The sequence below is a fragment of the Crotalus tigris genome, unplaced genomic scaffold (genome assembly GCF_016545835.1).
Source record: "Crotalus tigris isolate CLP2741 ecotype Arizona unplaced genomic scaffold, ASM1654583v1 scf7180000024434.2432810, whole genome shotgun sequence".
NCBI classification, from domain to species: Eukaryota; Metazoa; Chordata; class Lepidosauria; order Squamata; family Viperidae; genus Crotalus; species Crotalus tigris.
The window spans coordinates 681594-751957 of record NW_024100603.1 but is presented as its reverse complement, the minus strand read 5'-3'; the positions used below and the strand labels follow the sequence as shown (position 1 = coordinate 751957).

At 36.8% G+C, this 70364-nt stretch overlaps 1 long non-coding RNA gene across 1 annotated transcript; it reads right to left on the bottom strand.

The window, feature by feature from the left end:
* Positions 1–58410: 58410 nt before the first annotated feature.
* On the bottom strand, positions 58411–69572 carry LOC120302585. The gene is made up of 3 exons (XR_005555171.1): positions 69164–69572; positions 67723–67874; positions 58411–58607 (listed from the first exon to the last, which is right to left on the bottom strand). It is a non-coding gene; the product is annotated as an uncharacterized LOC120302585 (long non-coding RNA).
* Between the last annotated feature and the right edge of the window lie 792 nt (positions 69573–70364).

Here is a 70364-nt window from a genome sequence, read left to right as displayed (position 1 = left end):
TAGCTTTCCGCTTTGCCTCTGCTTTTTGCTGCAGCTTTGCCAACTTAATGCTCTCAATTTCTATTTAAGGGAGAAACATCTATTAGGAAAGTACTTTAAAATTCTGTAAAACTAATTTTTAAATTGTTATTACTGCCTGAATAAGTCCTGTAGTATAAATGCAATAATTAAAATGATTTTAGTAGTGTTTTGTCAAAATGTAAACTTTAAATTGCAATGCTCCAAAAATAAGAAAATGTGATCTAGTCAGCAGTAAGATTAATGGAACAATGTGCTATGAGTCAATAATCCAAATAAATAAATGAATCTTACAGGGTTTTTGTTAAGGCAAAAATAGAAGGAGGAAGGTATGTTGGATATGTTCACTGCCTTGTAAAACTAATAATATAATAATAATAATAAAGGTGGGATACAAATAAATAAAAAGAATGAATAAATACACACAAAAATACACACACTAGGTTTTATGGCTTGGGAAAGGAATAATTTTTGAAGGTACTTGAAAATTCATATTTTATATTCTTCTCTCTAAACTAGGCAAATATAAGGAACACTTTCTCTCATGTATTATCCTTGGGTTAACGTCCTTAGATGAGCCTCTGCTCTAAGTATGCCAACTTTCTAGAGAAACCTGACAAATATAAAGAATTTGCCATTTTTAACAGGGCAACTATATCAGGGGTCCCCAACCTATGGTCCGCGGCCCGGTCCCATGCTGTGGGCTCTTGGCCAGCGGGCTGTGGAAACGGCTGGTTGGTGCGTGCACGTGTGGGTGCATATTCCCCCACATTCATGCTAGCTCCCACAGCCCATTTGCACATGCGCACGGGCGCAAATGGGGATGCTAGCGTGGGGCGGGTGTCCGCAGCCCATTTGCACATGTGCTGCTAGCCACTATGGTGCATGGCCATTTGAGCATGCGCAGGGCACTATCACATGCCACATGCATGAACGGGGCTGCTAGAGCTATGCCAGTATGTGTGGCCCCATGCACGCATGCACGCTCACACCAATTTTGAAGCTGCTCTCCTTCCTTCCAGTCCTCAAGCCCGGAAAGGTTGGAGACCTCTGATCCACATTACAGGTTATCCTTGGGTTATAATGTCAATGGGGATCAGAATCTCCATTGTTAAGAGCAATGTGGTTGTAAAGTGCAAAGTAACATGACCGCATTGCTTAGTGATGGCAATCAGAGTAGTCCTGGTTGCTTTTGTAACCCCAGCACTGTGCGGGTCATTAAGTGAGCACCTCACATGACCATGACATAGATGGAAGTCCCAGGCAAGCAAACGGGTGGGGAAGTGCTATGAATGGGAGAGTGCCACAGGCATTGGACAGGCAGTGCAAAGTGCAAGTGGGTGGGTGCTGCGAACAAGTCTATAGAGCATGGGTGAGCAGCTGCTATGGAGCATGGGCAGGTACTATAGGAGAGCATGCCACAGGCACTATAGAGCTTATGTGGGCAGGCAAAAAAGTGATGGGGGCAACTTGTAGAAGCATCTTGCAATCTCCTCCCAGCTTCCCCATGGATTTTGCTTATGGAAGACCAGAAGGGAAGGTTGTAAATGGTTATCATGTCATCTTGGGATACTGTAATCATCATAATTGAGAGCTGGTTGCTAAGCAGCCAAATTGTGCAGAAACTGCAATGGCAAACTTGAGGGCCAGTCACATATCGCCTTTGTTCAATTTTGTGTAACTTTGAACAGGCACTGAACAAGGGATCATAACCCAAGGACTACCTGTAAGAATTTACTATCTTGAACATCTCACCAGATTTATTTAAGTTTTTTATGAAATATCTGTTAGGGCCTTTCTTTAAATGGGTTTTGAGATTAAGGCTTACGCTAATGGGTTTATTTCAACATTGATGCTACTGCTTAGATTTTAAAAAAATATCAAACAAAATGTTAAATTCCTGAATTATAATAGTCTAGTACATAATAGGTATTCTACAATCTCTCTTGAATCATCCCTATTTTTTAGTGCAAAGCTATTGCAAGTAAATGAAACCACTTCCTTCTTAAATAAAGACAAAGAGTACACAAAGTCAGAAGCACTCCTCCCTACTTCATGGGTCTTATACTGAAAATAGACCTATGATACATTCAATAATTAATAGTTTATTGCCCTTTTAAAGTGTTAAGAAACAGGAATCTAAAGCACTGCTTTTACTCTCCCTACTTGTAGCATCAGCTTTCTTATATGCAACAGACAGACACATTTTCTGTTCTTTCTTTTGGAAAGATTATCTGATTAATAAAAATTTCAACATTTTATGCAATTACTTCATCCAGGAAATATCTAAAGTTTATTTAGTCATGCTGTCAAGATATTTATTCTCCAACTTAAACTGTAAATTCTCTGTCAATTGGAAAAAAAATATTACTACACTTTTAGCTTTGTTCTGATCTAATGATCTCTTTCCCCTTTATGGATTACTGCCTTGTCGTGGCGAAGGGGCTTGCGTAACTCAATGAAGCTATAAGCTATGCCGTGCAGGGCCACCCAAGACGGACAGGTTATAGCAGAGAGTTCTGACAAAATGTGATCCACTGGAGAAGGAAATGGCAACCCACTCCAGTATCTTTGCCATGAAAACCCCATGGACAGTACTAAAAGGCAAAAAGATATGACTCTGGAAGATGAGCCCCTCAGGTCGGAAGGTGTCCAATATGCTACTGGGGAAGAGCAGAGGGCTAGTACTAGTAGCGCCAGAAAGAATGAAGCGACTGGGCCAAAGCCGAAAGGACGCTCAGCTGTGGATATATCTGGTGGTGAAAGGAAAGTCCGATGCTGTAAAGATTTTTTCTCCATATGAACCTGGAATGTAAGATCCATGAATCAAGGCAAGCTAGACATAGTCAAAAAAGAGATGACAAGACTGAACATCGACATCTTAGGAATCAGCGAACTAAAATGGACAGGAATGGGTGAATTTAACTCAGATGACCATCAGGTATACTACTGTTGGCAAGAATCCCTCAGAAGAAATGGAGTAGCCTTCATAGTCAATAAAAGAATAGGAAAAGCAATACTGGGATACAATCCCCAAAATGACAGAATGATCTCAATTCGAATCCAAGGCAAACCATTCAATATCACAGTAGTCCAAATCTATGCCCCAACCACTGGTGCTGAAGAGGATGAATTGACCGGTTCTATGAAGCCCTACAGCACCTAGTAGAATTAACACCAAAAAATGATTCCTGTATATCATGGGGGACTGGATATGCTAAGTAGGAACCAAAAGAAAACCAAATAACAGGCAATTGGCCTTGGAGGCACAGAAATGAAGCAGGGCACAGGCTAATCGAATTTTGTCAGAGAATTACGATTTCCATAACAACACTCTTTTTCCACAACCCAAGAGACGGCTCTACCATTGACATCACCAGACAGTCAACATAGAAATCAAGATGGGGGGGGGGGGTGATATGTACTCTGCAGTCAAAGATGGAGAAGCTCTATACAGTCAGTAAAAACGAGACCAGGAGCTGACTGTGGCTCAGATCATGAGCTTCTCGTTGCAAAATTTAGGCTTAAATTGAAAAAAGTAGGGAAAAGCACTAGGCCACTCAGGTATGAACTAAATCATATTCCTGATGAATATACAGTAGAGGTGACAAATAAATTTAAGGAATTAGATCTGATAGACAGAGTGCCTGAAGAACTATGAATGGTGGTTCGCAACATTGTACAAGAGGTAGCAACTAAAACCATCCAAAGAAAAAGAAATGCAAGAAAGCAAAATGGCTGTCTCAAGGAAGCTTTGCAATAGCTGGGAAAGAAGGTAAGCAAAAGGCAAGAGAAGGAGAAAATACACCCAATGAATGCAGATTCAGAGAGTGCTGAAGAGATAAGAATGCCTTCTTAAATGATGAACAGTGCAAAGAAATGAAGAAAACAAATGAACAGGATGACCAGGAGATCTCTCAGAAATTTGAGATATGAAGGGAAAGTTTCATGCAAAGATGGGCATGATAAAGGACCAAAATGGCAGAGACCTAACAGAGGCAGAAGAGATTAAGAAGAGATGGCAAAACTACACAGAAGAACTATACAAGAATGATCTTAACATCCCAGATAACCACAATGAGATGGTCACTGACCTCGAACCAGACATCCTAGAATGTGAAGTGAAATGGGCCTTATAAAATCTGAGCAACAACAAAGCTAGTGGAGGTGACAGTATTCCAGCTGAGCTATTCAAAATCTTAAAAGACGATGCAGTAAAAGTGCTACACTCAATTTGCCAGCAATTTGGAAAACTCAACAGTGGCCACAGGATTGGAAAAGGTCAGTTTACATTCCAATTCCAAAGAAAGGCAATGCCAAAGAATGTTCAAACTATCGCACCATTGCACTCATTTCACATGCTAGTAAAGTTATGCTTAAAATCCTACAAGCTAGACTCCAGCAGTATGTGGATCGAGAACTACCAGAAGTACAGGCAGGATTTCGAAGAGGCAGAGGAACTAGAGATCAAATTGCCAACATACGCTGGATCATGGAGAAAGCTAGGGAGTTCCAGAAAAACATCTACTTCTGCTTCATTGACTATGCAAAAGCCTTTGATTGTGTGGATCACAACAAATTGTGGCAAGTCCTTAAAGAGATGGTAGTACCAGACCATCTCATTTGTCTCTTTAGAAACCTATATGTGGGTCAAGAAGCAACAGTGAGAACCGAACACGGAACCACTGATTGGTTCAAAATTGGAAAAGGAGTCCGGCAAGGCTGTATACTGTCGCCCTGCCTATTTAACTTATATGCAGAGCACATCATGAGAAAGGCAGGGCTAGATGAATCAAAAGTTGGAATTAAGATTGCCGGGAGAAATATCAACAACCTCAGATATGCAGATGATACCACTCTGATGGCAGAAAGTGAAGAGGAACTAAAGAGCCTCTTGATGCGGGTGAAGAAGGAGAGTGCAAAAGTTGGCTTGAAACTCAACATTAAGAAAACCAAAATCATGGCATCCGGCCCTCTCAATTCCTGGCAAATAGATGGGGAAGAAATGGAAGTAGTGACAGATTTTATTTTTTGGGGCTCCAAGATCACCTCAGATGGGGACTGCAGCCAAGTAATTAAAAGACGCTTGCTCCTGGGGAGGAAAGCTATGGCAAATCTAGACAGCATACTAAAAAGCAGAGACATCACCCTGCCAACAAAAGTGTGTATAGTCCAGGCCATGGTTTTCCCAGTTGCAATGTATGGCTGTGAAAGTTGGACCATAAGACAGGCTGAGCGCAAAAGAATTGAGGCCTTTGAACTGTGGTGCTGGAGAAGACTCCTGCGAGTCCCTTGGACTGCAAGGCGTTCAAACCGGTCGGTCCTAGAAGAGATCAACCCCGACTGCTCTTTAGAAGGCCAGATCCTGAAGTTGACACTCAAGTACTTTGGCCACCTAATGAGAAGGAAGGATTCACTGGAGAAGAGCCTAATGCTGGGAAAGATTGAGGGCAATAGAAGAAGGGGACGACAGAGAATGAGATGGCTGGATGGAGTCACTGAAGCAGTAGGTGTGAATTTAAATGGACTCCAGAAGATGGTAGAGGACAGGAAGACCTGGAGGAACGTTGTCCATGGGGTCGCGATGGGTCGGACACGACTTCGCAATTAACAACAACAAACCAATGCAGTAATACTAGAATTGGTGTATTCCTGTTAAATCCCTTAATACTTTTTAGCAGATGTACCATAGCATTGTGGACCAATTGTAGCTTCTGAATTTTCTGCAGACTGGTCTCATATAGAGTGCATTGCAGTGGTCTAGCTCTGTAGTGATGACACCCACTCAGTCTAGAAAAGATTGCAGTTGTTATTGGGCGAAGGCATCTGGGCTGTAGCATCTATCTTGAGTTCCAGAGCACACACTTCCATACCTAGGAACCTGCTTTTTCAAAAGAAGTGTAATCCTATCCACAGCCAATGGTAGAACAAGAATTTAGCTACATAGGTCAGGCACTGAAAACAGTGTCTTGCTAAGATTTATTTTGAATTTGGGCTCATTCACATTATCATAGCCTCTTGGCATCAGGCCAGGATTTTGATTGCAACCACAACCTAGCCTAGACATGCAATTACTGCTCAGTATCATTAGCACAAAGATTATATTTCACATAAAGTGATATAAAGCCTCCATTGATTCAAATAGATGCTAAATAGTACATGAGGAGAACAGAACCCAGACATCTCACAATGGAGCAAATACAGATGTGATCGTTGTACCCCTATGCACAAAAATGGAGATTGCCCATTAAGGAAGGAGCAGAAACACTGTGAAACAGTGCCTCCAGTCCCCAATTTGGCAAGCTGTGATAGACGATCCCCAGTCTGGTAAGCACGGATCCTATCTACAGGCACTGGGATATACTGTATGCCACAGAGGACCCAGGTTACATCCTTCCTCTCCATAAACTCAAAATAATCCCCAGATAGTCTTGCAAATTGTCATCTGAGTCATCTCACTAAACTCTGCCCTAAAGATATCCAAATACAAGATATTGTAAATCATTTTATCTGTTAAAAAAGCTCATAAATCTGTCAGAGTGCCCTATTGGAGGGTATTTCCCCTGCCTTCTTTTCCAGAAGAAAGTTGGGCATGAGTTGACAGATATGAATATGCAGACATAAAAAAATAAGCATGCTTTGCCAGTCTTGTTATCATAGTATTTATTCCCACCTTCATACATGTGGAGCAGTTTGATCATTTATTCCTCCTTTTAAATTTTCCTAGCTACGATATATGGTTTCTTAAACTATTATCTCAATGTGATTCGGCTCTTAGCCTCCACCACAGCCCTAGTGATCCCGCACTTGCCCAAAGTCAGGAGTGAGGAACTCTGGCCTGCTCTTGACTTATAAATCTTATATTATACTGTCTGTGTGGGTGAGAAAACATGTTCATTGGTCTGTGTTATGTATGAAAATGGCTGTCTTTATAAATGAATTGGTTGTTCTGCATTATGTTTAGAACAGGTATTTGGATGTATTTATGTGTTCTGTGTATATATAAAAGATAATGAGTTGGCCTGCCGACTTTCTTTTTGATTCCACTTATTTTTGTTCGACAATCCCTGGACTCTGCCTGGCTCCTGGCATAAGATCCAGCCATCCTGAACAATTCTAACCATTTTAAAGTGAAAGCACCACTTCTGTCTTAACAGTGGAGTAACCTGTGTTTTATACATACAATGCAGACACAATAAGAATTTTGTCTTGAAACAACAATATGAGCCTGATTCATGCAACTTATTCAGTACACCCATAATCTGATCGGTTTACTTGAGGATGGATGGCGTGTGAATTCAGTAATTGTTAATTATGATTTAGCATGATTTATGATTTAGCATATAATACAAACCCAGTCAGTTGTGGACTCTTCAAGAAATCATGAGTAGATATCATGTGTAGACAGTGAAGTATAATAGCTGTACAACGATGCAAAACCACTGCACTTCACTTTCCATATGGGACTGGATAATAGTATAAAAAGTAAGTATTAAAAGTATAGCCTCCTAAAATATAGCCTCCAAAAAAGAGTATTAGGTATTTGTTTATGACCTTCTGAGGTCAGAACATTGTGTCTTCTTTTTTATCCTGTAAGCTATTTTCTCATTCTTCATGCAAGAAAACTTAATAAACAGCTTCATTCATGCTGCTGCACGTGATTAAAAATGATGAAACAGGTACAGAATAGGTGGTACTTGCTCAATAATGATAACTGCAAGAGGGATCTAGAAATCCTAGTGGACAACTGCTTAAATATGAGCCAGAAGTATGCGGCAGCTGCCAAAAAAGCCAATGCAATCCTAGGCTGCATTAACAGAGGGATAGAACCAAGATAACATGAAGTGTTGATATCACTTTATAATGCCTTCGTAAGACTGTCTTTGGAATATTGCATCCAGTTTTGGTCACCATGATCTAAAAAAAGATATTGTGGCTCTAGAAAGAGTGCAGAGAACAGTAACAAAAATGATTAGGGGGTCTCTTGCTTGAGCAGGACTAGAAGACCTCCAAATTCCATCCAACTCTGTTATTTTATTATTCTGTTTTTCTTTGGAATAATTTTCAAAGCAGGCACATTATGGCCACTAGAAGTGATCTACACCGTGTTGTTTAGGTATCAGTCAAAAGGCTTAAATAATTTCATACCAGTTTAAATAATTTCATACCAGCTTTGTTGATGGTACCCAAATCTATTCTGTATCGCCTCTAGAGAATAGCTCAGCGATGGGATGCAGGCTCAAGAATTAGCTCAATATCCACATTATAATTTTGGTCTAGGGCTTTTTTAAGCTCACAGCATAGCAGGAAGCCTGTGTTGCTGATACACACTAGTTTTTCCAAGTCTTTCTGCATCTTCTATCTCTAGTCTTTACCATTACAAAGCTTTAGCCAGCACTTTTCTGACCTAAACTTGCATTTTTTTTCTAATTGTCCAGCTGAATTGAAAATATTAGTGCTGTTACAAAATAGAACAAATTGTATTTTTTGAAACATTGATAAACAATCCTGATTAATCAAAAGAAAACTTTCCTAATCTGCTTTTAACTTTCAAAGGTTTTCTCAGGAAAGAAATCAAGAAAGAAAGAAAGAAAGAAAGAAAGAAAGAAAGAAAGAAAGAAAGAAAGAAAGAAAGAAAGAAAGAAAGAAAGAAAGAAAGAAATCCGAAGACTAAGTGCACTTCTTTTCTGATTGTCACAACTTATAAAACTTTAGACAAAGCTATAGTTTCTGGGTGCCCTCAATTGAACAATGTTTTAGTTAAAAAAAATCTGGTGGACAATCTGTTGCTTGAACCAGGATCAGCAAACAATAGAAGAACAGCATTGTCTCTTGATCGGATCCATATGGGTTCATTTGATTCTTGGAAATTGGTTGTTTTCAAGTCTGGTTGCAATTAATCATGTTATAAATGGGGTTCTGACATAAACACCATTTATGCCTAGTGAGCAGAATATAAATGTGAAAGGCTTAAACAGCCATCTGATGGGCAGTACAGTTATGCACAACTGTGTGTGTGTGTGTATATATATATATATATATATATATATATATATATATATATATATAACACTCATCTCCAGAACAAAACGCTTAGCTGACGAACAACACCTAAAACCCGAACTACACACTCTCACCAATGTACTAACATCCAATGGATTCCATAGAAATAAGATTACAAACCTAATCCAAAAAGAAACCCCCACTAAAATCCAAGACAAAGAACAAGAAAACGGCAAAGCCCTCCTCCCATACATAAAAGGCACCACAGACAGAATCAGTAAGATCCTCCATAAACACAACATCAAAACAGCATTCTGCACAAACAGAAAAATATCCACCATCCTTAGAAACCCCAAAGATAAAATTGAATTAGAAAATCAAGGAGTATACGAAATCCCATGCACCACTTGTCCCACCACATACATCGGACAAACCAACAGAAGAATAAGTGCACGCATTGAAGAACATAAGAACTCAGTCAAAAAAGAGGAACCAACATCTTCCCTGGTCCAACACCTTAAAGCCACAGGACATGAAATTGACTTTAAAAATACCAGAACCATTGCCAAAAGTGAACATTTTAATAACAGAATAATCAGAGAAGCCATCGAGATAGAAAAACGCCCACACAGCATGAACAAGCGAGATGATACCTCCCGCCTACCAGCCATTTGGAAACCCGCCCTTATTGACAAATGACTCCCTAACACAAAAAATGATACCAGACCCACACTCACAAAAACCACACAGGATGTCACCACCACACATCCACGCAAAAAGCAAACCCAAAGCCACACCGATGATGAGGCACGACCACAAACCAGAAGCCAGACCACAGCTGCATCATTAGCCACTTTAAACCCCTCCAATCCATACATGAAGCAAACTGACACCCTCCATGAAGAGGAAGCACGACCATGAACGCGAAGCCAAAAAATAGCAAGGCAGCCCAAAATCTCAAACCCCTCTGCAACTCAGACTAACCTGAGCACAACCAAACAGAACACTCCCCCAGCCAATCAGAGCACAGCCAAGCCCCTAACCATTCAGAACACACCTCCACCCAATCAGAACACAGCCAAGCTCCCACCCAATCAGTTCATACCCCCACTGGCAGTTAAAAGGAAGAAACAGCTAAGACCACACATTGCTGCTCAAAGCACGAAGCTGAAAACACCAGCCTGAAGATGACGAATGGGACTTCGTCGAAACGTCGCCAAGACACTTCCAATTTTACGCGGGAGAAAACCCGAACAACCAAAGACCTACATACAAATACCCGCGAAAACCTCAGAAAACATATATATAATATATATATATATATATATATATATATATATATATATATGTGTGTGTGTGTGTGTGTGTGTGTGTGTGTGTGTGTGTGTGTGTGTGTAGGTCTTTGGTTATTCAGGTTTTCTCCCGCGTAAAATTGGAATTTTACATATTTCTCCCCCCCCCCGCAATCATGGTCACCGCAGGTGTAATTAAGTTGAATAACACCTGCAGTGACCATGATTGTGTGTGTGGGGGGGAATATAAAGAAAACAAGAGACAGTGCATCTCAACGGGGCAATCTGAATGGAGCGGGGGAGGGGGCGATGGAAATACACAACTAAATAAAGTGGGTGTGGCAACAAAGCAAAAAAGAGAGGAAACACTCCACCAAATCCCAAATTTAGCAAAGAGAAAACATCTGATGCCATTTACACAAGCAAGAAATGCAAGAAAGCAATAATTGCTAATAAGAAACCGGCAACCGGAAAACAGCCTATTCCATCAGGCCCGATGACAAGATCTAGGAACCAGGTGCAGACCCTGGCCAATCTATAAAGGGGACTCTCCTACTGACCGGCATCTTGAGCCCTGATGATGTCAGCAGTTGCTGACGAAAGCTAGGCGTTTTATTATAATTTTATTGAAATTTTATTGGTATTTTACTAAATTTTATTAAAATTTTATAGTATTCCCTGGTGCTCACATTTATTTGTTTAGTTTTAAATATGGATATACCCAGGGATCATATTTTTAGTGTAATTGTTAACATATATATGTATGTATGTATGTATGTATGTATGCATGTATGTATGTAAGTATGTATGTATATATATGGCTATTTCTATGAGACAGAAGCTACATGATATTACATTGAAGAGTGTGAATGTTTGTGATTTACTTCAGCCCTATTATGAATATAACTGTAAGGACTGCATACAAATTCTATTGTATATATATATAATTCTTCACCATTCAAGTATCCCTGTTCATCAGCTTTCCCATTTCTAGTCAGTGACCCAGCAATTTGAAACACTGGAGAGTAGATGGAAGCCACACATTTTACACTCTGTCTCAGAGATGCTCTTTCATATTATTTGGTTTTCTGATGTTAACAGCAAAGAACCAGCACTCTGCTTATCCTTCAGCCTGGGAATAAGCAATCCAGCAACATACTGTAATAGGCCACATTTTTTGTGGCCAAGGGCCAGATGTTAGTCATTCATGATTTAAAGTGTTTCTAAGGAGATCATAAACGTTATGAAGTATCTAGACCAGTGTTTCTCAACCATGGCAACTTTAAGATTTGTAGACTTTAATTCCCAGAACCCCCCAGCCATTCCCCATACTGGCTGGTAAAATCTGAGAATTGAAATCCATACATATCTTAAAGTTGCCATTGCTGAGAAACTGATCTATACTACTGTTGTGTTATTATGCCTGATTCATTTTTCAGCTACATGTGACTGTTTTAGATTTCTCCTGAACTATATCATCACAGTTTATTTAACCATGAGATATCCCTGTTGGCAACTAATATTTGCCATTGACAAGCTGTCCAGATAACCAAAAATAATAATCCCGTGCTTTGTTTCCTGTTGTACCAGTTGGAGTAGTAGCTAAAGTACAGAAAGGTGACTTTGATTCCTTCCCATCATCAAATCTGTCAACTGGGGAGTTAATTCAGGCTGCAGTTACACTGGACTGCCTGTTCTTCTGCTGCAGCAAGAGTCTCAAGGGAAACAACTCTTTCTTGTTTCAACACCACTTAAAAATTAAAAGAAGAAAATCACCTCCTCCTCAGCACCAGACCTAAGGTTAATTGTTTGGAATCTGTCACTGCCACAGAAGTTAATTAAAGTTATTTGTTGTTACGTTAAAATATGCTGGTTTGGCGCTCCTGCTGGGGCATTACAGATCTCCAAGAGATGCTTCGGTAGCTTCAATTAACCCTGCTGTGGCTAAACTTCCCGAATCTACCCCCAATTACCCACTGTTTCAAGTAAATTAATCAAACTTCTTTTTTGTTTTGTTTTGTTTTTGGCATAAGACCTTAAGTGATGAGGAAAAATAGAAAAAATACTTTGGGTCATTGCAATTCTGTCTGGAAGGAAATGTCATCTGTTGAGAAAAAAAATAGGGACTACCGAGTGCTTTCTTCTTCTGACTATCCCCTTGCCAAGAGAGTATGATAGCTATGGGCAACTTGGGGTAGTCAGTCAGCCCTGGACCCCAATTGGAAAATTCCTCTATTTACCTGCATTCAACTTCACCACTGTCCCTCTACTGTGCTGCCCACCACGCAGGCCAGGATGAACCAGGGAAAACTTTGTTCCTTCGTCATTATTTGAATGGGTTTTCCTCTGGGCAATGGACCAAAGCAAGCAGTACTAACTTTTGTCTTAGTTATTCTTGGAGAAGTCTGCAAAGTTTTAATAATGCCCTAGAGAGGCTCACTATCCTAATAATGTTTTAAGAGAAGTGTTGCTCAAACTAAACCAAGCCTTTAGTATACTTTATTCATTACTAATATTTAACAATAATAACTGCAGCGGGAGAGAAAGGAGAGGAGAAAAAGAAGAAGAAAAAGAACTCTAAGCCTTTGATGCAGGCATTGGCAAACCATTTCATTAAACCCCCCCCCACACACACACACATAATTTAGTGTTTGTGCAGCAGAGAAATTTCTGAGCCTCTTGCCTAGCCCTGAAATATCATGGTTCCTTGGTCTGGGTTTCATTATGTATCCGCTACACAATCATTTGTCATAAAAGAAAGAAATATAGATCAGGTAGAAAGGATTCATCGCCTCAGTGTCAAGTCTGAGAAAGGAGAAGGAAACAAAGCAGTATGTGCCCTTGCTCTATAAACAGAAGCCAAAGGACAGTTCCTGGTTTCCTTCACATTACAAGAGTCTTTCTGGAAAAGGTCAAACTATCAAAATGGCCAATTAACCCAGATTAGATATATTCATATCATTGTTTGTCATTGTTGTCTCCTACCCTGTAAATTAAAAGATGCTAGCTAGGAGGATCAAAATTTGGTTCTGTTGTTGGTTACAAGAAACAGCATAGGCTTCAGTGCCACTGGCAGGTCTTTAGGAGTATTCATCTCTTGTGGCTTTTAGAGTGTTCAACAGAGGAAATATCTCTCAAATAGTCCAAAATGGGATGTGCATAGCCCCAGATTCATACTGAAAAGGCCTCAGCTAACTGGATCCAAGCATAAGTCTTACCTATGCTCAAGAAAAAATATATGAGAAAACTGGGTCCTTAAAATCAGGATGTTGTGCAGATTTTGTCACTTGACAAAGGCACCACTTTGGGTCTGCATATGACTATCCGTGTAAGCAGAATGTGTAAGCAAGAAAAAGGATTAACATATAAAGGCTCTTTCTGCCTGTTTAAAATGCCACATGAATAGCAATACATAAGAAAAAATAGTTTTATTTTGCTAAATATAGTACAGAAGACAATTCATGGTATTATCAGAAAGATATTCTCTTTTTTTTTCAATTTTTATTCATAATACAATTAAAACAACAATGGACAAACATGACATTCCAGAGTGAATTTTCCTATCAGTTCCTATCAAGAAAGATATTCTCTTGAGGTCTGAATCCTGCTGACTGAACCTGGGGCTTCATTATCATCTGCAGAACAAGTACAGAACTCTGGAGAAATTTGCTATCCTAGAATGTATATGACAATAAGTATGATAAAATAGCAAGCAGGGAAATGCCGCTACCATCTCCGCACGCTTAAAAGGACCGGGTGAGTGATTTTTAAAAGCGGACAGAGCTGGATAAAGGATTGGACTTATTGAATTTTTATTTACTTTTTAGTTTAGGCTGATTTTCTTTTCTTTTTCTTTGTTTTTTGCTTGTGTGGAGAGTGAAAGTAAAATGGCGATTTGAAAGTGCTTTTTTTTTTTTCTCGGAAGAAAGCGAGTCAAACGGAATGTTATGGACTATTTAGTTTTTTCTACTTAAACTTTTTAAACTTTTTTTTTAGAAGGTGGTTTTGTGTTTTTGAAATAGCTTTTAAACTCTCCTTTGCTTTTAATTTTTTTCTACAGGATTTTTTATTGTATTTTCTTTAAGAAGGAAGAAGAGGAAATAAGATTTTTCCTTTTTTAAAAAATGGCTTCAAAGAGGCAAGCAGCTTCTACAGTTCCTAAGGTGGCTTCTTCCCCTGCGATCTTACTGGTACAACAACCTAAAGCTACACCGGTACAACAACCTAAAGTTACACCACTATCTTCTCCTCCTCTGCCAGTATTATCTGTACAAGACATGAAAGATATAATGGGAAATGCTGTATCTCAAATCAGAGAGGAAATGAAGGACCTTTTAGATCAGAACAAAACTGAAATTAGAGGGGAAATGAAGGAGCTTTTAGATCAGGATAAAACTCAAATCAGAGGAGAAATGAAGAACCTGTTAGAGCAGAATAACACTATTCTGAGGCAAGATATAGTTATGGCTCTATTAGGACTGGCTTCTGTGGTTGAGAAGCTTGATTCAAGGGTTGAAGAGGTTGCAGAAAAGGTTGATACCCTGGAAGATAAATTTGAAGGCATGGAAAAAAAGATGGAAATTTCACAAGATGACATTGTTATGTCTCAGTATAGGGAAATGGAATATGCTTTAAGAATCAGGGGTCTGAAAGAGGATATGAAACAAGATCTGGCAGAAATTGTGGTAAATGACTTTGCTGTTATTCTGAATAGGGAGAAAGATGGAATACTTAGAGAAGTGGAAAAAGTTTACAGAGTTAATTCCTGGGTTGCAAAACAGAAGAATTTACCAAGAGATGTGGTGATTTATTTTGCAAAGAGATCTCTGCGTAATGAAATTATACAAGCTTTCTATAATAAGAGGTTTCAGATTGCTGCTCAAGATGTCATTATCTTAAAGGAGATCCCATCTAAAATTTTAAGAAAGAGAAAAGATTTTGCTTTTCTATCTAATGAACTTAAAACAAGAATGATGCCATTCAGATGGGAGATTCCGATGGGTATTGTTGTGAGCCATGCGGGGACGCGTTATAGACTCAATACAGTTACTAAAGCAAAGGAGTTTTACAGTTCGGTCCTGGGAGCAGGCTCACCATCATTTATGATGCAGAAAGCTTTGGATGGTAAAGAGGTGGAACAACAGTCTGAAGGACAAGGTGTGATGGTTGCTGGAAAGCCACAGGTGGATTGGTCGCGACAAACAGAGATCAAAGAGCAAAGAATGACCTGTGCAGCACATAGACGCAAGGAAAAGGAACAACAGAAGAAAGAAGTTAAAGAATCTCTTCAAGAAATTGCTTCATTGCCAGTGGGAGGAGCAAGACCCAAGAGTTCTGCAGCACATTCTTCTATGGCAGATCTTCAAGCAGTCTTCTCCAGGCTCTTGGTTAAGGGAGATGGTAAAGCTCCTGACCTGGAATGCTAATGGCCTTAATTCCCCCCAAAAGAGAAAGAAAATCTTTCATTACTTAAAGCAACATAATAATGATATTATTTGTTTGTAGGAAACACATATTTTATCTAAAGACCAAAAACATTTAGCCAATGCTCGTTTGGGATCTCATTTTGTATCTTCTGCTCCTGGGAAAAAACGGGGAGTAGTCATTTATGTTAAGCAAAACTTATCAGCCTGTTTGGTAGAATCTGATCTTCAAGGGAGATATGTTATGATTGAGGTTGGTTTATATGGGAAGAAAATACTTATAATGGGGTTGTATGCACCAAACCAACAACAGGAACAATTTTACAGATTGTTACATCAGAAATTAACTTTGTTGGATTATAGATCTGTGATATTAATGGGTGATTGGAATGGTGTGTTAGATATACAAAGAGACAAAAAAGGATCTTCTACCTTTTTTTAAAGAGGCTAAACTATCTAAAGCCTTTTTTGATTTGAAAGAGGACTGGGAGCTGAGAGACTACTGGCGGGAACGCAATCAGGAGGAGAGAGACTTTACTTTCTTTTCAGACAGACACCAATCCTTTTCAAGAATTGATTTTTTTCTTGATTACAACTGATTTATACTTTAGGGTAAAGAATGTTAAGATTTTTCCTAGGACTTTGACGGACCACAGTCCAGTTTGGATGGAGTTGGCGGATGAAAAAGAGGAGAGGAGATTGTGGAGGATTAATGAGAACTTATTTAGACAAGAAAAGAATGTTCAAAAATTAAAGGAGCATTTAAAGGATTATTTTGTTTTAAATATGCATAAGTGAACATCAATGTCAATGGTATGGGATGCAGGTAAAGCCTTCATGCGTGGGATCTTGATACAAATGAATAATACTCACAGACAAAAGCAGATTCAGAAACGTAAGTATTTGGAAGATGAGATTAAATTAAAAGAAAAAATTTTGATTTCAAATCCTACAGATGAAAAGGTTAAAGAATCTATAAAATTGCTTAAATCACAATTTAATATGTTGATGGCTGATCAAACTGCAACTAACTTACTGTATATGAGACAAAATACATTTTGTAATGCTCATAAACCAGGGAGATGGTTGGCTTACCAACTCAGAAAGCAACAGAGACAGAGAATTATAGATAAAATAAATCATAATGGTAAATTGGTATATCAGAAGGAGTTGATTAAGAAATCTTTTTAGATTATTATCAAAAATTATATAAGAGTACTAAAATACAGATCTCAGATATAGATAATTATTTAAATGAAGCCAACTTCCCTAAATTAACAGAAGATCAGAAACAAGAAATTAATAGTCCAATTACTAGTGAGGAAATTGAGACAGTGATTAAAGAACTAAAATTAGGTAAAGCACCGGGTACGGATGGTTTGACATCTATTTATTATAAAACTTTGGTACAAGAGATGATTCAACCTTTAAGACAGCTTTTTAATAATATATTACAGGGTTTAGAGATTCCCCAGTCATGGGGCAGAGCCTTTATATCTTTAATTCCAAAAGAAGATCAAGATCTTACTCTACCAAAGAATTATAGACCTATATCTCTTTTAAATGTAGATTATAAGATTTTTGCAAAAATATTAGCTAATAGGCTTATGAGGGTTTTGTGTCAGATTATACATAAGGATCAAACGGGTTTTATAACTGGAAGGTATATGAAGAATAATGTCAGACAAATTATTAACTATTAGAATATCTAGATAAAAATAATCAAGTCTCTGCAGGATTGATATTTCTAGATGCTGAGAAAGCTTTTGACCAATTGAATTGGCAATTTATGTTAAGACTAATCGATAAAATGAACTTTGGAGAAAAAATTTCACAAGCTCTTGGTGCTATTTACAACTTATAGTTAATGGGGGCTTGTCAGAGGTTTTTACAATAGAAAAGGGGACTAGACAGGGATGTCCATTGTCACCTTTGCTGTTTGTTTTAACTTTGGAAATATTGTTGATTAAAATTCGAGAATCACAGCAAATAAAAGGAATAGAAGTTAACAAAAAAGAATACAAACTAAGAGCTTTTGCAGATGACTTGGTGGTTACCCTGTCCCAACCTACTCACTCCGTAATAGAGTTATTACAATTGATATATCAATATGGACGGGTTTCGGGTTTTAAAATTAATAACAATAAGACTAAAATACTACCCAAAAATATGACTAATATGGATAAGCAGACTTTGGTTAATCTGACAGATTTTGAGGTTGTTGATAAGGTAAAATATTTGGGGGTTACTTTATCTGTCTCTAATGTAAAATTGTATAAAAATAATTATGAAAGGTTGGGGTCAGGATACAAAGAGACTTGAAAAATTGGGAGAAGTTGCAATTATCTCTTTTGGGAAGAATTGCGGCGATTAAAATGAATGTCCTGCCTAAATTCCTTTTCTTATTTCAAATGATACCTATCTTAAAGAATGAGGTCAATTTAAATGAATGGCAGAAAGGTATCAATAAATTTATCTGGGCGGGGAAAAAAACAAGAGTAAAGCTTAAAATTATACAAGATATTCATGAGAGAGGTGGACTCAAGGTACCGAATTTGAAATTGTATTATGATGCTGTGGCCTTAACATTAATTAGTGATTGGGTTAATTTAACAAATGTAGAAATACTCCTCTTGGAGGGTTGGGATTTACTTTTTGGATGGCATGCCTATTTAATTTTTAATAAAAAAGTTGACCGGGTTTTTAAATCTCATATTATAAGGATTTCTCTACTTCGGGTTTGGAGGAAATACTACAGAAGTGATTCTAAAATACCATTCTGGGCTATACCTTGGCATGCGATAGAGGGGATAAGGAGAGGAGTTAAGATGGATAGTGTTTCTTATTCACAATTGCTTAGATGGGATGGTAAAATTTGGCAGTTAAAATCTTTAGAAGATTTAGCACAAGAAAATATTATATATTCATGGTTTCAGTACAGACAAATAGCGGACAGATGGAAGATAGATCATAATGTGGGCTTGCTTAGAGAAGATGAAAATTTTGTTAAACAAGTAAAAGATCAAAGACGAACTCATATTAAGAGAATTTATGGGTTGCTAGTATAATTGGACTCAGAACCAGAATTAATTAAAGAATGTATGATTAAATGGGCACAAAATTTTGGTGAACCAGTTCTACTAGATACCTGGGAAATCATCTGGGTGAGAAATGTTAAATTTACACAAGCCCAGAACTTAAGGGAGAATTTTTATAAAATGTTTTATAGATGGCACCTTGATCAACAAAAAATGTCTCGTATGTATCCCGACTTACAGCCCAAATGTTGGAGATGTGGTTGTTTGGATGCTACTTATTACCATATTTGGTGGTCGTGTAAAAATATAAAAGCCTTTTGGATTAAGATATGGTGGAATATTCAAAGAATTTTTAGAAGGAGGGTAAAATTTACCCCACAATTGTTTTTGCTAGGTATTGTTACCGATTGTGATACTAAGGAGGTTATATTGATATTAAATTTAATTACAGCCGCAAGGTTGTTAGTAGGGCAATATTGGAAGAAGGAATCTTTGCCTACTTTGCAAGAGTGGTTTTTTAAAGTATCCTATCTGGTGGAAATGGCAAAGATTTCGGCTTTTTTAAAGGATCAATCGCAAGAGAAGTTTTTTGTGGTATGGGAAAAATTGATAGATTTTATACAACATAAGTTGGATATAAAAAATATTACTTAGTTTATCAATAATTTATATACAAATTTTAATATTTTATAGATTGTATTATTTTTTCTTTTTCTTTATATGTTTTATTATTATTTTACTTTCTTATATTTCTTTTCTTCTTTCTTTCTCTTTATTCTTCTTTTTTTTAGGTATTTTCTTTTTTTAAAATTTTTTTTTATTCATAATACAATTAAAACAACAATGGACAAACATGACATTCCAGAGTGAATTTTCCTATCAGTTCCTATCAAGAAAGATATTCTCTTGAGGTCTGAATCCTGCTGACTGAACCTGGGGCTTCATTATCATCTGCAGAACAAGTACAGAACTCTGGAGAAATTTGCTATCCTAGAATATATATGACAATAAGTATGATAAAATAGCAAGCAGGAAAAATGAGAATTATCCAGCCTTGTAAATTAAAAGTCTTTCTCGATCTCAGATTTATTTATTTGCAAAAATAACCACCACGACCAATATTTTTACTATTCAAACAAACTTTGAGTATGTGCTTGCCTATACTTTTCCTTTTCCTTTCCACATGCTCATTGTATGAACAACCTGATTCTCCTGTTTAAAACTAGATTTTTCCTCTTCCTATCTGTTGTTAAATCATTGATCACTAAATAGTGCCACCTGCTGGCAAATGTTTCGTTTATACTGAGATCTTCCATTCCTGTTGCTTAGGCTGATGAGTCAGATGTGTTATCTTTTCAGACATAAAAGGTGTAAACACCTTTTCTATCAGCAGGAAATCCTTTCTTTATAAAATTTGCAGTGAAAAATCACCCAATAAAGAGAAATCGTAGTCTTAACTTTTTTCTCACCAATTACTCCCACTCTATCAGCTTCAAGAAAATAATACTGATTTATATTAAGTTTGTCCCTGGAAATAGTGTATGTTTGTCGCTCCTCAAATGACCAACCTCCCATAGATCTGATGATTTTAAAGGGATTTGAACTTGCATTTCATTGAATTTTCATGAACGCTGAATCACTAACTACCCAGAATTTGCGACCCCCAACCGGTCGTAAGTCGAGGACTACTCAACCGGTCGTAAGTCAAGGACTACTCAACTGGTGCAGCACCATTTGCAGAATGGGACTTTTGGCGGGCTCAGCAGGGCAGAGACAGCCTGGACAATTCCTATTGGCTTTTGAAAGCCAATAGAATTAGATTCTATTCAAGAGAGTCTCTTCTATTGGCTTTCAAAAGCCAGTAGAATAAAAGGGAGTAGCACAGCTAAGGAAAAGGGGGGAAAAATAGCGGACTGCGTTGTTTGGCGACCCCCGTGAAATGGTCGTTCGACCCCAAATGGGGTCCCAACCCACAGGTTGAGGACCACTGGATTAGCTGATGATTTACTTTATTATATGACTTAATTTTGTATATTAAGTAAGCTGAGTAAGCACAGTCACTCTCAAAATGAATTAGTGTATTTCGTCTCAAGCTTGATCCTTTTACTTGAAATCTCTGCTCTAAATTTAATTTTCCACTGGAACATGTAGCATTCTAAGTACTATTCTACTACTCTTCTTTGTAGGAATTTCACAGAATTTCTTCTGATACTCTTTCAGAAAACAATGCAATGACTTTATATAGATAAATACCAACAGAATTTTAAAAAAATGTACAGTTTTGCAATGTTCCAGTCCTGCTACTGGAGGATTTTATGTTTTAATATTGATGAGCTACTATTGTTTGCTGATTTCTTTTTCTTAAGAATTCTGTGGATAACATTCTGTGTATCAGCATGGCACCTGATAAGACTATGAATGTCTGCTGTTTTTCCTTCCCCTTCCCCATCCATCTTTAGATTATGATTAAATGCAGATCCCATGACTTAATTGATCCACATTTTTCTTTATCCATCTTTCTACTCTTTTCAGTGTCTCGTATAATAAACATTTCTGGCATATAATAAAAAGTTATGACATTTAGTTGGCTTAATGAAGAATTGTTCAGATACATTTTTCAATGTATCCCATGCTGCTTAGCCTGTGGAAGATGCCCCACTGTAGTTGCCTGTGAGAATTTTCTTGAGAGACAAGAGGTAAGCAACTAAGCAACACTGAGGTAAAGGCAGCTTATCCCACAGAAGGAATGGTGGTTTGGCAAATGTCTCAGCAGAGACCCTCCCTAATTTCTTGGACTGTAAAGGTGACGGGTGATAAGTGTACTTTCAAATTTACAAAATAGCCCTTCAAAACAGTCCAGGCAAGACGTACCAAGCATGTGTACTAACATTATCTTTATTCCTAGTTTACAAAAACATAATCATGCAAGTTACCTAATCTATGCGTTTCATCCTCCTCCTCCTCCTCATTCTCCTATCTCTCAGCTACATCCTCACAGACCACAATACCTGACAATTAGCTTCATTGCACAACACATCATAGAAATTGGGATTTTCTACTTGCATTTGTTCTGAAATACTTTTCTTAACATTGACTATTTTCTTTAAGAACAGCTTCTGTTCTATAGCACTGGTGCCATATTCATCCTTTACTTGAATGTTAGTTTTTAATTTCAGTTAATAGTACAGCCCATTTTACCTTTGTCTCTTGCTGGCACTTATTCTGTCTGGCAAATAAAATGGAGAAGGGAGAAACACCTTGTGCAGTTGTAGCAAAAGCCCGGTGAGAGGGGTTGAGGGTGACTTTAATAATTCACATGACTGCAGCATACTGAGTGAGCGAGCTCTGGTGGGTTTTAATAAATGCAGCTATAATGTGACATCCAATTTATTATTAAATTTTAAAAAGGAGAGGAAATGGCAGAGTTTAATAAAAACGTTCAAATGCCTGATATTAGTCATGGCAAATGGATGAAGGCTGCAGATTTGGCTGAGGTTTTTAATGAATAATATCTAAGTTGGTCCCCTGATACATGCAGGGAAAAGGCAAGAGTTTGGTGGTGGCAGGGATGAGAGGAGTAGTTCTGCCCTGCTCATCTGAACTGTGTGTTTCAAACCATACTTACTGTCAGCTCCAGAGGGGATGTCAGTTCAAAACAACTGCTCCACTGACATTAGATATGGCCATTACTAAGTAAACACATCAACAAGGAATTAAGACTCACAGCAATTAGTGGGACTGCTACCAGCCCACCAATTGCTTAAGACATCCTATTAATACTTAGATAATCCCAAATAACAAGTTGTGAGCTAGGGCCAGAGCTAAAAATGTAAGATTTTGGATTACAACGGGGACTTTGTACATTTTCCACTATTATCTCTCAGGAAGAATCTGGAACCTTGTAATGCAGTAAATGATTGGATATTTAACAGCGGGGCTTTTCAACTTTTTCACAGATTGTACACTTTTAGGACATGACAATATTTGAGTACCACCAGTGCTTAGCAAGGTGTCAAAAACTTGATGACTAAAAAAAGGGGGGGTTGGTTTTTACTGTAGTTTATAATATTATGGAAAAGTAAAAAGTTGAAGTTCAGTGTTAATGCTTCCTTCTATTGCAACAGAGGAAGTCTGTTCTTTTTCTTTTCTCCCCCTCACTTTCCCCCCCATTTTCCTCCCCATTGTGTCCTACTATTTGCTTTTGTATTTTTGTATTTTATTCTATAATCTAATAAAATATTATAAACTGTAGAAAAAAAGGAAAAAAAGTACTAGTTTTAATTTCTTTGATGGCTGTTCCTTTGCTGAATCACTTTCCCTTTGCACTGACAAATGTATGATGAATTTATCCATGTTTATTGATATGCACCACTGCCAGCTAGCTCAGGGGTCTTCAAACTTGGCACTTTTAAGACTTGTGGACTTCAACTCCCAGAATTCCTCAGCCATCATGGCTGGATGAGGAATTCTGGGAGTTGAAGTCCACAGGTCTTAAAATTGCTAAGTTTGTAGACCCCTGAACTAGGTGGTCAGCCCTTCTTAGCTCTCTTTCCACAGTGTAGTAAGAATGCACCCCCCCAATCCCTTCCCTGTACCCTTAAAGACACAGGAATCAAGTGTGAAGCAAGAAAGGCTCACAAAATAAAGAAACACTAAACTCTGGGGTTTTTTTCTCTTTAAGCTGCCTCAGGCATGTCACATGTCACAATGTTGCAATCTAAGACTGAAAGGCTCTGGCAATTGCAAAAAGCTTTAGCTTTAACTTAAACCTGTTAAACCTTAAACTTTCTAAAAGCCATAGACAGACTCAAGATAAAGGGGTAAAACTAATTACATTTGTTTAAAGGGATTAAACCTACGGAAGTCAACACTTTGGACTCATTGCTAGCCTAAAATACAGACTAAAATATTCCAATAACCAAAGCACATAAAGAATTACAAAACACTGTAAAAACTGTACAAAAATCCTTATGGTAACCCAGTTAAGCTACCAGCTGATCCAGAACTAAATAAACCCACCTCCTTTCTGACATGCCGGCTTTTCATTTCATCAGTACTGATTGCATTCTCCTGGCTGGAGAAAACAAACCAGGGGACCTTTTCTTCCAGCAATAGCAGCAGCTGCTGCTTCTCTGTCCCTGTTTCCTCCCTACTGGCTGACCTCTCTTTCCCTTATCTTTTTTCCTCTTTCCCACCCAAACCATCTCCTTTTATAGCCTCTCTTCTCCTCCCTCCCCCCTTTTTCTTCAGTTCACCTCCAGCTCCCAGCTGCTTCAGGCTGGAGTCAATCAGCTGGAGCCCTGCTGGCTCCTGGGGCTTCTGCCAAGCCCAGACAGTCCTGCAGCTGCAGCTGCCTCTCCCTCAGGCTTGGGTCGTTTTGGCTCATTCCCCTCCCCTGCTACACTTGGCTAGAAGTCACGTACCACCTGCCATGTAGCAAAGTACCACAGGTGGTATGTGTACCACCAGTTGAAAAGCCCTGTTTAAGAGTACCAAAAATGAGGAAGGGATTAATGTGCAAAATTGTTTGTGAATGAATCATCAACAAATAAGTAAATAAGAAAAAAAGCAGCAAACAATGCACTCAATGAGAGCTATACTCCACATACATGAATTCTATATTAATTATAAAAGTAATATATTTAATATATAATTGGTTTTTTTTTCATTTTAAGGTAATCTTTCCTAATGTTGGTTCCTTCTGGATATGTGGACAGCCAGTCCCAGAATTTCTCAAGCAACATAACTATTACTAAGAATTCTGGGAATTGGATTACCCAGATGTAATGTACTAAAAGGATAGTCTTAAGTAACAGAAGGAAGAGTTGCAACCAAGACAACAATCAAATAAAAGAAATTTGAATGCGAGGCATAAAAATAATTTGAGAAAATGCCTTAGGCTTGACCCTCCCTAGTTCTCATGAAGATAGAGGGAGGGAAGTGCATTCAAACTTGCAAGATATTGTTATGGTAACTTGATAATAAAATTAGTATTAAACTACATAACTTTGGTTTCCTAGTCTGGTTTACCTCAAAGGGCTGACATCAGGCTAGAGAAAGCTAGACTAAGCATATATCTTGTGATGAAATACTTGTGACATCATAGCTAGATGGGAATAGAAGAGGTCTTAAACAAGGAGCAGTCATAAAGTATGCCTTTTTACTTTATTTTCTGAATCAGAATTATAAATAGCCTTATTAAAAGATGAGCCTTATCAATCTGTAAAATAACAATTAGGGCATAAAAAACAAGTGGTAATTAAACTGAGCTTCATGTCACTTGTGAAAATATCTTGCTTTTCACTGATAAAGGCAATTCATTGTAAATTATAGATAGTATCATATAGAAGTTTTGTCCATTATGTTAGCCACCATCCCCAGCTAGCTTAGTCATGCATACAGAAAATATTTGCTAGTTTCCGTGTTATCTTCTGTTCAGCCCTGCTAGAATCAATGCTGCGGAGAGGATTTTTATTTTTACTCAAGGATGGAAGTGGTTGTGGAAAAACTAAAAGTGACAATATGATATAGGGCAATAAAAAGTCAGTGGAGAAATTAAAGAAGCACATGGCTTAACCTAAGAGTCAGTTAAGAGTGCTTCCATTCATAAAACCAATTGTAGTTCTGGTTTTAGTTACTTTTTGACACTCAGCCCCAGGTTATCTACTTGAGTAATGTGCTGTTTTGTGGAGAAAGGCCTTATCGGGAATCTGCTTAGCTGCTTGTTGTCTTTCTACACATTCATTTCCATACTTGCCATAGCTATCTGGTACTGCTCTGGACCGAAGTTGCCACTAGCCAGTCTGTCACTGTGTTGAGATTAGCCATTATTTTTTGCTTCTCCTCTGCTTTGAACTGTGTAATAAAGCACAATTAAATTCAAAGCAGGTGACATGTGAACGGAACATAGAGAGAAACAATTTAATTTCCTTTCAGTATGAAACTGTTAGATCTGAGCAAAAATTGAGAAATCAGAAAAGAAAGAATTGATATATTTAATATCAGTATTATTTTAAGTAAAAAATAAGTCGATTAATGTTCTGTTTGGAATTCATAAATATTTCACTTTCTTTCTGCTGGATTTAGACCGGGGCAGTTTTGTTTCCCAAAGGAATCCAAATTTCATGCATTACAAACATTTTCATTACTCCATTATGAATACATTTAGAATTCTTGCCTACTGAAAAAAATTAGGCTTTTAAAAATATTGCTATTATTATCATATCAATTTGAAATAACACATAATAACTAATCTAATAATTCTTAAATTATATTTTTAGAACTTAAAAGATGATGTTGATGATAACGATGATGATGATGATGATCAAACCTTGTAATTTGTATCTGAAATAGCTGCCCCAGTTCTTCCTGTTTTCTGTGCAAGTTCTTATTTCTGAATAATATTTTGGTTGTTATTACTGAATCAAAATCGCAAGGAGATGAGTTTTATTAGCATGCTTGGATGAGATCTTGGTACACCAATAGCAGCTACAGTCAATAAAGCCCCTGAGACAGTGCTTCATAACCTGATCCCTACTATCATTAATTAAGCTTTTTTATCTGCAAACTGTGAAAAGAAGGAAAATCCAGCCACTTCCTTTTGTTAACAGCTGATGAAGAACAGAGCCAACATTGGGCGGAAATTAGTCATGACTGTATTCTTGTGACGGGGATGAGCAGTGGCCAAGTCAGGCAAATAAAACAACTGTAAGAGATCCAAGTAATTTACACTTTTGGGATCCTGCTTCTTAGTCTAATAGGAATTGCACAAAGACAATATTGTGTTCTGCCTTTTTGGCCTTTGGGAACTTCAGAGGGAGACATAGTCAGTTCATTACAGCACTCCAACAAACAGCATCCAAACCTTAAAAAATGATTTAAAAAAAATTCTGAAAAAACTGTAGCAGCAATTTTATAGCCCCTTAGAAATGGACAATTACAATGCATATATAATATGATAGCCTCCTACCAAAAATATAATCAGGGTTAGAAAAGCAATAGGTTTTATCCATAATATGAAATAATCAAGAAGGATTTCTGATTCCCTAAAACCTCAGTCAAAGTGCTAAAGTCAATTCAATGAAGATATGATATTTTCAGATATTCAATATAAAACAATTACACCAATCTATTTATAAATAATTCTGGTATCACACTTATTAACCATTCCAATAAATCAATCTGATCTGTTAATTAGTATGTTTATTTATTCTGTCCTATTATGATTGGAACATTAATCTGCTGAAAAAGCATCTGCTTCATTCCTTTTGCTTTTGTGGCAAAATATAAAAGTAAAGGTAGTCAGATATAATATATCCTTCACACTAAGGCTTTAGGGGATAAACATTAAATAGCCTTTGGGCACTGCTATAGAAAAGACTCATGTCATGAACCAGAGCCTTATGGGAATTCATTGGTGGGAAAGACAAGGAAGTCCTTCAAGGCAAGAGAAAGAGAAAAATCATCTCACAATGCCAAATCCCCCTATGACTGCATCCCTGGGTTTGCAAATAGAAAATGTTTCTGGTTAATTAAATTCTAAAGAGCTTTATACACGGTGCAATTCTGAAGAGCTTTATATAAGATGACAGCATATGTGTTTTTCAGAAAGAAGACACAATAAACTGGCTGAATTTCACATTGGCTGAATTTAAATGTAGTGCTTTTCTTGGCAACACCCAAAGAAACTTACAAGAAATATTTTAATAACTGAGAAAAATGATTCTGGCTTCTTTATTTGAGGTCTGTATTCATATTTCTGTTTCTGTACATCTGAATATATTTTTCTACATCTATTTCTGTTCAAAAGTGACCAGATTTGATAAGCCTCCAGAATATAAAACTTTAGCACTGGCAATCTTAGTTATAGAGGAAGTTGTAGGGTATCACTATGGTGCCTTCCAGGTGTTTTGGACTATAACTGCATCAACTCCATCCATCATAGCCACTGAAAATAAATGAAGTTCAAAACACCTGGTGGGTCTCAGACTGGGAGAAGGTTTTATTATGCCACTGTAGCCCATACGCTGCATGTCAGCCAAGTATTTCTGAGCACATTTGATAGTGATTATGTGGGACTGTAGTTTCCACAATGTAAAAGGTTTATCAGATGAGCAGATATTCATATACATATATAGAAAAGAGATATTTAACAAGGAGCCAGAAGTTTCGCACTTATTAATTCCCTTGTCTGCATGTATTCCAGAATCAGAAGAGTTAATGTTTCTATAGAACAGCCTCCATTCTCCAGTACTCTGAGCCGCTCTCCAATGCTGTAGCCAGGCCTAGAGTTCATGGGAACTGTACCTGTGCTTTGTCTTCATCTGTCACCACTAGTGACAGTCAGATCCATCTTAAATTGGGAGCGAGTCAGGGTGGAGAGAAGCAATAATTAGCCTCTGTGCTGTTTGCTTTCCTGAAATACTGTATGTAACCCAATGATGCCGAGGAGACAATCATGACACTTTTATTGCTGCCTGGCTGTCCCTATTCATCCTGCATGTAGGAGAGGATTCTGTGGGATTGTGCTATCTGAGTTCTGAGCTGTGAAAGATTTTTAACAGTGTTAAAAGAATACCTGCCATTGAGTGGAGTGATCCAGAATTCCAAACATTCCAAAATTCTACGATAGAACATGCTCTTATAAGAATTATTAGGTTAATAGTTTTTTTCCCACTGGCCAAGCCCCTCCAGGAGAATTCATATATCTCATTTCTGCATAAGGTATTTCACTTGCAAAAAAGTGGAAAAGGGGGAGATTACAGAACTTTAAATTGTTTTACAGAGACTAGAATCTATAAAAAAGAAAGATGAACTAAAAAAGCAAAGAAAGCATAGACCAAACTATTTTTCTATTTCTAACTATTGGAAAGGCCACAAAAAATAAGGATGCCTTCCTGTTCAGGTAATTAAATAAATGGGACACCCTCAGTCATAACTGGGGATGAGATGAAGGTGAGATCATGGGGACATGGCAGAAAAAAGATGATATCAGAATAATTATTTGCCATACATAGGCCCACATAAGGAAAGACCTTGAGTTTATGAGTTATTTTATGGATCATCTTTTCAGTTTACGCATCAGGATAAGGATCACAGAAAAGATTATTGTATTTTAACGTATGGTAGGAATTATAGGAATTGCAGAATGATTGGTACAGCACAACTTTTGAAATATTGATCTTTTTGAAAAAGAAGGAGGAGGAAGATTTCCACTATGTTTCATGGACCAAAATGCCAAGGGTAGATATTGTTAAGAATCAGATTCAAAGCATGTGGAAGGGCTGAGATGAAACTTTAGTGATACTTTACTCTCTTTCTACTTAACCTACTTCTTGTTTAAAAATGAAGGAAGATTGTCACATAACCTGCCTTTTGCTATCGTAGGAAAAACATCAGAAATGGGAATAACTATTTTATGTAAAATAATGTGGTACATAATAATCTTTAATAAACAGCATAGATATTAGGGCTGCACAAACTCTGAAGAATGATTAACCTTTCAGCAAATCACATTCAAAGTTCCTTTGCAAAGGAATACATTCTCATCACCATCATTAAGGCTAATGTGAAGTTACTGCATTGTGTTGCTTTGCATCACTCCAACAGTCTTTTCTTGTACTGAATGGATGAGCCAGAGGAAGTTGTTGCAGCAATTCAAAACACCTTGACAAGGCACATACTTTCACTGCTGTGATTTGACACTGTGAATAGCAATACCCCTGTGGCACAAAACATAAGGCTGTGACAAATTACAAGCACTTCACACAGGCCTAATAAATATTACCTCCTTTGTTGGATCTATTATCCAATTAGCATTTCTACTTCAAGAATTCTGTTTTCTTGAACCATGTCCATGAATAATTCTGTGAAATCTGAAAATGGATATGAGACCTTGTGTAAGGCTGATGGGCTTTAACTTGAGATGCTTTGTGTCATGTTAATGACACAATTCTCTTCAATGAGATGCAACAATGATGTGGTTTGTCTTATTGAAGCACTTCATATCCTTCTGAATTCTTGGGAGTAAGCTTGGGAGGAGTCTTCTGCATATGCTCAGCATACATACAAACACCTCAAACAGAAGCAGTTTCAAAAGATGTCTTTCTTAAAGCTTTATAAAAGCAGAGAACCCAATCAAACTTTGCATAACACTTAGTACAATTTTAAATGTATTGGTCAAGGAAAGCCTATTTTCCTAGGCTTACTGTCCTACTGGAAGCAAAGCAAATGCAGGAGCTCTCCATGGTGCTAAAACATAAATCCAGCCGTTTCCTTCAGTCCCCTCACCAATTCTGCCGCAGGTACCCTTGTCCATCCATGGATAACTCTCATTGATACGTTGCAAGGTAGTTCAGTAATAGACAGATTTTTGGTTCTGGAAATGGTTCTTTCAAGTAATTATAGACAAAAAAGAAAAATGAAATGATTGTTTCCTTGAAACCTACCAAGATAAATAAAAATTTGATTGGCCTTCCTTGTAAGGAAAAGAGAATGGAAGGGACCTTAGAGGAGAGAGGAGAAACAGTTCGCAAATTTCAAAAAGCACATGAAATAAAAACAGTGGTGGCTCTGTAAAAAAGTGTAATAACTATCATTTTATAAATAAAATAGAGGATTCTGTTTGTTATGCTTCTAAAGAGAAATATACTTGCTTCATACAAATTTGTCATGCCAGTTTATTGTTAAAGTTTTAATTGTTTATAAACAACTCATTCTCCAAATAAATAAGAGATAGAATATAAAGACCAACTCCTCCCTTGCATCACAGATGCTTCCCTATAAAGACAGGAGCCAATAAGAAAGGAGAAAGTTTCAGCATAAGAATTCTTATCATTTTAGGATAATGGCAATGAAATTTTATATTATATTAAATTAATGCCAAAGAAAACTTAGAAAAAATTCTGCCACTTTAGATCAATGAAATGCAGTTTCACCAAAGATAAGTAAACAGTAATTATCAAATTATCTGTTTTCTCCCCAAACTTATGTATCTGATTAAATAATAATTTGATAATTTGAACAATTAAATGTTTTTGTTTTTATTTGTTTCTAAAGTTTAGTATAGTATAACTACTCGGCTCTTTTTAAAAAGTATTAAAGTGTTTCCACAATTTAATAAAGTTTAATCATATCAGTTTAATAAATCACCAATCAGCAATGAATATAACTGATATTTATTTAGACTCTATTAAAGCCCTAATCCAAATCTAGCAGCCTAATTTGCAGTAAAGATTCAATAAACAAGAAAAAAGTCAATAAAATTATATTTTGTAAACTATCAACATAGTCAAAGGTTCTCGGAGGTGATAGAGACTGTAATCTTAGTTTTTCAAATAATACTGAAAAGTAGTTAGCACCAGATTGACTTTGATAATTATAAATAACATATTGCCTTTAGGAGACATTAATAAGTTGAACGTATTAATAAGAGACTCCATTATGATGTTTCTGTCTTTATTCTTCCCACACCCAGTTTCACAATACTAGTTAAAATCAACTCTTCAGATGTCAAGAATGCACAGATGGGAGTTTAATCAAGCCCATTGTGAGCACATGGGTGCTCCTGGCTAATCTAATTTTAGTCACTTCACTAGGAAGGATATAATTCACTCAGTGATTGACAAAAGGCTGTAGATTAAATAGCAGCTAAGAGGTTATGCCAGCAATGGAACTTTATCAAGTGAAGTACAAATACATTTCAGTTGGACTTCTATAGAAACACAGTGATTGGTTACAATAATATTTGTCATTTTATTTAGCAGATAAAATATAATCCTCTGATTCATTAATCACATTTTCTCATAAGTAAGAAATGTTTTTTTAGAAATCAGATAAATTGATATTCTCTTGAATATCAGGTTATAGAGTTCTCTAAGATATCACCGGTCCAAAATCGGAGACCCACATCATGTGCAGCAACTGGTTGTCCAGGAACCACCAGGAGTTCTGTCTACTTTGCAGCATTACCAATTCTCCAAGTTTCCTCTCCCTCCAGTCCCTAGCACACGTCATCCATCATGTTATAGTTTTTAAATTCATATTTTACAGCATACAGTAGAGGAAACACTGGTGGAAAATTATGGAGAAATAGCATTTTATCCATACAAGAGAACATGCACAATATAATGTAATTTCATGTTAAAGTTTGGAATTCAAGTAGATTGCTAGAGCTGTTGAGTCTAAAATCCTGATGGTTACTTACTATAGGAATCCAGGCATCATATAATTCATAATCCAAGGGCAGAATACTCCCTTACAAGGAAGCAAGGAAAAACAAACTTTTCAAATAAAACTTCAGGCTCTCAGTACACTTTTTACAATAGCTTAATACAGTAACTTGCTTATCATCTGTTCTCTGAGGGAATCATATGCAAGTAAAAACTCTTTGTCAAGGGCCAAGATGCCACTCAAACTATTTTCAGGTCTAGTCAAATATTTGCCTTGCAAACTCATAGCTAAAATACACAGAACAGGGCAATGAGCATTTCATACACAATGTTTCAATAAAAATCAAAAAAAAGAAATTCTTTGTTATTGTTGTTAATTGCGAAGTCGTGTCCGAACCATCACGACCCCATGGACAATGTTCCTCCAGGTCTTCCTGTTCTCTACCATCTTCTGGAGTCCATTTAAATTCACGCCTACTGCTTCAGTGACTCCATCCAGCCACCTCATTCTCTGTCGTCCCATTCTTCTATTGCCCTCAATCTTTCCCAGCATTAGGCCCTTCTCCGGTGAGTCTTTCCTTCTCATTAGGTGGCCAAAGTATTTGAGTTTCAACTTCAGGATCTGCCCTTCTAAAGAGCAGTCAGGGTGAATCTCTTCTAGGACTGACCGGTTTGAACGTCTTGCAGTCCAAGGGACTCGCAGAAGTTTTCTCCAGCACCATAGTTCAAAGGCCTCAATTCTTTGGCGCTCAGCCTTTCTTATGGTCCAACTTTCACATTCATACATTGCAACTTGACTATACGCACTTTTGTTGGCAGGGTGATGTCTCTGCTTTTTAGAATGCTGTCTAGATTTGCCACAGCTTTCCTCCCCAGGAGCAAGCGTTTTTTAATTTCTTGGCTTCAGTCCCCATCTGAGGTGATCTTGGAGCCCAGGAAAATAAAATCTGTCACTACCTCCATTTCTTCCCCATCTATTTGCCGGGAATTGAGAGGGCCGGATGCCATGATTTTGGTTTTCTTAATGTTGAGTTTCAAGCCAACTTTTGCACTCTCCTTCTTAATCCGCATCAAGAGGCTCTTTAGTTCCTCTTCACTTTCTGCCATTAGAGTGGTATCTTAGATTGTTGATATTTCTCCCAGCAATTTTAATTCCAACTTTTGATTCATCTAGCCCTGCCTTTCTCATGATGTGCTCTGCATATAAGTTAAATAGGCAGGGTGACAGTATACAGCCTTGCCGGACTCCTTTCCCAATTTTGAACCAATCAGTGGTTCCGTGTCCAGTTCTCACTGTTGCTTCTTGATCCACATATAGGTTTCTCAAGAGACAAATAAGATGGTCTGGTACTCCCATCTCTTTGCCACAATTTGTTGTGATCCACACAATCAAAGGCTTTAGCATAGTCAATGAAGCAGAAGTAGATTTTTTTCTGGAACTCCCTAGCTTTCTCCATGATCCAGTGTATGTTGGATGTAAATTCTTAATAAACTGGTAAACTGGAGTTTCCAAAAATCTGGACAAGAATTACAGAATACTAATACTTTGTGGATTTCATGCAATAGTCCTAAATTACTTTGATTTAGGCCTTCTTAGTGAGGCCCTTTTCATAAGGGAAGCATGAGCACTAACTGAAGATTAAGACTGTACTACTTATTATTTCTTTCATCTCCTCAGAAATATCTGTTGTGCATCATGATTGAGGCAATATACATTCGAACTGTCATCCACTGCTTGTTATTCCCTCTATGAAAATGTTTCTCAACCTTGGTAGCTGTAAGATGTGTGGGCTTCAATTCCCAGAATTTCCCCACCAAAGTGATATAGGTTGACTCCTACAAATAGAGATGTGATGAGAAAGGCCTCACATAAGCACACTTATGTCTATAGTCAGCCATAGTCTTCCAGGCCCTTGGCAAAAATGATGGTAAGGAAACCCAAATGTGTCCTCCATTCTCCAAGAGCTTGTAGAAAATTCCCAAAGGAGGTGTCTCATGGGCTGGGCATGAGTGTGGGTAGGAGTGGAAAAGGAAGACTTGCTGTTCAATTGCAAGTGTGGCTTATCAATGTGCGTGTGCATTACAATGCTCTAACCACTAGTTAGAATTTCCCTATTCAACATTGTGCATGCACTTTCCCACAGGTGGGTGCATAAACTCACAACCCCCCCCCCATGTTATCAAAATATAATTTATAGAGTTATATATATCCTTCACTGGCACTTATCTTTTTGTATAAACACTCACCTTCAGGAATACTCAAAAACTGGAGATCTCAGAGGCTGACCAAGATGAAGCTTCGTATCAGGCAGCCCCATGATTTGAGTAGGAATGGCAGAAACACTTTGATGGGAGTAATCCATCTCCATCATTGTAATGACCATCCCCATTAATCGGCCATAAACTAATAAAGTAAGCACTTTCCCCTCTGCACCCCCACCCTTCCAAACTTCATTAAGTCTTTAGTACATTAATATGTCTTACTTAGTGTCTGTTAAGGCTCTTTTTTTCTCCATACCTGATGAAACACCTCCCTTGAGACAACTGAAGCCTTGACAGCTCAGGCCTCAAGTTAGAAGCCATTTCTACGGCAACACCATCCTTGCTACATGCATATGTGGAGGAGGGCAGCAAAAAGAAGAAGAGAATAGTAAAAGAGCAGCTACATTTCCAAATTAAATTTGCAATGCCAAGCATCAGATGGGCCCACAGCCAGAGATTAATTTGCCTGATCAAGTTATAAAGAGTGCTGAGGCTGGTAATCAATCTTGGAGCTGTCAGGGAGATAGGCAGTGGTATTAACCTGGCAGGACTTGCTGAAATGCCGGCCTCTTTAATTCTCTTCTCACTGACAAATCCTGCTCCCCCCCCCTTTTTTTTTTTTTATCAAGTTGTGTTGGTGGTGTCAAGGTGGGGAGGATTTGATGAGCTGCTTTTTATATGCTCTGTCCAGTTCAGTGTTATCTGACTACTCTTCCTCGGGGACAATTTTGCCCTGGAGACCAGATGTATGTGAGTCTGTGGGGAGGGGGGGATGCATCTTACTATTTCTTCTCTGGCCCCTTGCCCGGCAGATTGCCCGTCCATAATCATTTCAAGTGGATGGGCTATGTCACCATTTAATTCTCAAATTTTGGGTGATGAAAGAATAGCTATTGAAGAACTAGTTCTGCTGATCTAACTTATGCTTATAGGTAGAATATGATACCGGATTTGATTTAAAAATACCGAACAGGGAAGCCCAGGTTGATTAGTCTGGTACAAATGTAAGATGGATCTAGAGACAGGGGTTTATTGCCAAGGCCTGGGAATGGATTGTTCTAGTGACATAAAGGTTAATGAGGAATTAGAAATAATTAATGAGTTGTACAATGCTGACTCAGGCAAAGTATTGGATTGGCAGGAGCTATGGGACTCAGCATCACTAGGAACCTCTGTCCATACATCTATTCATAGCTAAGGTATAAATATCATATATTCTATAGAATGAAGATTTTCTGTACCATCTTGCATCCTTCTCTCCTATTCCTATCTTTTCCATACCATTTGCTTGTTATTCAGATTTCATATTGGGATTTTATTAGGGCAAAGCACTTAATGTTATATAATTTTCTTCTGACTTTAAAAAAAATACCACTATAGATGAAAATGAAGTAACAGTCTTAGCCTGCTCTCCTTCAGCCAATTTCAAATATTGACCCAATTTGCTTTTCTTGCTGCAGATCATCTTCTAATACAATGACAACCTGTGGCCTATTGATCACGTGATCTTCCCCTATTCCTAGTATTATTATTTATTTACTTTATTACTGCATTTGTAAGCCACTCATTCCCAAAAGCTCTAGGTAGCTAGCAATGAAGATCAGCATAAACTAAAAAGCAACTCTCTCAAAAATAATAAATAAATCTATTGTTAAAATAAACAAAATTGACACAAAAATACTAAATAGAAACTATTCTATGTCATGAGCCTGCCAAATTCTAATCTTTATTCCACAAATGCTTTTTTCTTGCATTAGATGGAACAATCAGGTTTTAACAGCTCTCTTAAAACCTAGGACGGAAGAAACAGATTGGCTGTCCATAGGAAGAGAATTCCAAAATATGGGAATGGTGACTAAAAATGCCCACTTATGAGGCCCAATCAAATGATAATGTAGATAGGACCTGGAAGTTTGATCAGGAAAATAAATATGTGAGAAGATGATCTCTCTGAAACGCAGTCCAGAATTATGTGGACCCTTAAAGTACATAACTATCACTTTGAATCATACTCAGAAGTCAACTGGCAACCACTCCAGTTCTCAAAACATTGGGGATGCCTGAATATATTTGGATGAACCCATTCTTGCTTGGGTCACTTATTTTACACTAGCTACAACTTTCAAGGACAGCTGTATATAGGGGTGATTCAAGAGTGGAAAAACTAAAGAAAGAAAACTCATGTTGTGAAAGAACAGAAAGAATTACAAAACAATTAGCAAAGAAAAAGTTAAATATCCACTGCAATTTGGAACACAGTTACATGGAATAGTTCCAGATAAGGTGTGTATTTTCAGTCACTCTGCTTTATTCATAGAATTGTACAGAGATCCATATATGTCCTCTATGTATAAATTGATTTTTGACCACTGCTTCTCTCTTTTTCCATTCCAAATGTACAGAATGACCAACTAAGAAGAAAAGATGAATGCAATTACAAGACCATCTTATGATGGTTAGTGTCTTTTGCATTTCTCTTATAGTTACAGTACAACAGTTAAAGGGAAGATGGACAAGTGAATTGCAATGGCCCAGTGGTTACTGAAAGTAATGGGGCTTTGTAGAGTAGGCAGTTTCCAGAAATGTATTCACAGCTCTAAAGTAGCAAATGGTAGATGAGGTGTGGAAAATAAATGTGCCAATCCAGCATTCTGTTACTGAAACATTTATCCAGTTGTTGTTGTTCTTGTTAGGGCATAAAATAGCAGGGTAAAGGTCAGAAGTATTTTTGTTTTACTCCCCTTAAAAGTTCCTTGTTTTTAAAACATAGCTTCACTCCTTCCCACCATATACCTTTTTTTCTTCAAAACCATAAAAATGAATAGTGAAATGTAAACACTGATAAACATTTATTATGTTTGCTGCTAAACTTATAGTATGATCTGGAAACCATTCAAGGATCAAAAAAGGAGGCTATAATCTAGAGATTATCTGTCTTCCTTCTACAGAGAAAATGGATTCACAGTTTTTGGAATACCTTATCAGTCAAAAGCTTCAGAAAAACTCATTCCAATCTTTTAAGAGAACTCTGTATATAAGATCAAAGGATAATTCCAGCATTCTGTTCCCATGGTAGCAATTAAGTGGTCCGGGAAATCTACATATGGAAAATAGCAAGTTTCACATTCAAGATATCCCACAATTTACATCGATTCTGCATCCAGTGTTGGAATTCATATATACATGTTGTAGCCTTATCCTCCATCAGTATTTCTTATTCCATTTTAAATATTATTAAGTTGATGGCTATCAATTCATCTTATAATAGCAAAATTTAATTAATGCTATGTGGAAAGGAAATTCATTTTATCTATCTTGAATTTTGCATGATTCAACATTTTTTAGACTTTTTATTCCAGGAGCAATTTTTTTGTATATATCCATATCTATAATTGTATAGAGCTGTGTAACATCCTGCCGCCACCACACCCAATTCACATTTTTTAAAGCTAGAAAGTGTTGTAATGTTTTCTCATTGGAGATAGATAGATAGATAGATAGATAGATAGATAGATAGATAGATAGATAGATAGATAGATAGATAGATGATAGACAGACAGCGGGACGGATGGACGGACGGACAGAAAGACAGACAGATAGATTCCTCTTGATAATTGCTTTTTAGTTCTTTTCTACTTGGCAGTATTATTTATATGCTGGCAACATTTGGGAAGTGCACTGTGGGTTATAACAGAGAGCCTGCAGAACAGATCTTTGTTCTTTAGCAGCTCAATACAATACATATGAATATGATAAAGAATATTTATTGTATGTTTGTTGATTCCAAGAAAGAACATGGTAGGTTTGAACTGGAATCTTTGTGCAAATATGGAACTGAAGGTGAGTTGTTACATGTGATAAAAAATATATGTATGGAAGTAAAATATGCCTGACAATTAATGGAAGTTCAGTGAATAGTGAGCAAAGAGTATGACAAGGATGTGTGATGTGCCTTTGATTGTTTAATAATATATGGATAGATACCATAGACCCTCTTGCAGTGATGTTGAAGATGTGTTGTTTTGGGACATGAATGTATGTATACTTTTGTAAGCAGATATCAGTCCCTTTAATAGACCAGACAAGACCAGAAAATAAACACTTCAGGAAAAGAAGATATTCCGTTACTGATATTGGCTCTAATAACAGAGCCAATGCACCTTCCCTCCTTCTTATACTCCAGTGAATCCGGGACGTGTTTTCCTGAGCCATTCCAAGTATTACTTTGTTTCCCGGGATTTAAATAATGTGTTAAATAATGTTTAATGTTTCAGCCCTCATTGTCATAGTAATGGTTCTTGAATATTTCTGCCAAGAGCATCTCCCTTACAGTCTACAGCAAATGATGCCATGTGGTTGGCTAAGAACCTAGATGAGTGTAGGATGCAGTGAAGAGTATGGATTTGAACATTAATTTATCACAGTTGTGTATGATGGGGAAAACAGAGTGAACAAATGCCAAGTTTACATAAATGGCAAATAATTAGAGAAAGTAGATGAATTTGCTATAATATTTTCTAAAGATGAAAAATGGGTGAAGGAAATTAAGATATGAAAATACTCATAGAAGTGTTGTGGATTCTATATGGTGAGCTGCAATGAATGCTTGCAAAAATGGCTATATATAAGAGGGTACTTCTGAACACTTTGCTATATGAAAGGATTGATTCTACTGAGAGAAACATAAAAATAAGTTAATTCAGTGAGAATTGGTTGCTTAAGAAGTCTGGTAAAATAAGAAGAGGCAGAGTAAAAATAAATAGGTGCTGAATGAATGCAGATTTAATGCAAAAGTGAATAATTAGCCCTAAAGAAGTAGTACAGTACAGTATAGGTAGTGTTCAGTTATATAAAGATAAAAAGTGAAAATCAATATATACATATAAGTGAAAATCAATATACAAAACTAGAATGAAAGAATGAAGATAAAGAAAAAGATTGAGAAAATTTGGTTGAATGGAAAAAGCAACATTGAGAAGTTTAAACAGCAAGTCAGTATACGAATAAGTAAATGGACATAGTGGAAGCTGGAATGGTTTGGAAGAATAAAATAGAAGGGAGATGCATGAGTATACACTAAATTTAGTTAGATTTTCTTTTTTCCTGCCTTCAATTTATTTTGCTTACTATGTATTTTTTTTTCTGTGCTTGAATAATATTAATTGTCTAAAGAGGCATAGGATAGCTGTATATACAATATGTAAGTGACTAGAAATCTGCAACAATCTCCTAGTAGAGCATGTTGGCTGGGGAATTTTGGGAGTTGAAGTCCAGAATTCTTAAAGTTGCTAAGGTTGAGAAATATTGCTTTAGATCAGTGATGGCGAACTAACGGCACGGGTGCCAGAGACGGCACTCAGAGCCCTCTCTGTGGGCACGCATGCCATTGCCCCAGTCCTAGGCCTTCAGCTGATTTTATAAAATCTTTTCGCTTTAGGCCTCCACCGACATGTGCAAAAAAAAAAAAAAAAAGGTTCAATCAGTCAATTTCAACTTCTTGCGGGAAAAAAAAGATCTTGCAAAGTTGGAATTGATTGATTGAACTTTTTAGTCCCACCCAGTCTGCTGTTACCACCGCAGCCATGCCCACCCAATTGGCCACACCCAACCAATGGGCCACACTCACTCACCCGGCACTCGACGATGCATAAGTGGGTTTTGGGTTGCAGTTTGGGCACTCAGTCTCTTAAAGGTTTGCCATGACTGCTTTAGATTATACAGTGTAGTTATTTTTGATGCTCCAGACACTCTACTATGTGAAACCTAATATGTCTGCCCTTTCCATCTATGCAAATACTGATGCTTTGGATCACATCCACTTGCGGTTATTGGCATCTGCAGTAGTAATAGTAATACATACAATATGGAAAGGGTATAGGCACAACAATTATATCATTGGCAGTTTATTGTGCTATGCAATATAGTCTGTACAAACAGGTGGGTCTGATGCTACCCCTTGATATTCATAATCATGAAAATGTACCTACTTTAGATATCTTATATCCTTCTTTATAATTAATAACTTGCCTAGACGTCAAATCCCTGGTGTACACATGTTTTATATATAGTACATATTGTACATAATGCTATCACGCTATGTCTTTTTAGGGTAATAAATATTATTCAAGCACAGAAAAAGAACAAGTAGTAACAAAATAAATTGAAGGCAGGAAAAAGAAAAGGAAAGAAAATTTAGTGTGTACTCATGTTTACAGTTTACAGTTCCCAGAAAGGACATAAACAACAAACTGTATAATAGATAGCACTTCATCTAGGAAGCATTGTATATTTGTTTTAATAATAGCTGCTCAAAAAATGAACAATGAATGGTTAAGGGAACTAGGTATGTCTAACCTAAGAAAGAGAAGGATTGGGGTGATGTGATAGCTGTCTTCCAGTACTTGAGAGGCAAGAGGAGAGAAGAGGGGATTTACTTATTCTCCAAAGCACCTGAGGGTAGGAGAAGAAGCAATGGGTGGAAGCTCTCTTCTAAAGAGAAATCCAATCTGGAACTAAGGAGAAATTTCCTGATGATGGGAACAATTAATCAGTAAAAAAGCTAGCCCCCCCACAGTTCTGGGTGCTCAGTCACTGGAGGTTTTCAAGAAAAAAAATGGACATCCATTTGTCCAGGAGGTATAAGATCTCCTGTCTTGGACAGGGGCTTGGACTAAAAGACCTCCAAGGTCACTTCCAACTCTATGATTCTATGTATATAAAGAGGGGTCAAGTTACTCTATATTGCTGTCTAACCTATTAGCTATCACTAGAGGGAGCTTGAGAGCTTTAACTATTCAGGTTTCTTTCTTTCTTTCTTTCTTTCTTTCTTTCTTTCTTTCTTTCTTTCTTTCTTTCTTTCTTTCTTTCTTTCTTTCTTTCGGCATGTAAATACACTGACAGCCATACCATATATTAATCTGGAATGACCATATTAATTTGTAATCAGGTATTTAAGAGAGTCCTTAGAAAAAGAACAGAGGTTTGCTATTCTTTGATCATCCTGATGGTAAAAATGAAAGGGTAGTTGAATGTCTCTGAGTTCACTGCTTTAAAACAAATGAATGTGAGTATATGCTTAAAAAATTTATCTATCTAATGTAAGTGAATTTATATATTTTGCATCTTTGTCCTAGTCATAATATGAAAATATTTTAATGACTTCACAGAGGTAAGTTCCAGCCAATTAATAAAAGTTCGCTGCTTTTTCCATTCATTAAATTCCGTTTTTGATTAATGACTGAATTCTTTGTAACTATTCTAACTCATCAAACATCTGTTTTTCCAAACTGCACTATTTTGTACAGTAACTGTTTTCCAAAGCCAAGGGCTGCTGATGTAAAAATTTTAGAAATGGAGTGCCAATTGTATAGTGCTTGGATGTACTCCAGTATATTTTGGAGCTGCCAGCACATTTGCTGATTAATTTCTAGCCCTATTCTCCACCATAGGTAGTTGTCATTTATTTTCAAGATACCATCAAGTGAGTGTCTGTCAGTGTTTCCTATGAATCTTCACACTTGTTAGTATCAGAAGATGTCTATTTTTTATTGTGTTAGCTACAGTAAGATTATTTGAGAGGAAGATGAAGCAATAATGAAACTTCTTGTGATGTGGACCATTAAGAATAGTGAATGGTATAAATGTTGAGAGATATAATTGTTTCCAGATTATTTCATACATTCTGACAAAGTAAGCTTATGTCAAAGTTCATTATATTTTATATATAATTTATATAAGGACATATCAAACTTCTGGATACTAATGGTTGAATTGGATTATCTTTATCCTAAACAATTTTCCACAATAGCATTAAAATATGTTGCTATTGTTGTCATAGCAGTTTCTTGTGGACATGAATTGTCTTATCCTTTGTTTTTGACTCTTTGTGACCCAATGGACGTCTTTTTGTCTGGGCTGTCTATCAGGAATTGGTTCTTTGAATTCTTGTAAGATCACTCTATTATATATTTATTTAAATTTATTGGCCACCAAACTTCTGCAGACGTGGACATTAGTGATAGTATGTAAGCACTTTCTCTTTTATCAGTCTCTTTTTGAATGGTCTTAAATTTTTCCCAACTTTTCCAGTTCATCTGGAACTGAGTGTCTGTTCTTTTTGTGGTCTGAGGTATTGTCAATTTCTCCAGCCCCTCAATTCAAATGCATCAATTTTTATTCATTCAGCCTTTCTGATGATTCAGCTTTCACAGCCATAGGTTACAACTGGAAAAACTATGCCCTTGGAAGGCATACATTTGTGATTAGTGGGCTCTCTCTGCACTTTAATGTCTAGATTTGCCATGGACTTTCTCCCAAGTAGCAGACATCTCCTTATGTCATGTTTATAGTAGTAACATACATGTCCTCTAGATCTTATAATATTATTGAAAGTTTTTGCATAATTAAAAGATAAGCAAAAACAAATCTATAAAAGCAGAAGAAGATAACAGTGCTAGGAGAAAAAAGAAAAAAACTTTAAAGAAGCTGCTTCCAATCTTCTTTCCAACAGTTACAAATATTTTTATTATTTCTCCCTCTTTAGAATTACATTATATAGCTTCCTTCTTCCCATATTCAATCTCTTTTAATCAGCAAAGCCACATGTTCATTTTTATCCATTTTTCTAGAAAATGTCCATAAAAGGTTTTCAATCTTTTATAAAAGTACTTTCTGTAATTTTCCATCTTTGTGTGTATTATATGTTGCAGTTGTATGTCCTCTTGTCAATATCTGCACCTTCCTTAGGATGGACCTTCTAGGCCAGTGGCACCTTCCTTCCATGGCATCTTCTATTAGAAATCAGCTGCTGGTCAAAGTAGAGAATACTATACCAAATAAATTACCCGATTTTATGTTTTTTTTACAAGAGGCCAAATTTCAAAATGAAAACTTTAGGCAAATAAGAAAGTCTGAAACTCATTGTGGAATGTGTAGTATTTCTATGGATCGTGCTGATTTATGAGTCTTAATCTATACATTTAAAATATCCATCCTAAATTATTTTCCCATCCATAGAAATTTACCCATCCTAAATTATTTTCTTTTTTATACATTTATTGAGATCACTTTAATTAGGTTTTTTTGTGAGAGATACTCATAATGTAGATTAATACCTGGCATGGCAATTATCTATGAACCCTAATATTGTAATAGGCATGGCTTTCTATTTCACCTAGTTTTTAGAAATAGTTGAGGATTTTTGCATTTATAAAAAATGGAAATTTGTCCCCATCAGTAGCATCAGTCCATTCAATTTGTGATCTCAATAACATTTTTCCAGTTCCTTTCTATTTAGACATTTGTTTTTGAAGAGTATAAAATCAGCCATTTGTTTCTAAAGCATACAAAATAATCTGTTAGTCTTCTCGCTGCTTATCCATGCAGATATGTCTCCTAAGTGACTCCTTATGATCATGCCAATTGCAAATATGAACTTGACTTATTTAGCCTTTGTTTAATAAGTTTAACATTTCCCGATAAGGTTCTAATGGGCCCCTATAGGTGTTAGCAGCCCCTATAGGTGTTAGCTCAGTTGCAGGGCGAATGGACCTTTGGTATATATGACTTACAAGTAATCTCTCTGCTAAAGAAAAAAAAATGCTCAGTAAACATAATTGTGGGAAGGCGAGGGAAGAGCTACATTCCTAGGTCAGGGGTTAATGCTGATAGAACTACTAGTACAAGCAACTAAGAAAACAAGGATTTCAGCTTCTGATAAATGAAACCACTGGGGAGCTGATTGCAGAAAGGCAGGAGAAAGGGAGTTCCAGGGAGAATGCAAACACAATGATCTGTCCAGCTTGGGCCACTCTTTAGATGTGTGAATGAAAGCTGGGCCAGATCAAAGTTATGAGTGGCAGTGGGTTGCCAACAAGCCAGGCAAAAGTTCTTGGCTTTTAAAAAGCTGGATAACATGCAAAATTTCAACAGCTACAGTCGTTATCCTACTTGTTCTAAACACTATTTAAACACCTTATTCTCTACTTTACATATACAGTATAGGCAAAGACTGAGCACTTCCGTCAAGGGAATTATTGGTAAAAATTCTATTACTGTTGATATATTAAAGATAAAAGCAAAGGTATTTTTATGTAGATGGGCTTTTTATCTTATAAGCTACTGTGTCTATATATTTTAATATTAATTCCAGTTTTTGTTTTAAAGCTGTTTTAAAACTGGCATGTTTTAATACTGATTTTGGAGTTTGGCTAATAATTATTTTAAAGTTGCTATTCCTTGTGAGCACCTTCAGAACAGATGTTTATCTGCCTCCTAAACTTTATTCACAACAAGCCTAAAAAAGCCGTCCCATTTTAAAGGCAGATTGTTGGGGAAGATGATATCATCCTCCTTTCAAATTAATATAGTAAGTTGTTAGATTCAGTCATTAAAAAAAGGAAAAACTCTATTAATCAAATGTTGAAAATAAAAAACAGTATGAAGATCAAAACTATGCAAATAATTTTTAAAATGCATATTTTGGGAATTTATATGCATATATTTGTAATTTTAAGAATTTATCAGATTATTATAATATACATCATGCCTCCTTGTTGAAGAGCTAATATCTGAAGAAGTTTTTAGAAAATTATTCTGGCTTCACATCAGGGGCTCATCACATTGAAATGCTGAGAAGCCCCCATCCTCACTCCAGTTTTATTCATTTCCTTTCCCTCTTTGAATTTATTCCCAGCTCAAAGGCAGACTTCTGAAATACAGAGCAACTTCCTGTTGCAGCTTTAAGGTCTGCGGTCTGGGGTTTCTTTGCACTTTGACACAACAGAACTAGAAAATTGCCCCCCAAGATCCCTTGCATTTGGCTTTCAGTTTTGTCTATTCAATGCAAAGATCTGAAAATGATTCTGTAACCTGAATCTTTTCTAAAATTATGAAATTTAAAAAGTCTACATTATCAAAAAAAAGAGGCTAAATTGAGATTATACAACAAAAAAATCCTAAATAAATGTGATTAAACTAAAGACAACAAAAACACAAATAGAAAAAGTCCATAAAACATGAATCTATATTAATCAATCCAACCATTAAATTTGTCAATAAAATTTAGATCATTTAGCAGAATACCGTATTATCTTCTCTCATCTTCTCTGTATCATCATCTTTTAAAAGAGACTTTAAAAGAAAAAGATAATAGGCTCATTTCCTGGATCCTTAAAATCAGGAGAATAATGTTCTTTTCAGTTATGATCCTTGTTGCTATGTATCAGGCTCTGTAGAGATGGTAATAAAGCTCCTTGTGAGATAATGAAGTCCATGTTTCTGATTTAAAATTAAATATCATATAAAGATTTGTAATTATAATATTTCTTCCCAAAATTATATTATCATAAATGGAAATTTGAAGCCAAAGTAAATCTATAATAGAACAAAACCAAATCAAGTGAGTTAAAAATATTGAAATTTTATACATTATTAACATAATTTATGCCATTTTTAAACATTATTCAAGAGGACTAAATAATTTTGAGAACTAAGTAATATTTTCTTATAAATTAATGTCATTTTAAAGCATGTGAACTATATTTCACATTTTTAAACATTTGAACCCACTGATTTTCAGAAACTGGATATTCCAATTTTCCTTTCCACGGTTCAAATATGTTACTAATACTGATGTTTATATCACCTTACAGAATTGAATTGTTGGTTTCTGTTCGTACACTTAAAGAGGTTAAAACTGTAAATCCTCAGAGGCTGCTAAAGTTCCAAGATCTGTTAATCCCAATCAATTCCACAAACTTGCAGATCTGTAAAAGGGATCGAGAACGCTTGCTGATCAGGAGCTCTGTAAGAAAGTTCAGTTCAGTATGCTGTAACCCATTTCACATGTTTGCATCCTTATGATAGACCACCAGTAGGATTTATAGGGGTTAAGAAGGGCATGTCTTTTGGGCATGCCTACATTTCCCTAACCAAGGGGAAAAAATTACACAAGCCTTTAGAATCTTGTATAATGAAGTTCCAAAATCCTATGAGATCACCACATATGGGGAGTTTGTAATTTCAGGGAGAGGGAGGCAGATGGAAGGAGACATTCCCCTTTGTGTCCTTTGTACAATCTTTTTTAAAGCCATAGCATTATGTATTTGTTATTTCATGTTTCTGTGATGGTGATAAAATTGGGGGGGGGAAGCATTGCCTAGATTTAGTTTCTTGGGTAAGAAAGAATTGGAAATATGCATAAACAATGGAATCAGACAATACCTCATTCAACAGACTTTATTTTTTAACTATAGCAACAAATTCTGAACATCCAAATACCTGCTAGCCAATGAATCCATCACATTCTGAGTTGACGCTCTTTCCTTAAGTCCGTTCCATGTAAATGTATTATCTTTTACTTATTCTCAAATTTATAACCCATTACGCACTTGTCTTGCTTAGTACATTGAGAATTGAATTTACACAATGAAATACACAAGTGCAACATATGACACATTATAGCATGCCAATAACAAAATAAAATAAAATAAAAATAAAAACATAAAAATAAAATGAAGAGAAAGGAAAACTTCAAGCTAACCAACAGCTATGGTTACTAACATTAAAGTGTTCTGCCTGGGAAAAAATGAACGGAAGGCTCAAAATGTAAGTAACAAGCTGGCAGTCATTTGGACCATGTGCCTGGCAAAGTATCAGAACAGGGTACAATCCTGCAAGGATCTTAAAGGCTTTGCTATGGAATTAAAAGTGATTTCCGAATAGAGGAGTCAGTGCCCGGACAGGCACCACTTAATACATTCCAAGGCATTAGCTAACCAAACTTGTACCAATCCTCCATCCCATTCACCCATATAATCTGTGTCTAGTTTGCATTAGCATAGAAAGCCCCAATGTTAGGGCTACTCATCTCAGACTAACTAAACTGTGTACTCTGCAAGGAAAAGCTTGCAGGGAAAGGGTTAATGTGTTTTGATATTGGCAGGATAATAGGGTTTCTTAATGGGGTTTTGAAGGAGATGTCTTGAATAAACAAAGCAACCAGAGAATTAAGGGGATGAGTAACTGCCTTACTGTCTACAACTCCTAATCCTTTCTTAGTTTGTCATGTGAGCCTGAGGTTATACTATCAGAACAAAATACCTTTATGAACTGTGCTTTATGGCATTTACTATAAATGCATAGCAAACTGTACTGGCTGCTTTATAAAAGAAGAATATTCAGGCTTCAATTTTTTGCCAGAAAAATATCTAACCTGACAGTAATATCTAGAATTACCAAATGAAGTATCCATTATTATTGACTGAGCAAGAGGAAAAAAAAGCAGAACACTAGAAGCAATTTGGAGTGGTGGGGAAGAAAAGAACTGAAGAATTATATTCTTTTTCTATTGACATATATTTTAAGTTATAACATTGAGGGCATTGTTATACCTGATGCATTTGCTTTTTAATGTATGCTACACAGTGCTTTGCCTAAGGATTCACAATCTTCTCTTTCATTCTTCCAGCCATCATCAAAGATATTTCAACATTATGTCAACATTGCAAATAAGAGCAGTTAGAAGAGAGTTCGTATCTTTAGGCCTCCATATACCTGTTAGATATTCTAGACTTAAGTTCAGTTCCAGAAGCTAGGATTTCTGGGTATTTAAATCAAAGTGTAAAAGGCATTGAGTGCTCTCTTAGTAGGCATTCAATGTCAATTTGCACCAATCCAAAGTAGGAACATTCAGGTCATTGTTTGATTTCTTACCTATTGCACTACAACATCTTCACATTGATGTTTAACAACACATTTTTATGTATTGTTACCATTTGCTAATTATCCATGAGCGCTCCTGGAAACTGGTTCCTAAAAAGTGGAACATTATCTCTGCATTTGTGCTCTAGGAGAACAGGCTGCACCTTAGAATATATTGTGATTTTAAATCCCAGCCTACTACATTTGCAGTCAATCTTGGGTCTTTAATTGCTGGATTTAATACATGAGTTATTTATCTTGTAATGGACCCTAATAGACTGAACTATCAGGTACATAAAAGAATACAATATTTGTTGATTTATTTTTCTTTTTTAAAAAAACAGGGTTTAAGTAGACTTGTTTGATTGCCAAAATAACACATGAAGAATATAAAAAGAGGAGGAAATATATTATGAGATCATGTATCATGGGATCTGTTACAAAAACAAGAGTATAACTGAAATATAGCTCTTGGTCACAGGCCATAAAATCAACACTAGTTTAACTTGTCGCAAGCTTGTTCATGTGTGGCTTATTGCCCTTTTCCTTTTCCATTCATTTTTTAGATTATTTACCTATAAAAAGATATTAGTCTAATATATTTGTACAAATATTAATTTTCAAAATTTTGAGTATTTTTGGTATGGTCTGAAGAAATTGTTTATTAAATATTAATAAAAATATACTAATAATTTTAGAACTGGAAAACAACAGTTTTTATTTTATATATAACTAATCATATGATGTTTACTGATGATCTCACTGTGGTTTTAGTTTTCCTATTAAGAAGACTGTGTATTGTAAACTTTTTTTTAAAAAAAAAATAACAGTTTCCTATTTAATTTCATCTCTAAATTTAAAGTAACATTTGGAAATGAGTGAATGTTCTTAATTGAAAGGCACAGGAAATAACCCAAAAATTATGTGCAAGGCTTTAAATTTATGAATAGTGGGAAATTTGAAATCAAAAGTGGCCTTTCCAAAGAGATGAAACCTAAACAGTTTCTGAGAAACAGATACAGTGGAGCAAACTGCTTCTGATATTCCCTTGCTTTCATTCAACATATATTATCTCGACTTTAGTCAGAATAAGACTAAACTTGTAGATGCAATTATTTCTTCTACAGAAGTAACCCTGATCAATTTCTTAGAGAGAGGTACCAAGAGTTTTATTCAAAGAATACATTTCATAAATTTTCAGCTGGAGACTTGTTAATCCACTCTATTATTTGATGGATAGAATCTAAAAACAATCACAAAAATGATTTAGGATACATGAATACACACACACACACACACACACACACACACACACACACACACACACTATTGACAAAGGCAGAATGAAAGGCAGCAAAGACCCAGCCCTTGCAATTGACTAATACAGGCCTGATATTAGGTGGGAACTGAAACAAAGTCACTAGGTCAGCGGTTCTCAACCTGTGGGTCGGGACCCCATTTGGAGTCGAACGACCATTTCACGGGGGTCGCCAAACAACACAGTCCGCCATTTTTTTCCCCTTTTCCTTAGCTGTGCTACTCCCTTTTATTCTATTGGCTTTTGAAAGCCAATAGAATAGACTCTCTTGAATAGAGTCTAATTCTATTGGCTTTCAAAAGCCAATAGGAATTGTCCAGGCTATCTCTGCCCTACTGAGCCCGCCAAAAGTCCCATTCTGCATCAAAGGCGAGCTGTCTGGAAGTTTCCACCCCTCCGTGCTGAGCAACTACTAAAAATGTAAGTAAAAGAGGGCCAGGGGTGGGAGGTGGGAGGCCGGCGGGTGCAGGGAGGGTTGCTGGCGTGCGTGGGGCCCGGCGGGTGCCTTACCTCCCGGTGGTTGGCCTGCGCCATCTCTTCTGCTTGCCAACTACGCCTCGGCCGGTGCAGGGGGCAGCACCACGCATGCTCGGTGCTCCCAGGCAGGGAAAGTCCTCGACTTACGACTGGTTGGGGTTGCGACATTAAAAAGGTTGCGAACCGCTGCACTAGGTGAGGGGGCTTAATCTCATCAATGTTTCTCTTCTGGCCAATTAAAGACGATGACTATTTCCAGCACTGCTACAGGTAGTCTTCAACTTACAACATTTCATTTAGTGATGAACAGCATTGAAAAAAATGACGAATGGCCATTTTTCACACATATGACTGTCGCAGCATCTTCAGGGTCACGTGATCTACATTCAGATGCTTGAGAACTGGTTCAAATTTATGACGGTTGCATTTGCCCTGCAGTGACCATCTTTTGCAACCTTCCAATAAGCAAAGTCAATGGGGAAGCCAGATTCAGTTAAGAACTGAGTTACTAATGTAACAACTGCAGCGATTCACTTAACAAATGTGGCAAGAAAAGTAAGAAAATGAGACAAAATTCACTTAACAAATTTCTTACTTAGCAACATAAATTCTGGGCTCAGTTGTGGTCGTAAGTCGAGGACTATCTATATTACCTCTTAAAAATAGTTTTCCTTAACTATAAATAGGCTCTGCTTACACCATCAAACCTAACCAGTTTTTCCAATATGATCTCATGATCCCGACAGGGAATTGCAGCCCTAGAATTTCCCATTCTCCAATTCAAAATTCTTATTAAAAATCTTACAATGCTTTTTATTGTTCACTGTTCTCCTTTCTTGTAACACTGAGACCCAAGGATCATTGAATAAATCCCTGCTTATTTCCCCTTAGTGTTGGTCACCTTACTTCTGCATCTGATGAACTTTTTAGCATGACCACCAACATCTAGTATCTTTTTGGTGTGGTTATGCAAAAAACCCAGCTGTAATGGAATTGTGGATAACAAGGGACACCTGTATATTAAAAAAATAAATAGCAGTAGCCCTCTCAATTGTTTAATTGGCCCAAAATGATTAATTGATCCAAAGCCATCTGCTTCTGCTCACATATGAGATTGATCCTTTTTCCCTAATGTCATTTAGAATGGTAATAGCAATAATGATTGCTGTGCTGCTATTGGCTCTGCGGTTGCAATTTATCCTAAGTGGAAATGTGAGCAAGGTGATCCTTGCATTGCTACTGAGAAGAGAAATTCCTATATTAAGCAGTGTGAATCCCTGAGTTAAAAAGATGTAGAATTTTTGTGTATTATTTCTCTGTGCTACCTCTAGCAAAACCACTCATTGCATCCAAATACCTTCCATTATAGACTCCGGATCACAATTTTAAGAATATCAAGTAAAATTCATGCTCCTTGTTTAAGGTTTATGAAGTCCAAATGAGAACAAATGTTACCATTAAAAATATTCATTCTACATGGTCCCAAACCTCTAAAGAGCTATACAAGAATAGTAATGAAAGAGGCATAACAGGATTTGACTGAAGCTGCTGTTAATCCAATTCATTTCTTGCAAAATATCTCACAAAAAAATGAAACATGATTTTGAATCTTGGTAAAATGAATGTAAGAATTAGGGGTTTGTATTTATTTGTGTGTGAATAATAGTAAAATTATTTTAAACATAGGTAGCCATCTTTTTCACCCAAACATTAACCTGGTGCTCTACCACAAGAGCTAAAACATAAAACAGCTGTTTCTCGTGCACAAAATATGTGTGGGTAAGGGTGGAGGAGTAGCTTGAACAGTTCAGTGGCCCTTTCACACTAGGAAGCTTTTAGATAGCTCTGAATGGAGATGGATTTCTAGGTCTCCTGGGAACTTGGGCACTTCGACAACCTTGAGGTGACACTGGGCTTTGGATCATTTGAAATAAGTGAAGAGAGTTCACATTGAATTCCCCTCCCATTTCCTGTTTTTTATTTTTTCAAACAAATGTTGCTGCTGGTCCTTTTTTACCAAATGTTTATCCTTTACAAGTTATTCTTGGGAAAGTATATATTCTCCATATATTCTTATGCCATGCAGGATTCTCCCTAGGAATCAGCAGCAAATAGGCAGCTCCATCTCATTTTTTTTTTTTACCTCAGACAATCTCATAGGCCACAGGCCAAATATTTTATTGCTGCCAAAAGGTATTTACTTCAATTGCATATTAAATAGATGTTTCAATGTGCAATGATGTTAGGAAGTAAATTACCCTTTGTTCTATTGTTTCTGGCAGGGAACTAACACAAAAAGTATCTTGCTCTAGATTTTCTAACAGGCAGTATATCTTAGGCCTCTAGTAATGCTTTATCACATTTCTTTCGTCTACTTTTAGAGTAACCATTAAAAATCTTACAGTATTTTAGAGCATGATTTTTGCTGTTGGTGGTGGTGGTGCTTTTGCTACAATGAACTAAGGTGGTATCCGTCTGGAAACATTAATGTGTTAACTGATTTTCACTTTTTTAAGCATGCCCTATATGCTTGAATGATATGCATTAAAAAATAAAATATGTTTGTACAAAGGACCATAAGTTTTACACTTTTCTTGAGTTCCAGGTTGGAGATTTTCTGAAAGGTGCTCAGCTCCAATCAGTCCAACCCCCTTAGGACTGATCCAGACAGGTTGGAGAGCTACTTCTTGGGTATCTTGGAAACAGATCTGGGATATCTGCTTCTCTGCCCACTCAGGTCTGTCCATATTGGGATGTTGTGCAAACCTTGTATTATCATGTCTTTCATTTATGTTCAATCTCCAATTATTTAGCAAGTTATTCTGTCTCCCTGTAGTAAATGATGCAACACACTTCACAGCAGATACATAATAGGTCAGCAGTAGGGCTTTATTACTTGATGAATAAACTTTCATACAAGCATTTAGAAAAGAATACATTGCTTGACAGGAGACAAGCGTGGGTTTATCAATAACATCATGTAAAACCAATGTAATCTCCATTTTCGATAGACTGAGTGGCTTACTGACCACAGGAATGCAGCAGACATAACAGTGCTTTTTAGCAAAGCATTCACCACCCTTTCCCATGAGATTTTAGTAGAGAGGTTGGCAGAAAATGTTGGACTACGTACCAAAAGATGGATGCAGAACTGAACAGTCACACCCAATTAGTGTACATCAATAATTCTGCATCAAACTGAAAGTACTATACAATGAGTGTTGGATTAAAAATATTACCAAATCTGCAGACAACACAACAATAAATCTCTTAGAAGATAATATCAAAATTCTCCCCTTCGGAGAGAACAATGCTACTGTATGTACAATGCAGACCCCTACCTTGAATTTTCTTAAAACTTTCTAAAAGAAAAACAAGCAAAGGATTGTTTATTGCTGTTTTGGAAATATACATGCAAGCATACCTACCCATCAAACAATATTTTACAAGACACAGAAAGAAAATAAAAAAACAATATGATAAAGAAATTATAGGCATGACATAAGGAAATAAAGCTAGATTATATAGTACTAAATCTATTCATTTATATTCATTTATACCAAGAACTTATAATTTTTTTGCCATAACATTCCAACTTTACTGTAATCATAATTTTCCCTAAAAGTCCAAACACCAAACAAAGAACACTAATTAATTAAAACAATACAATGAAATTTGGGAAATCTGGATTCATTGCAACAATGTACAACTAAAAGTGTCTTCTGGATTCTGTCTGCATCTCTCCAAGACTGATAGACCTCAAAGTTTGGGAAACCCTGCTCTACATTTTTTTATCTCTAAAACCATCCTTACTTTTCACCACAAAATAGCTGGTACCAATTCATATGATCCAACAAATGTTTTAGCCCTCTCACTTCCCTTTGTAGATCACAGATATTGATATCGAGCACCTCCATTATGTTTTTGTCAGTTGAGATTTTCTGGTAAGAAAGAGGAGAGGAGGGGAGAGGATTGTAGACTACATTACCCATCTGCAACATTTTCTGCTAATAGTAAGGACAGTACCATTCATTTTGGGGTATATTTTGAGGATTGTGCTGCTTGCAATTAAAGCCATTTTAGAGCAAACACACTCACCCTGCAAACCAGGATGTCTAATATAGTGAATACCTATATTCTTCCCTGCATCGCACTAGTGAAAAAGTGTGCTATTTCTTTCACTTGCTTTGCATCTTTTTCTCTCAGTGAAGATTATTTGCTGGAAATCTGTTGACAGAAGAGCTCCCTAGTTATGGGTCTTCCAAGTTGCTTGAAACATTTTTTGTACAAGACTGCATCAGAGTATATAATTGTATAACTGATTTTCTGTGCTCTGTGAGCCCAAACTGCAATCTTGTGGTATCCTTGCTTACGAAGTAACTCATATTAAGCACAGTCACTGATTTATTGTCTCCTTTGCCTTGTACATAAATAATTCACAGAACTATGGAGAAAAAGGGTTGAGAAGGGTGAAAAAGCACTTCCATTATGCCTACACTGCTCTATTCTGTTATGTTCCAGATCTCTTTCTATTCTTTTTTTCTAGTTTATCATCTTTATTTTATAACTAATTGCAAAAAATTACAAAGGCATACCACACTATTAAAGAAGCAACCCAGCCACAAAAGCAGAGCAATAAGTATAAAGAAAAAAGAAGTGGGCTTGGAAATTGTTATAAACAATTTTGTCAAAATATGCACCATGTTGCTTGAAAATCCGGCTTCTCACTTGCCCCAAAAGGTTACCTTGCTCAGCCTCTCAAAACCTGAACATTAAAAGTACCTGTTTATTTTTCCCCTACCAAAGACACCTTCTGGAGAGTCTACTGTTATCCTCCATAATATACTATATAGAATGTTAACCAACATTTCAAAGGAATGTATGTCTGCTCTATCTAGAAAGTGGGGACCTTTCCCTAGTGAGTTCAGTTGCTGAAGAAGTCTTGGTCATGAACCCCATATCAGAAGCACCAGTTAAACAAAGACATCAGATAATTGCCAATTTTGGCATTTCTAAGACCTATCAGCCCAAAGTTGCTTTGTAGCCATATATTTCTGGACAGGGACAGTCTGCCTGTTTGCCTTCAGGGATATGTCCATCACTGCTGCGTTTCTTCTACTCCCTCCACCGACCCCCACCCCCAGGAGTTGTTTCCCTTTGAGCCCCAATTAAGCCAAGTCTCACACCAAAACAAACATGTTCCAGGCCTCTGAAGTACATGTTGGGGCTCAGACTGCCTGGTGCCGGGGCCAGTCTGGCCTCAGGGAGTGATAAAACAGCTTGAGAAGATCCTGACAAAGGAAGTTGGGGCTTCAACCATGTCACAAAACTTCTTTTAACAATTAATCACAAGGGAACAAGAACCATTGACACTAGGAAGAGAGAAATTGAACTTTTTCCCAGTGGATTTTTCTCTTGGTCAGATCAAGATTGTGTGAAAATGGTCTCTGCACGATGTTCTAAAATTTTTGTAAGTTTTTTAAAAAGTATATTATGATATTTTATGATACTTTAGCTACACTGACATCAACAGGGAGACAAACTCTGCACCTAGTGGAATATATGTTTTAGCCAAACTCCATGAAAACTATCTTTATCTGCTGATGGATATACCCAGTGCTTTTTTTCTAAAAAAAAAAAAAAAAAAAAAGGTGCCGGAACTCACACACATCATACAACCCGCCTTCCCTACCCTACAAGATTCCATCCAAAAAAGGTGCCGGAATTCCGTTCTGGGCGTTCTATGACAAAAAAAGCCCTGGATATACCTTACACTAAAGTCCAATACACCCTTTCCCAAACTAGCACTCACCAGTTGTGCTGATCTAACTCCTGAACATAGGCTTTATTGGTTAATATTTGTAGAACTGTACTTCTGCATGTGATGTGCACTTGTTTGAAGAAGACTGGATGATCAGAATCTTGCAGGCTGAAGGTAATGCAAGATTAAGTGTTGAAAAACTACAATGTGCCTGATCTTCAATCCAGTGTCTTAATAAGGCTCATTATCCGCAGTTATAAACCAAACATAGAATACATACATATTATTATGTCATAGTTTAGTGAGCTAAACTTTCACTATCCTTCTGCCAAATATTGTAGATTATATATCTATTTTAACTGCCAAAAAAATTTCTGAACTTATTTTTGTTTGCAGCTGACTTATTTTCTCTACAGTCAGCTTGCTGAAAAAGTCCATGTAATTTAAGAACTTGCAACTTTTTACAGAAGAAAACTTTTATCTACTAAAGAATGTAACCAGCAGTTACATATCAATTTGTATTAATTAATTATGAATTTCTTCCCTAAAAATACAGACTAGCCTCGGATGCAAATTCTCCTCTTGAAAGAGAAGAAATTAAAACATAGTGGTTGTGTTTTTTCATTGATCAACTTGACACTAAAATATGCTTTTTGGCTGCTTGCTTTATGGGAACTTTAATTCCTAAGAGATCTGGTACAATTACAATTTACAGAAGAAGCATGGGTAATTAAACAATGTTAGATTACAGGTACACTTAATCAAATAATAACAGTGACAACAACAACAATATGCTTTCATGCAAGATAGGTACCAGTAGTGGGATTCAGCCAGTTTGCACCAGTTCAATAGAACTGGTAACTAATTTTTTGTTGCCCAGGCCCAGAATGGACTTCCAGAAGCAGCATCCACACAGAGAACCAGTTGTTCACATATTTGAATCCCATCACTGATAGGTACCCTCTATAAATCTAGATTCAGTGGTGGCTTTTGTATAATATATAAATAGGATTATATCTTCACTACAAAAAAGTGTTTGATGTTATATAACTATTAGCAACTACGAAGCATCTATTAGTTATAAATCTAAAATGCAGTTACTGTATATGTCCAGATGTGACATCAGCAACTTTTTCTTTCTGTACCTTTTTGCTCTTCAGCTGATCAACGTTCTGTATGTTTCAGTATGAAAAACTGATCAAATTTCTTCAGCTGTTTGTCCTGAATAATTATTTCTCAAATTAGATGTGAGATGGTCCAACCATGACTGTATGGTATGTCCAGGAACAATACTGTTTATTTTGTTGTTGGTTGCATTTGTTGTCATTTGAAACAGAACATGTTCAAGCTTTCGATTCAGTGTGAGGTTTTCTACAAATACAAAATAATATTCCTGAAGATTTGAACAAAATATTCAGCCAATCTGTTTGTAGATGGGTGATACAGTGCTCGTATTATATATCTAAATCTATTCTTTTTTCATGAATATTGGAAATTGCTTTAGCTAAAAGTTGTAGTTCATTGTCACTCACTAATGGTTCTGAGACATCTGTTCTTGAAAAAAGTTTTCTCAATATAACTACTGTGTGGGTGGCTAAAATTAGTTTCTCCTAATTTTTCTCTGAATCATCTCAGCTGTGATGGGAAGGCTCTTGATCTCTGTGAGAGAGAAAAAATGTCAAAGATATCCCCATTTGATTTGGATTTTGCATTGTTTACCTTGTGCAAGTAAATTAGTTAATTAATTAATTAATTAATTAAATTTGTATAGCTGGCCATTGCAAACTAGAAACTCTGGGTGGCAAAGAATCATAAAAACAATTAAAGCATACAGAATGCAGAATAACAGAGTTGGAACAGAACTTGGAGATCTTCTAGTCCAATATTCTGCTCAAGCAGATCCTATACTATTCCAGACAAATGGTTGTCCAGTCTCTTCTTAAAAACCTCCAGTGATGGAGTACTCACATTGGATCTCTCTTTGATAAGCTTCCATCCATTATTTCTTGTCCTGCCCTCAGATGCTTTGAAGACTAAGTCTACCCCTGCCTTCTCTGTGACAGCTCCTCAAATATTAGAAGACTGCTATTGTGTCACCCTTATTCCTTTTTTCGTTAGACTAGACATATCCAGTTCACAACCATTGATCGTGTGCTTTAGCCTCCAGTCCCCCAATCATCTTTGTTGCTCTTCTCTGGAGTCTTAGTATCTTTTTTGTATTATGGTGACCAAAACTGGATACAGTATTCCCAGTGTGCTTTTACCAGTACAGTATACAGTAAAGCAGTATTAACACTTCCCATGATCTTGATACTATCCCTTTATTGATGCAGTCTAGGACTACATTGGCTTTTTTGGTACCTGCAGCACATTGCTGGCTCATACTTTAATGGTTTTCCACGAGGACTCCTAGATCCCTCTCACAGTTATTGCTGCTGAGGCAGGTACCACCTATTCTATACCTGTGCATTTGGGTTTTTTGCTTAAGTATAAGACTTTACTTTTCTCATCGATGAATTGCATTTTGTTAGATAGGCCCCAGTGTTTAAGTCTGTCAAGTTCCTTCTGAATCATGAGTCTATCTTCTATCTATCTGGCTATTTCCCCTAGCTTGGTGTTGTCTGCAAATTTGATGACTGGTAAACAACCACTTAAGTATGAGCCAGCATATTTCTATCCTCTCATCTAAATTATTTATAAAAATGTTGAAGAGTACTAGGCCTAAGATAGAACCTTGGGTACTCCACTGCATGTTTCCCTCCATGTATATGTAGTTCCATTGAAGACTATATATTGAGTGCAGTTGGAATCATCAGTTATGAATCCATCTGCTGGTGATGCTTTCCATCCCACTTTTTTTTTAATCTTACCAAGTAAGTAGTCTGTGGTCTATTTTATCAAATGCCTTGCTGATGTTGAAGTAAACAAAAGCAATTGAGTTTCACTGATCCACTAATTTAGTCACTTTATTGAAGAGTACAATAAGGTTTGTCTGGCATGATCTGTTTTTGACAAATCTATTTTGGCTTCTATAGCTTTTAGTAATAGCTTTGCTTGTTTCTAGGTGTTCATATATCTGTTTTTTTTTTTTTCTTTTCCAGGACCTTCCCAGGTACTGATGTCTGGCTGATTGATCTGTAGTTTCCTGGAAAATACAGGAAGAAATTAAATGCAAATAGCAGCCAAGAGATATTATAATCCATTGGTGTCAGCATAATCAGGAAACAGTACATACATAATCCATCCATTCACATTTTCATGATTATATATCCTTTTGAATCCTGTGTTGAATCTGTGCCCTCTGAGGAACAAAACCCAATGATACATTTAATCAACAGCTATAAACAGAATATGTTTTTGTAGAATCGTGACTGACATCAGAGGCTGCTGATCAGCAATGAGAATATACTCTATTTGCACAAATACTGGTTAAAACATTAATTCCAATTCCAAAAGCCAAACTCAAAGCCTTTTTTTTTGTTCTGCAAATATGCAAACATTGGGCTTCCATTACCATCTTTCATGATGTGTGACATAATTATGCTGATATCCTAGTTCTCGATGTATGACAATTGAGCCCAAATTTTCATTGCTGACCAAGGCAGTTGTTAAGTGAGTTTTGCCCCATTTTATGACTTTTCTTGCCACACTTCTTAAGTGAATCACTGTAGTTGTTAACTTAGTAACACAGTTGTTAAGTGAATCTGGCTTCCCCATTGATTTTGCTTGTCAGAAGGTCGCAAAAGGTGATCACATGACCCTGGGACACTGCAACTGTCATAAATACATGCCAGTTGCCAAGTGGCTGAATTTTGATCACATGACCACAAGGATGCTGGAAGGGTTGTAAGTGTGAAAAACAGTCGTAAGTCACTTTTTTCAGTGCTGTTGTAACTTTGAACAGACACCAAATGAAGTACTAAGTAAAGTGCTACAAGGCAGCATCAGTAAGTGCATGTGTGATAATATATCTGATATTACTATTTTTTTTTGCTTCAATGAAAATTTGTTCGCATTATTTTATCAATTCTCATATTCTGTCCTCTTGTTCAAGAGGTGAAGCTCAGTGGTTAAATTTGGCAAAAAAATTGTTATAATAATTAACAGTTCTTTAAAAAGATCACAGCTGTGACACATCTTCTGATCTAGAGGTATTCATGACTGCTAGAGTTTTCTCTGCATACTTCTGCATTACACGGCAAGATATAATGCCACCTTTAAAGAACTCACGTGTTGTTGCAGCATGCTGCAGGGACAAAATCTAATGAACTGTGCAAAACTGATTTGAAAACTTAAAAGATGTACCACATTTTCTCCAGAGCCAATCATGTCATTTAAACAGCACTGGACAGCCTAGTAGCACTTGGTACATGGCTCTCTGCCAAAACTTTGGTGCAGATGCTAAAGAAATAACAATATAACCCTTTGCGTGTATTTAAGATGATACCTAACTTAGAATCTTCCTCCATTTCATTAATATCTAAGTTACTACTAGGTCTATTTTGCTGACAGGTCACCCAGTAAAGAAAGCCACAAGCTCCTCAATTCTAGGCAAGAGATATTGTTCAGCCAATAATAGTATATTAATAGTATTTTTTAAATCACCACAGATTCTGAATATTCTCTCTCTCTCTTCAAAAACACATTTAAAAACCTCAATGTTCATATACTTAATATGTTTTTATTTTATTTATTTTTCATCCATTCAATTTGTATGGCTACCCAACTAAAATGACTTTGAGAAGATTGCAGACAAATTTAAAAATGATCATAAAACCAATGCAAACAGAACACAGATAGAACCAACAGGCAACTGAGGATATCAAAAAAGGTTACCACCTTTAGAGTTGTTATATAATATACCAGCCCAAGGACTGCATGTATAGACAGGTCTTCAATGCCTAATAAAAGTTCAATAGAACCATATGAATGTTATGTGGGGGGGCAGCTTTTTCACAGCACAGGTACAACAGAAAAGACATGCTTCTACAAATGGCATTGCTTGATAGAGGGAACCCAGATAATGCCAGCTGTGTTGGATCTGGTGGGATGAACAGAACTAAGGGGAGGCAGATAGTCTCACAAACTATCTGGCATTATCTAATGAAGAGCTTTATAGATGATAACCAGCACCTGGAATTGAAGTCTACTGGAAGCCAATTCAGCTGGCATTGTAGAGGTGTAATACAGGTCTACTGACTATGTCCTTAACTACCCACACTGCTGGTTTTGATCCAAATATAAATTTAAGGGCACCTCAGTTTGTACCATAGCTTTCATTCAGGAGCTCAAAACATGTTCACTCTTTTATCTAACTCTTTCCCACCACACCAGCACCTCTCTGACATAGGTTGGTCGAGAAAGAATGATTGGGCCAAAGTCATTCAATCAGCTTTTGTAGCTGAGAATGGCCTTGAAATCTCAGACTTTCCAGTGGCAGTCCAAACTTTAACCACTGACCACATTGGCTCTTTTCTGGTACTTTCTGAAATCTGTTTCACATAGTCAGATATAAGAACAGTGGTTGAGAAAAACATACCAAAACAATTTCTTCCCAATGTGATAAATCAGCCTCCATTTCATTTCCAGATTCAATTTCATGTGAGGTTTTAGCCATTTGGTTGGCCTTTCTACTCACAGTTCTGCCAGAGGGCTCTGAATTCCATGGTTAAATTCCTGAACTGTTGAAGAAGATGCCTAGTATATTAGTTTCTACCAGGACAGGGTTCTGCAACCTTGACAACTCTAAGACTTGTGGTCTTCAGCTCCCAGAATTCCTCAGCATAGCTGGCTTAAAGTTGTCAAGGTTGCAGACCCCTGTACCAGGAGAACTGAACCATGCTAAACACCCCCCTGGCACTTTTGACTTAAGCTAGCCTTTTCTCATCCAGGCTTTGTATATATATTTTGAATCCATAGAGAGAGGGAAAAATTCCATACCAGTTGCTCACATCTGTACTACACTGTAGAATGAGATCATATCATATGGATCCTACATACCTACAGGAATCTTTCTCCATGCTCGAATGTAACAGTATACGATAGAATGCCAGGAACAGCTTTTATGAAATATTAGGGCAGCATTTTGATGATGAGCCCAAACCAGGTGCATCTTCATGCCACAATAATAACCTAGACTGCCAGCTCACTGTCATCTTATAACTGTTATAAATAGCACTCAGCTTCACCATAATAAAAATAGCTGCAAACTGCTGCATAGAATCCACAATAGAGCTGAACTAGGATGTTTTGCTTTCCAACTAACTCTGAGCACTCTTTGAAATTTAATGAAGATTTTCTGAGGCTGCATTCTTTGTTCTATCAGTTGCTGGCATAAAAAATGACAACTTTTTTCCCCAAAGGAAAATGGAAAAGATGGAAGGGGCTGTGGTGATATAGGTTGTCAACATACATCATCAACCATTGTCTCCAAGAAAAACACTGGCCAATCTGTCCGTCATTCAGCCATCCAGGGAATACATTTTTGACTAAAAGTTTACATTGCTTTTGTACAAGGGCCATCTAAAGTTAAAGACATGTATTTCCGGGTTAGTCATATTGTTCTCTGAGAAACATCTTAGATCCTGGATGCCTGAACAAACAATGAGTAAAGTACTGAATGTATGGTCCTTTTGTCTATGTGTGAACCAGTTTTCATATTTTAACAATAAATTGAATCTAATTAGATCTTTTTGCCACATTGCAAATCTAAATTGCCTTAACTCCTTTTAAACTGGAAACCTAATACTGAATATAAATTTTGGGAAAACACCAACTAAAGCTATGCATGGCTGCACGAAATAACATAGATGAGAAATTGAGGTACAATTATAAAAAAAGTACAGAATTATTTTTTCATACATTAAAATTATTTTAACCTTTTCAAAGAAGTTTGAATGTAATGACAAAATGTAAAAATATTTTAATTTTCATTAACTCAAAATTGTTTACAAAAAATATTTAGGCCCCTCTAAGACACTAATTAAGATTTCAGAATTGTTAAACTATTTCTGCAGAAGAAAGCAGGCTGAAATGGTGAAAAAGGTCCATGAAAACATTTCTAATGTATAGTGATTAATGCTACAATGTGATGCTTGCTTGTCACAATAGCAAGTGCTCCAACAACGTACAAAGTCAGCAAAACATAGCAAAGCTAGAACTCTCAATATGGCGGCCAAGGTCAATAGGAGCTCAGATTCTCAAATTGAGAGAGCATTGCATGTAATTCTGCAATGCCCTCTATACTTGGGGCTAAAGGTAATCTCCTCTCTGTCAGAAAATACTGATTGATTTCACATAGCATTTGTGAACTGCCTTCTAAATGACCAGGATTAGAAACTTTCCAGAATGGTGACCAAATCATATACCACTGCAATGCTCAAAATTACTGACTCTGACTACAATATACTCTAGATATGCTTACTCTCAGATATAAACAGGTTCTTTTTACTGAATATGTATATTCTATATTCTTTTAACTATCTTTTTTCACTCTATGAGCCTATATGTTAATAAATTAGAGTACAGCACCTACCAGATTCTATACCCCATAGTACTTTATATTACTTTATTCAATACTTTTAATTAAATTAACACTCCATATCCCAGAGGCATTCTTAGGTAGGCAGCTGCAACCTATTGCTTTCTTTTTTAAATCATCTTACTATTGCTATCATATAAAAAAGAAAGAAAAGGCAACAAATGCAAAAAAAAGAAAAGGAAAACAAGAAAAAAAGGAAGAGAGAGAGAAAAAAAACAGAAAATGTTTTAAACAATGGTATTGTACCTCTAGGAAAAGCTAACGGTGCTGTTTACAACAGCACACCTTGACCATACAGCCTAATAGTGATCAGTCATTCTATTTTGTCTTCAATTCAAAAGCAAAGAATATGAACTATCAATCAAGATTTGTAGATCTGGAGTGGCACACTTTCCATCATAACAAAATAAACTTATCTGTGGTGTGCCATGCTCAATAAATTCATAGTATCGGTATGTCCCCTCCCTTATTCTCCTAACATAAAGAAAACACTATTCCTTAAAGTGAAAATCAGCATTTAGAACAGTCTCCTGGGTTGGACTAGGTGGGAATCAGAAATATAACATCCTTAAAAACTACATTTACTAGGATTGTGCAGCGCCTGGATCCAAAGGGGAAAAGATGATTCAGAGAATGCATGGAGACTGCTGTTACACTTACCAGCAACTCCTTTAAAAAGCAGTGGTTTTTTTCTGGGCTTGTGTATGAGCCCAAGGGGAAAAAAAATGATTGAAAGATTCACCAAACAGGTGCATTCACCTCTTTCTTTGAATCTAATATTTATCTTATGTGTTTTGATACTGATTTAGATCCATTTATAGTACTTCGCTGAAACCCTTGACAAAACTTAGCAACAACTAATGAAGATGTCATCCATATAAGCATAATGTGCAGAGCAAAGCCCTTGCTCCATTGGAATAGTCTGAAAAGCCTGAAGCCCTCCCCATTTCAGACTCTGCTGCCTGCTGATTACAGTAAATGTGGCTGGAAGATAATCAGAATGGGAAAAGTTAGGTATTTCCCAGCCTTATTAATAAGTATTTGAGATTGTCTCTGATATACATCCATGCACAGTGTCAAATATATTTTTCGGAGATACATGTGTTTTAATTTAATATCACAAATGGGATCATTGAACAAAAAGTAAGGAAACCTAAGAGATTAGAAGATGAACACAGAATGTTAATTAACCTGCCTTTACAATACCGTTATCTTGGACATAAAACAGACTTTAAAAGGTTTCAAACGCAAATGATTTTGAGATACATGTTCTATTTTACATGTAAATTTAGCATTGTAAATTTCTGTTTTGAGACTACACCAAATCAATATTTATTTATTCAGTTTCTATAACTATACCAATATGGCATTGCTTAATATGTGTTCAGGTTGCAGTAAAACTTTTTTTCTCAAAGAGGTTTATTTTAACTTTTTAGTATCACTTTTTTTTTTTAGGGGCAGCTGTTGCTCAATAACAGAGAAGATCAGGTGTTGATGAGTCATCATATTTTGAATGTGATTTAGCCAGAAAAGAAAATTGTTTCTATGGCAAAACATTAAAGTGAATATGAATGAACAAGAGACCCCAGGACCAAAGTAACTCAACTGTTGACCTTTCACCTTTGAGATCAAAGATCAAATTAAAATTATAGCTGATGTGTGTTCAGAAGATTCCAATGACACCACTACATGCTCATAGGGACGTATTTTCTTTGCCCATGTGTGGACAGTCCACATGCATGTAATTCAGTCCTCTAAGAAAGGTTTTGCATATTGACCAAACCATCTGCAAGACTCTATTACCAGTATTATATTCTTCAGTACTCATTACTGTTGTCCTAAAATGCTTTTTAGAGAATCTGGGTCAATGGATCTGGATTACAAAAACACAGGGGACTATTAGCAACAGAGAATAAGGTATTGCTTGCGCCATCTAGTAGTTATTCTAGTAGTCTACATAGGGCTGCCCTTGAAGACCATCCAGAAGCAATGTGACATATGCAGTGATGAGTGCTACTAGGTTTACATATGTAACAATTCTTTGAGCAAACTGCACTTGTTTCCACTTTCGTTCCAGTGCAATTCAAGGTGCTGGTTATTGCCATTAACAAGGCCAGTTTATATGCATGACCCTTTCCTAAGGATATCTATCTGTCTTACCAGATCAGATAGAGTGGTCATGCTCCTAGTCCTCTCTATTAAACATTGCCACCTTAAGAGAGCAGGAAATGTGTCTTTTGTGTGGCAGCCCTTGCCCTGTGGCTTACCCTGAGCTTCTGCAGGCCTCTACCCTGCTAGCCTTCTAAAAAGTACTGAGGACTTGGCTTTTCTCCCAAGCACTGGGATAGGATGATGTAGGTGAGAAGGTTTTATGAGGGATTGTATGCCAAATGTTTAACTTCAGTGCCAGGTTTTTAATGTGTATTGTTTTAATATATTTATATACTATGTTGTTTTATTATTGATATTGCTTTAATAGCTGATTAGGAGCCACCCAGAGTTTGATTTAAATAAATCAATAAATTGTGAGTCAGCACTGGTTGAGTTCAAAAACAGTGACGGCCCAAAGTAACCCAGCAAGATCCCACAGCTGACAGTGGACTTGAACACAATTATTCCAAACCTAGACCAGCATCTTAACTGCTACATCACTGTCTCACACATATGAATGGACAACATGACAGCCAGTTCATTCTAAACAGTCTAAACATAACTTCTCATTAGGGGGAATATCAACAGTACATTTAAAACTTAATTAAAAATAAACATAAAAGCCTTGTTGTTGTTGTTAGTTGCAAAGTCGTGTCCGACCCATCGCAACCCCATGGACAATGTTCCTCCAGGTCTTCCTGTTCTCTACCATCTGCTGGAGTCCATGTAAGCTCACTCCTACTGCTTCAGTGACTCCATCCAGCCACCTCATTCTCTGTCGTCCCCTCCTTCTATTGCCCTCAATCTTTCCCAGCATTAGGCCCTTCTCCAGTGAGTAATTTCCAATTTTGTGCCTGCTTTTATTCATCTACCTTCCCAATTTAAAAATGATTACAGCCTTCCTAAGAGTTATTGGCAATGGCTATTTTCTGTAATGCAAGGATGGAATATTTATGTTGTTGCTTGACAGTTCCCATCCCAACTAACAAGGGCCTCAAGCCCACTGCCAGGTTTCTAACTTTGTCAGTGTTTTTCAACTTCACAACTTGAAGACGTGTGGACTTTAACTCCCAGAATTCCATAGCCTTTTCAAGTTGCTAAAGTTGAGAAACACTGCACTTTGTGATAAACAGAAACAGGAAAAGTACTTTAAGAAGCTATAAAAGTACTCAAGTGAATTATAAATCTTGTTCCATGCTCTTATGCAACAAGCCTAATATAAAATGATTGAAATGATTGTTTTTCCAGATTGAACTAATCATGTATATTTCAGCCCAGAATAGTTGAAGCTGTAGGACTTAAATGGACAGTTTCCTTTTTTTGTCTAGGTATTTAACAGCCACCATGAAATTTTCAGCCTTCTGTTGTATTCTGCAAAACCTCAGCATCTCACTGAGCTGTTATTAATAGGGAGTTTGTCTGATGTCAGAACGCAGAGACATAGAACACATTAACATTATCACATAATTATATTTAGTAAACACTTGGTGCTGCTTTGCCTTTGGTAATTGCATTTGGTAGATGTAATATTTATGAAAGGGGAAACAGAAATGTCACAGCTCATCTCCATGGAGCAGTAAAGGTCCTAGAATAAAATTGCATTAGATCTAGTTTTATGCAAGCCTGCTGCTGCCTGGCTGCAGTAGGTGCAGCAGGGTAGTTAAAATTCTTCCTGAACAAAGTGACTTCCTGGCTTTAATTTCCTCAAGTTGGGAAAACCCACACTATGGAATTTATTTATTTATTTATTTATTTAGCATATGGCATATCATACATGGATTAGCAATATATATTAACATATATATTCACCTAGATTAGTGAAACACAATAAAATATACTATAGAACAGGGGTATCAAACTCGCAATGTCACGTGACATGTCACGACATATCGTGACTTTTTGCCATTGTCGGGCAATGAGGTGGGCGTGGTTTTGCCATGATGCATCTGGCCCCTGGGCCGGCAATTTGACACCCCTGCCACACACAAACACACATTACAGAACATCTTGGTTTAAAAAAAGATTGTCCATTTTATTCTAATATTTAATCTTTGCTGAATTTATTTTTCCTTGCATTTACCCTGTTCCTGAGACCAGAAAAATATACACACAAGAGGAAAAGCTGGAAATTGAATGTGTTTATAATGAAGTTTTAAGAACTGCATTAAAAATTGATTAATCAAAACAAATTGTAAAGCTGTTTAGAGAAAGGACAGTTCTTGTGACTTTTCAAATAGTTGGAGAGATTAGCCTGCATGTAACTCACTTTTTATTCATTGAGCTACATCCTACTTATTTACTAATAATTATCATTGGCTTGTCAAAACGGTTTGAGATACATTTGTGCATCCTGTACCTAGTTGATCTTCCCGTTGCCTCTATTTTGAAAGAAATAATTTTGGGTTTCAGTTTACCCTTTTAGTGTTTCTGTTGTTTTGTAACTAGTTAACTAATTAACCTCCATAAAATTTAAAACATTAACTGGTGAAAGTTTATAATCTACCTCTAAATAGCAATAATTGAAATAAAATAAAAGTCTTTGATTATCTGGTAATTAGGAAAATATTACCTTGATAGTCCAGCACCAGAAGACAATTCCCAACTATAAAGCTTCTTCTAGGCTAGTTTCCCTTTCCTCACACAAATGCATACATCAATTTTCCTTTGATCCTCTTGGTTGCTGTTTGGGAGCAAAGTTCTATTGCCAAAACAAGGATTTGCCTGGTTTGAGAAACAAACAAAGGCAGTCATTTATCTCTTCTGTGACCCCCCTCTGTGAAGGGGTTTTACAAAGACAAATAAAACAAATAACCCAACTACTATTAAGGCCAGAGAATGACGGGCTAGTGCTACCTTCTCCTGGAGTCCCAAGTCCCAAGAGGTATTCAGTTTCAATTCCTCCACAGACCTGTACAGAAAGCTTTAAAAAAGATGAGGATGCCTTTGGGGACCAGTTATAAATACAGCTGTCAACCGCTTAGTGCTTGGCTTTAGGGAAGAATTAATGTACAGCTTTTCATAAAGTGGTGTGGCACAATTATTTGTAGAATTTATCCTGCAGAAATCAAAAAAAGAATTCCAAAAACCTATTAAAATAATTATCAATCTTAAATTTTTTTTTTGTTAAAATTCCATCCTATTGGGTTTTCCATTTCGAGGTAAGAGATGGTCATCCTGCTAACAAGAGTTTGTGGTATAGTGATTATTCATTATTTAATAGCTGACTGGGCTACTCTTTAACACCCTGCTTACAAAGTGGTTTCAAATGTACACTATGTAATAATATAATTATAATATATTAATAATTGGTATAAAATATATATAAATACAAAACTTAAAACAGTATCTAAAACACTAGTTTAATACATTTTAAAATATTTAATGTAAAATCAAAGTACAATAATAGAAACTCATGCAGCAAACTGAAGCATTACCCAACATTGTAGTTTAGTGTGTCATGCAATTCCAGCCTGTGAGATTAGCTTAATCATAACGGCATAAATCCAGTGTGTTCAATTAACTAGCGTTTTCTAGATTTTAGGAATACAAAAGTACTGACTTTCCTGGGAAATGTGATACAGAAATAAAAATGTATGGACACCACTTCACACAAATAACAAGAAAAGCCTTCTCTGTTGTTCCAGTGCCCACACACTAAAACCGCCTTCGTCACGTACATTAACCTCAGTTAGATTTACACAACTACTACGGGAGATAAAACGTGATTGACTTGTTTGTCACTCAGCGTGTCACGTGCAGGCAGTCTGGCAGTGGGAAAAACAAGGCGGACTTCTCTGCTCGCCTACAGCGGGGTGGCTAATGTTTTGTTTACTTACTCCGCACATGCCCTGTTCGAAGTTCTTAAAGTATAACCACCCTGCCAGAGAAAACATTGGGGTACCCCCTCTTCTTCCCCCCCCTCCTAGGATTTGGCCCTGCTGTCTCTTCTTGTTTACTCCCATCCCACCTTTCCGCAAAAGCTTGTTTTCAATAATAGTGCTGGTTCGTACCGGGAGGCAAATGCGGAAAACAGGCGACCGTTTTACTTCTATTTCTACTTTCCATTATAGAGGTCTCCAAAGCCCGCCGCCCCGCCGCTGGGATTCTGCACAGCTCCGCGTCTTCCTCTGCGCCTTGGCTCACAATAGAAGGCTCTTCCTTTGGAAAAGGTCCGCTGACCTTTTCGCCAGCTCCGAGCGCAGGAGCGGCTACGCCCTGCAGCCTCGCGTCCTTTAGGGTAGTAGGGTTTCTCAATTTCCTCGGCAACTTTAAGATGCGTGGACTTCAACTCCCAGAATTCCCCAGCCTTCACGTCTTGTTTCCAATGATCTCTTGACCGGAGCCGCGTTTATTTACCGGGAATGAAATGGCTGAGCCAAAATGTAAGCTTTTCGCAGGAATTACGTGCACCTTTTACAACAGAAGGCTTATGCTTTTATCCGATGTGGAAATGCAGCCAACGGACGTTATTCAACCAATGGTGATTGTTAGATCGATGTAAATCAATCTGAGCTTTGAGAGGAAGTGTAGTAGAGAAATTACTACATTTCCTCTCGAAATTATAACAGAGTGCTTTTGTCAGCCCTGCAACTTCTTCAGACAAGAAGCACGCCCAGACGAACTAATCCTACTTTTTCCCGTAAAGTTACATTAACAGAATCTTGCAAGACTGAATTTTCTCCCACCCTCTCTTTTTAGTCCCCAAGAAAGCTGGCAGGGTTCCTTCTGAATGCTTCACATATTTTTTTTTTCCCCATTTATGGGCTGAACTGCCTCTTAATCAGACCTTTGCCTGCAGTGCTGATCTTCCTGTCTCCCAAGTCCTTATCACACACTAATAAATTTTACATACACCTATCATGATAAAGCCAACCAACCTTAAAAACTAGACATACGTGAAGATTAAAGCAAATTCAGTTGGAAAAGCAAAATAACAAGCAACTTTAGAGAGGGTCTCTCTGGAAAAAGCTTTCATACTGGGAAAAGTAGGAGGAAAGATAAGAAGAGGGTGACCATCAGCAAGGTGGATGGACTCGGTTACAGTGGCCATGAGTGCACCATTGGAAAAACCTGAAAGATTAGGTCAAGGACAGATTGTCATAGGGAAAATCTAAGTGGTCTCTAGGAATAAAAAATGACTTCATGGCACTTAGAAACCAATCAGAGTCAGTCTAGCAATGGAATTAATCTCTCTTCAAAATCTCAGGGAAC